The following is a 72,089-nucleotide window of genomic DNA, read 5'->3' as shown; positions in this document are numbered from 1 at the left end:
TGAGGACAACGTGTTAAACGTGTCAAAAACGTGGAATATGTGTCAAAACGTGTTAAACGTGCCAAAAACGTGAAAAACATGTGAAAACATGTTAAACATGTTACAAACGTGTTAAACGTGTTAAACGTGTTAATAATGTGAAAAACGTGAAAAACATGTTAAACATGTCAAAACGTGTTAAACGTGTCAAAAACGTGAAAAAACGTGTCAAAACGTGTCAAACGTATCAAAAACGTGTTAAACGTGTTAAAAACGTGTTAAACATGCCAAAAACATGAAAAACGTGTTCAACGTGTCAAAAATGTGTTAAATGTGCCAAAAACATGTTAAACGTGTCAAAAACGTGTTAAACGTGTGAAAAACGTATTAAAAATGTCAAAAACGTGAAAAACGTGTTAAACGAATAAAAATGTGTTAAATGAGTCAAATACATGTTAAATAAAAAAATAAAAAAAAATAATTTGGGTTACCCAACCCATACTCAACCCAACCCATACCCAACCCATATTAGTAAATAATATGGGTTGAATTATGGGTTGGGTAAATTTAATTTGGGTTGAATATGGGTTGGGTAATACGGGTTGGGTTTACCCGTTTGCTCACCCCTACAGGTAGCAACTCCTAGCGACGCTGGAACGCTTCCCCCGACGACCTCTTCATCATTTCAGCCGACGTCTTCAACGATCAGGTGAGTTTTTGTTTTTACGTCGTTTTAAACGATCAGGAACGCCTTCCTCTTGTAAGCATGAGTGAGTATGAAATGGTTTTAGGGTTTAGATTTAGGGTTTTAAGGGAAGAATTGTTTTATGTGAATGTTGAATGGTTTGAAATGGTGTGAATATGTATATTACGTCTGCGCAATTGCATTTTGCGTCTACATCAGCGCAAATTGCATTTTGTGTTTGCGCAATTGCATCGCCGCAAATTGCAATTGCGCCGACGCAAAATGCAATTGGTATATATACTTGGGTGTCTATCGGATACGAAGACGAGACTGAGACTAATCCAATTGCCACTCTTAGTTGTTGAATGAAATATGTTCAAGAGTTATTATTCTCCGAATCAACGATGTTAAAAGCAGCAGGATATAATTGTTCATTCGCATCCAATGTTATCGCAACCAATAGTTGACCTCCATCCTTGTGCTTAAGAAAATTGGCATCGACGCACAATCCAAAACGACAACAGCTTCTGAAACCCTAATTGAGATGTCTATGGACATGAACATATACTTGAAGTGGCCTTGCTCATCCGTCTGCATGTCAGTTATGGTACCTAGGTTATTTTTCTGCAACATTAACATGTATGATGACAATTTACCACAGAAATCCTCAGTTCCTCGCACGGCCATTAAGGCATTTTCCCTAGACCTCCAAGCCTTATTATACGTTAGATTTAACCCATAGCTTGCATGTCTTCCATTATTTTCTTAGGCATGTGGTAATGATGAAGGTCTATGTACTTACGTTTGATGCACTCTCAAATTACCCATGAAGGTGTTTGCCTCACATCCTCTTGATTCGTGCATTTGTGTTCTTTTACTAATTTTCGAATCTCAAACATCTGCGAGAATTTTCCTTTTGTAACACGCAATCTCACTTGCAGTTCTCACTCAAACATTTCACAAACCAAAGATCTTTTGTTGACTTCTCCACTTTGAGGACAAAATGATTAGTCATCGCATGTTTATGCAACCTCAATTGAAGTTCTTTTTTGTTATCAAAAATCGTACCCACTTCCAATCTATTTTCAAGGGTTAATTAAACAGGTGTTTCAACCTCGAGTGGCTCATATGAACCAAGCTACTCAGTATGAATGGATGTTTTCTTGGTATGAGAAGTGATTGGTTCCCGGGGTGCAAGAGAAAGACCTACTCTGGTACTATCAACCAATTCACTAGCCCTAACTTGGACGTAAATATGGGCCTTGTTCTCCTACTTCTGCATGGTTTAAAAATATGTCATTTTGACTTGGGAAGACATCTTGTTGTTCAAATATGTCATTTTCCTAGTCAAATATCGAGAATACGTCATGATTACATCTTGGAACCACCTTTCCTGATATTTTGTTGCCTTGAGTTTAAGGTAGTGACTTCTTTACTAAAGAGACACACATTGGACTGTGATGATGGGAGAGTGAAGTCGAAATTTCTTTTAAATAGAACGCCACATCCCTATCTTGCTTGATAATAACAGGAGGAGCATTTAACATACCCATATTATAATTCACTTTGAGCACTAAATCGTATCTTAATTTGCCCACCAATAGCATCATAGATGATGTCAACTAATTCGTCATATGTAACATTTTGGGGTATATTCATACCTTAACATGAACTTGAGACAAAAGAACTAACACCATGATCAACTTTCTAGTCTCCATCATAGAGGACAAAAACACTCACAAATATATTGTGATCTGAAATTGATAAAAATTCACAAAAGTGAGTGGAAAGTGTTTGCAAACTATACATTGCGTTGAAGTTTGCGCCAGCGCAAGCCGACTCAAAGTGAAGCAAAGTGAGCAAAGTGCAATTTACACTAATTCAAAATGAGCAAAGTGTAGTTTGCGTCAGCGCAAGATGCACTTTGTGTTGGCGCAAGATGCACTTTGCGATCCCAATTAATTAATAACAAGTGTTTTCAGCTAAAACAAAGCAATATCTAACTTATCCATTGATTCAGCGTTTGTTGGAGACATAATGAGAGATGAAGATTGAGACATTTTTAATTGGAAAGCAGCTAATATGATAAGGTAGTGAATTGATCAAAATATTTTCCACCACATTGTAAAAGAGAACGACGCACATACACTTTGGAAAAGTTAAAGTCGATGTTCAAGAAGGGGTCTGCTAGAAACAATGCAATGATAATTCGACGACTCGTAAACTTAAAGTACAAAGACAGTGGGAGTATGATAGAACACACTAGAAAATTCATTGGCTTGGTGAATTAGATGACATCGATGGAGGTGACTCTCGATGATGAGCTACATGCTCTACTACTTTTTAGCTCGTTATCGGACAATCGGAAAAATTATTGGTGATTTCATTAAGCAATTCAGCAACAAATGATAGTATAACCATTGATTGTTGAGTTGGGGAGCCTACACTTATAATAAATTTTAAATAAGTTAATTAGAGTTTATTGGGTTTGAGTCTAGGTTTAGGCTTAGGTCTGACAAGAGTTATATAGGTTTTATTACCTGAAAATTTATCCTATAAATATGTTATTGTTAAAAGTTTATATTGGAAGACGTAATTCTAAAGAGATATATAGTGTGAGGTAAAAAAAACTTTGTATGTATTCTTCTTCTTCTTCTTAATAGTGAAATCAAGTGGCGGCAAAAAATGAACATAACTATTTTTAGTGAACCCCTATAAATATGTCTTTTTGTATTCTTATTTCTTGTATTTTTTTATATATCATTTTAAGCAAGTCAAATTTGTGGGATCCAAATCCTAACAACTAGTATTATAGTTGATAGGCTAGATTAGAGCATTTGAAACGATAATAGGCGAGAATAGTTTAGGACATGGCATTGGACGATTCTATGGAACAAACTATGCATTCTAAAGGATGAAGATTGAAGATTATCTTTACGGAAAGATGTTTCATGTTCCATTAAGTGAGAAACCAGAGAAGATAGATGAAGCTGAATGAAAACTCCTTGATAGACAGGTTTTGGGAGTTGCCCGATTGACGATTGTCAAGACTGTTGATCATAACGTAGCAACGGGGAAGACCACCATGAGTCTAATGAAAGCTCTCTCTAATATATATGAGAAATCATCTGCTAACAACAACAACAAAGTACATTTAATGAAAAAACTCTTCAATTTAATAATGATTAATGATACTTATGTCACTACTCATTTGAACGAAGTTAATATAATTTTGAATAAATTGCTATCTATTGAGATTGAGTTTGAGAATAAAGTTAGTGTCATGATTTGTTAGCATCTCTAACAAATAGTTGAGAACCTATGAGGACAACAAATAATAGCTCTCTGTTGGAAATTCTGAATTAAAATTTATTGAAATTAGAGATCGTATTATTACTGAAAAAGTTTGTAAAATTGATTTTGATAAAACGTTCAAAAGTTTTGTCCTAAATATTGAAAATAGGGGCATATTTAATAATAGAAATTTCAATCGAGGTAAGATCATGTATATGTTAATAAACAAGAGGAGTCCGTCCAAATGTAGGCAAACATTTAATTGTTAGAATTGTGGTAAGTAGGGTCATTTAAAGAGGACTATAAAATACCGAAGAAGAACAGTGATGATAAAAATGATGTAGCCAACTCAGTTATAAAAACTGTCATTAATGATTGTGTGTTCATAGACCAGTAGATTCATGGGTTTTAGACTCATGATCATTTTCCATACTACTGCTCACAAAGAATTAATGGAGAATTACGTGGCTGGAAACTATGGGAAAGTTTATCTTGCAGATAACGAGTCACTTAATATTGTGGGCATAGAGGATATTAAATTTAAGATAACAAACGGTTCTGTTTGGAAGATTAATAAGGTGAGACACATTCCAGAATTAATGTGCAATCTAATTTTTGTTACACAATTTGATGACGAAAATCATAGTTTTAGTTATAGAAATGGTGCGTGAAGGTAACTAAAAAAGCAATAGTTGTTGCTCGAGATCACAAAATTAGACGTTATACATGACTTCATCATGTAGATACACAATTGTTGTTGTAATTGATGACTCAAAAAGACAACACTAGTAAAGAAATAGCCAATAGAGACAAAAACTAGAAACTAAATCGTATTACCATTGTTATTGGTAAAAATAGTTAAATATATAACCATTATTTATCAACAATACTTTTTTGTGGTCACTGTATTATATTTTTTAAAGAAAATATTAATTAATATTTGAAATACTACTTTAAAATTAAATAAAAATCTTTACTGATAGCCGTGAAAAAGGAACAGATTCATTTAATAGCTAGCTAACAGAGTTTCCAAGAGAGATAATCCAACAAGCCTAGCTCTCCCTGTCTCTTTTGATCTCCCGTCAACTACTGGAGACCTCTACGAAGACGAAGAGAGAAGACTCTGTTAAACTAAAGAGAGGGAGATTGTATTGAATTGTTATTCATGGTTACATAGATTATGTCTATTATATAGACATTATAATTGACATATAAGAAAACTAAATAATATAATATTGATATTATCACAATTTATAATGTTGTGATAATATATTACAAATATAATATATTATAATTTAACATCCTCACTCAAACTCACAATGCAACAACAATAAGAATTGAGAGTTTGATAATCAGAAAATGAAAGCGCGAACAATAAGAAGTTACGTAGCATTCTTAATCTTCATATCTTCCTTCTCTTCTCTTCTACCCAATCCATTGACCATCCACCAAAAAAATAGCTCTCCATCAATTCAGACCAACCAAAATTAACAACCAAACCAAAACCAAAAAACCAAATTGAAATCACCAACCCACAATAATCAAACCAAACCAAACCAAACCAAACCAATACAAACCAAACTTTACAAACTTATGGAAAACTCAAACCAAATTCAACTCCCTATTATCAACAACAACCAAAACCAAAACTAATAAAACCAAATTTAACAAACATAGGGAAATACTAAACCAAATTGAACTCCTTATAATAAAAAAAACAACCTAACTCATTTCCACCAAACTATCAAAATTCCCAATCCAACTAGACGAAAACAAATTCACTCAAATAAAATTCAAAACCCCAGATAAGATGCTTAAGACCACCGACAAAAAATAATATTAATAATAAATGATTAAAGCCCTCCATCAATGGCAAATGTAACCATTGATAGAGAAACGTAAGACTATCACTTGATTGACTCAAGAACGATAACAAGCTCTGATACCATGTTAAACTAAAGAGAGAAATATTGTATTGAATTATTATTCATGGTTACATAGATTATGTCTATTATATAGACATTATAATTGACATATAAGAAAACTAAATAATATAATATTAATATTATCACAATTTATAATTTTGTGATAATATATTATAAATATAATATATTATACTCTAACAGACTCATCGTTAGAATGGCAATTATCTATTCCTGTTTGGTTAGGTTTTGATGAGAAGTTTGCGTCGGAGGTCTACTACTATGTCTATTTCTTCTATCTTCTTGTCATACCAAGGTAAAGATTCATTATATACTTTTTATTTGTTTATATTGTCCATTTTTCACATTCTTCAAACTTCTTCCTCTTGTTAGATCTTTATGGAGGTTTTTTTTTTATATTTTCAGTTCAGGATGTACTTAGCCTTTGTCAAAATTTATTAACATTGTAAGATAATAAAATATTGGCTGAAAATGCATTTTTTTTAGATGTATATCTTGGTGAAAGGAGTTTGATCGTAACCATTATATAGATGAGTAAATGTTAACAATGAACATTCGTTCTTCTTTGGTGTAGATCTTTAAGTTCTAATTATTTCTAAATCAAATCTAATATTGAATTAATACATCTGTATTTCATTTGATTTGTCTCTTGCTCATATCGATAATGAATGGTTGATACTTTTCAATTAACATAAGTAGAAGAGTAACTATTCTTTTGAAGCACGCCACTTGTTCGACACAGTGCCCCTGAAAAAAAATACATTTGAACTATTTTAATAATTACTGTGTTCTCATTTTTCCTTTACTTTGATGCTTCAATTGCTTATTATTTGTATAACAATGTCTTGTCATTATCTTTGTCTTCCCTATATTGATCAACTGATCTTGATAAAAAAAAATTCTCAATCAAATAAAAGAGCCAAGTTGTTTCTTTATTTCATTTATGTAGCCTATTATCAAAGACTATGACTTACTACTAACTTGAAAGACATTTTTTTTAATTACAGGTGAATGTAAATCTTTTGAAGATCTACTCATACTTAGGTTACACATTAATTTTATGCCATTACATCACTTTCATCACAAGATTCTCATTTACATTTTATATGAAAATTGATAGAAAATTTTCTATATCGTTGATATTCAATGAAACCATTTTCACAGTAAAAAATGTTACTGACATGTTTATATGTTTATGCTTCAAATTTAGTTTGGAGTAGAATTTTAGACAAGATAACCGATGTGTCTTCTATGTTGTCAATGAGGCAGGTCTTTGGAAATATGTAATGTCCACAAAGCATCAATGTCTCTCTTTTTTGTTACATTCTTCCAATCAATTTCTTCTCAATGACATCGATCTTCTAGGTACAAATCATATACTGCCAACCAAACACAATTTTTACATCACATTGTCTCCACATTTTAATTTGTTTATATCTGTGAACATCTATATATTTAATCTGACATAATAAATTTGTCTTTTTTCCTTATAATTTTGTTTAGTTGAAAATTTGTTGAATTTGTGCTAGAATCACTTGGTAAGAAATAGTATAACATATATTGATATAATTGGTGGATTACTAACAATTATTCTTGAATTATTATAGGGTGTAGTTAAAACAATTACGTGCTTGCCTTTACCCTAAAGATGACGAAACTGATAAAGATGCATTCAAGATAAAACTAATCATCATATACAGAAAATAACTTAGTTCACAATAATTATTAATATATAAAAAATGTTAGGATTAGATATTGCTAGAGTGAAGCATTGACCATATATATTAAGATTCTACAAGCTATGTTTGCGCTGAAATTTTGAGTTATAGCATTCTTTTTGTATTTTTCAGGTACAAGTTTATAAAGTTTTGATGACTTTTTGGTCCTCATTGTCCGACACAATATATTGGGTAAGTTCTCGATAGTGTACATATTTACTTGTATAAAAAAGAATACAACCACTAGATAAATTTGTCTCACTTCAACGAATTTTGAAACTCATAAATAAAATGTAAGTATCACTTCGACGAATTTTGAAATTGATAAACCGATAATTTCTCCTCAATCATATGGTAAGAACCAGTTACTTAGTGTATACATTTTTTATATAGAAATTTTGTGGTATCCTCACTGCACTAAATTGATTGGGTGATAATAGTGGATAATTAATTAAAATTTTGTCTCTATTAAATATAGTATCATATTTCAATATACTTTTTTTGAGCTAATATATTTAGATGTTTGAATTTCATAGTTTAAAATTGTGCAAATAATTGTCTGTGTTGCTGGAAGTAGGCCAACTATCTTTACCATAGTTAAAAAAATGTGTTTTATGTTTATTTGACTTCTTTTTGACTTGTTTAGTTTTTATTTTATTTTGAGCAACTTTATAGAATTTTAAAGAAATTTGGATGCTATGAGAAGATAGTTTACAAGTTTGAATAATTTATAAAAGTTTCAAAACTGGGTATATATGATTTAGCTCCATTATCTTGTGAATAAATGATTAAAAAATAATATCATATTTGAAAACATAACTTTTTGACACACATATTTTAGAATTTATTGAAAGTTTCTCATATAAATGCAAAAAGTATTTATACATAAGCCTAATTTCATTGCATTTGGTTAAACGTTAGGCATATTGATATTAACTGAAACTGCACCATTTTAAATCACCTTTTTCTATCATATATATATATATTATGATATTAATCTTGATAAAATTAAATTTTGAAATAGAACTTAGTCACATACCAATTTAGAAATTTATTGACAAAAGATCTAGAAAAAATTACATAAAATGAACATTTTTGAACTAAATACAAATACAACTCCAACAACTAATGGGGGCTTGTTGGATGAAGAATACAAAGAAAGTGGTAAGATCATTACTTCATACATTCATATAGGTAAAAAAAATTGACTACATTTTGATAAGAAAAATTAAGTAAGTTAATTTTCAAACCGGCCATACATTACAAGTTTTGAATATTTATTCTAAATAATCAAAAAGGGAGAAATTGATAAGAAAAATTAAGTAAGTTCATTTTCAAACCGGCCATACATTACAAGTTTTGAATATTTATTCTAAATAATCATAAAGGGAGAAATTGATAAGAAAAATTAAGAAAATTAATTTTCAAACCGGCCATACATTACAAGTTTTGAATATTTATTCTAAATAATCAAAAAGGGAGAAATTGATAGAAAAATTAAGTAAAGTTAATTTTTGGAGCCGGCCAGAGGAACTAAACAACTATTAACTTCTATGTGCAGGAACTGATCGAATTGCACAAACCGGCTGCAGCCTCCTAAACCGACTGTTGAACACTTCAAAGAAATCCAGTTCCAAGCGATCAAGTCAAGATCAGAGGAACCGGTTTTAACTCTTCCAAGAGACCGGCTAGCAAAGACAAGTTTTACATTCCAGCCGGACTATACTGTGTAAGAAACAAACCGGAAACTACAAATTGCAGAGATGACGTATTATGACGAAATAGACGTGTCTCGAAGGGATAAAAGAAGATAAGATCCGATCAGAAGCATGCGAGGAAAGCAATGATGATTTACTGATCCGACGTTGACAACCGGAAAGTGAATGCCTGACACGTGTCCGAATTTGCAAACCGGCAACGTCATCTTTACCTGAGGAGTGTCTGCATGCTTGCCAAGTGTTGAGGAAGGTGAAACGTGCAAGCAACCTCCCTGCACCGGCGTGATGATGGATCAACCAATCCCACGGTGAGAGAAGAATGCGACCGTTGGGATCGTCCTCACTATAAAAGGAATACGAAGCGACCTCATTAATGGCGAACATAACAAACGAGCAAGCGACACAAGTTATAAAAATCTTAGAGAGATAAAGAAATCTTACGAACGATCCAAAACCGGTGTGTCATAAACCGGAAGCTTTGTGTGTGTGTTTGTGTTGTACTTGTGTATTACATCAAGAGTGAATTGGTGTAACCGGCGAGTAGCGAGTTGAGCTCGACCGGCATTGTAATTGTTGTAACGTTGAAAGTTAGTGGAGATCCTTCTCATAACCTGAGAAGAAGGGGTGACGTATGAGAGTTTGCTCCGAACATCCATAAAAAATCCTGTCTCGTGTTGTTTCTTCATTTACTGTTTACTCACTTAACCTAACCAAAATCAATCTTACTCCTTATATCAAAAACCGGTCCACTCATATCTTTAAAACCTACTCCTTCTAAACATCATCTAAGTCGCATACGTTGCTTCAGACTGAAATAGACATTTCCGCCCTTGAATCTGGTTCAAGAGTCTGTGACAGTTTGCGAAGTGCTGAGAACGGTTATAGTCTCTAACCCTTCCTAAAAGGAAAGCGTCCCCGATCCTAAAAAGTGGTATCAGACTGAAACACTTTGGACTATCACCAAAGTGTTGTGCTGTGTAAGCGGCCACCCTTCCTAAAACCGGAAACACCCCGGTCCTCCAAGGGCGTCCCCGATCCTAAAAAGTGGTATCAGAGCGAGGTTCTTAGCACTCAAGCAACCGAAGAAGATGGAAAGCATGACCCACAACGACAAGCCGCCAATGCTAAACAGTGAAGCGTTTAGCAGTTGGAAGAAATAGATGTATCTACATCTGATCACGTTAAATGATGAGATGAGCCGAGTCCTGAAAGAGGGGCCAATCAAGATCAACAAGGAGTTAGACGAATGGACAAATGAAGATCGAAGACGGAGTAACCTAGACAACCATTGTATGAGGCACATCTATAAGGCTATAGATGATAACACCTTGAACAAGATCTCAGACTGCGATAATGCAAAGGAAGCCTGGGAAACGATCATTCAGATCCATGAAGGAAACGAAAGAACAAAGGAGAACAAAATCTTGGTGGCTACACAGAAATATAAAAACATCATGATGAAACCGGAGGAAAATATGAAGGAATTCAGTAACCGGTTCACTAGTGTGGTCAACGAGCTTCAAACACTCGGAAAGAAGTACGACAACCGATAAGTAATCATTAAAGCCTTAAGATCACTACCGAGCACATGGGATGTCAAGACCATGGTGATGAGGGAATCAAGCACCCTCGGGCAGATGAAGTTGCATGACGTGTTTGAGGATCTAAAAGCCTACGAGTTCGAGATTAAGTCTCGGATCGAAGATGAAGCATCCACATCAACCGCAACTAGAGCTTTGGTTACATCGGTGGAACCGGCGGTACAAGTATTAACTGTTCCGGCTCCACTCAAAAACGCTGATCAGATCAGTGAAGATGTGATGGCGATGCTAGCTCAGAAATTTGGGAGATTCATGAAGAAGAATCAGCCTCCATCTAACAACGATTTTAGTTATAATTATGTAGATAAATCTAATAAAAGATGTTATAACTGTGACGGTTTTGGACATTTCAGGTCAGAGTGCAGAAAACCGAGGAGAGACGATAGAAAACCGGAAGGAAACTATCAAGGCAACTATCAAGGCAACAACTACCAAGGCAACCGGTACTAGGGTAACAACTACCAAGGAAACAACTATCGGAGAAATGATAACCAACGGAACGACTACCGAAGAAACAATGACCAGCATGCTGACGAAGGGAAGGAGATTCAGAAAGCACTCATCGCATCCGACGGTGGAAGCGAATGGGCGTACTCCGACAACGAAGATAATGAAGAAAGGGTAACCTGTTTCATGGCAAACGACGAAGAGGTATTTGATTTCTCTTCTGATGAGTTCTCTAAGGAAGATTTGATTTTTGCACTCAACGAAATGATCGCTGAGTTCAGAAACATATCTGCATACATACCGACTCCGGTAGAACCTAAAACCGTAGAGTCAAGTAGTATCGCTGTTAAGTCATGCGAAACCGCAATGTATGAACCGGATGAACTATCCTTAGACAATGAGGAGACAGTTCAACCGGTAACTGAAACCGATGAACGAACATTGTATGTTACGGCTGCGTGGGAGAGATCTCGTCAAGCCGTAAAACAGATGTGTAATTATAAAAGACATCCTAAATGTAGATTTGGTATCGGTTACGAACCAAACAAACAAAACGAATCAAAACAACCTAATGGGATGAAACTCAAGAAAGACAATCTTCCATTCATAAGATTTGTCAAAAGTTCTACAACAGAAAATAAGGAAGAAAATGATCTAAAACCGGAAGAAGAACTAAAATATGTAAGTCCTACTGAATCAGAAAACTGGCTTCATCCTGAGAGAAGGAAAGCCAACCGGAAAGGAAATAAAACAAACAAATCTCGGTCTCAAAGAAACGCATCACCACAACATAAGGCATTCTTGAGCAATGGTCAAGAAGTTAAGCCAAACGTTATAAGAACAGATACAGGGAAAGTGATCTGACTTATTCAAGTCTGGATCCCAAAGGGACTAATCAACCATGGACCCAACTGAATGTGGGTACCAAAAAGGTGTAAATAATTTTCTTTTGCAGGTTAGAAGAAGCAACCAGCTAAAGAACTAGGAATGGTATCTGGACAGCAGATGTTTAAGACACATGACCGGCAACGATGAGCTACTAACCGACATCAAGTATGAAATCGGAGCAGTCATTACATTCGGTGACAACTCGAAAGGTAAAACCGTGGGAAAGGGTACGATTGTCCATGGTAACCTATCCATAAATAATGTACTACTGGTAGAAGAACTGCGTTTTAATCTATTAAGTATAAGTCAAATGTGTGATGTGGGTTACAAAATTGAATTTCATAAAAATGCATGCTTAGTTAAGAATTAGGAAAATGATATCCTTTTAACCGGTAATCGAATGGGAAATATTTACAAAGTTAATTGGAAAACTGATTTTGAAAAACTTGTGTGCATGATAGCCGGAAATGATCCAAACTGGCTTTGGCATAAACGGCTAAACCATTTGAATTTCAAAACAATAAGCTTTATATGTTCCAAAGAACTAGTTCATGGTTTTCCAAATGTTAAGTTTTCAAAAGACAAAGTATGTGCTGCATGTCAAATGGGCAAACAAATAAAGTCATCTTTCAAAAGTAAAGGAAACTATCAATCTGAACGGTGTTTAGAACTTTTGCATATGGATCTGTTCGGTCCGGTTAAAGTAACCAGTTTAGGAGGCATGCATTATACTATGGTAGTTATTGATGACTATTCTAAATTTACTTGGGTGACATTTCTAGCTTCTAAAAATCAAGCAACTCCAAACCTGATCAAATTGATTTTGAGAATACAGAATGAAAAATCTATTCGAGTAAACAAAATCAGAAGTGATAGAGAAACTGAGTTTATAAATAGCAATTTAACCACTTTTCTTGATGATTCCGGTATTAGACACGAGTTGTCTAGTGCCAGAACTCCTCAACAAAACGGCATGGCTGAGAGAAGAAACCGAACTCTCAAGGAAGCCGAAAGGTCAATGATAGCTGATTCGGGTATTGCTCAAAAGTTTTGGGATGAAGCTATCAACACCGCATGCTACACACAAAACCGATCTTTAAACGTTTTTCCAAAACCCCTTTTGAAATATACTATGATCGAATTCCAAACATACGGTATTTTCGAATTTTTTATAGCAAGTGCTTTGTTCACAACAACGGCAAGAATTACTTGACCGCTTTTGATGCTAAATCCGATGAGGGAATAATGTTGGGATATTCAGCTGTAAGTAAAGCCTACAGGATATACAATACTAGGACTTTAACAGTTGAAGAAACAGCCCACATTGTTTTTGATGAATCGGTTGAACGAAACACTGCATTACCCTTCGACCTTCACAACAGAATGGAAAATTTCAATATCTATTCTGATGATGAAGACGAGGTTCCGGTTTTTAGACGATTTGTCAATGACCAAGCGGTTGATGCTGAACCTCAGCCTGCTCAAGCTGTCTTACCGCAGAAAGTTGACTCTTTAGTTTCGACTGAAGAAATCGGTCAGTCTGACTCTGTTCAACCTACCGATCAGTCTAACCTTGATCAGCCAACCGAAAGCTTGATAGACACGTCTCGGATAAACCTCAGAAGGAATAAAAATCATCCTCTTAACTAGTAATAGGTAACATATCCTCACCCGTCCGAACTAGGCAACAAAATTTGGAACACTATGAAAACTCAGCTTTCATATCACAAATTGAGCCGAAAAAGGTGGATGAAGCATTGTCAGATCCCGATTGGATACTAGCAATGCAAGAGGAATTAAACGAGTTTGAGAGAAATAAAGTCTGGTACCTAGTCACGATGGGTATTTAGAAAAATAAACCGGTTATAGGAACACGATGGGTATTCAGAAATAAACTCAATGAAGACGGTTTAGTTACGAGGAACAAAGCCCGGTTAGTGGCTCAAGGCTATAAATAGGAAGAAGGCGTTGATTTTGAAGAATCATTTGCCCCTGTAGCTAGACTTGAGGCCATTAGAATATTTTTAGCATATGCAGCTTTCAAAAATTTCAAAGTTTTTCAAATGGATGTTAAAAGTGCTTTTCTAAACGGTAAAGTAAATAAAGAGGTTTATGTTAATCAACCTCCAGGTTTCAAAAATCCAGAACACGAAAACCATGTTTACCGGCTAAACAAAGGCCTTTACGGTTTGAAATAGGCTCCAAGAGCCTGGTACGATACATTAACACAATTCTTATTTGATCACAAATTCACAATAGGTTCAGTTGACAAAACTCTTTTCAAATTTGAGAGAAAGGAACACATAAGGTTAAGCAGATTTTGAAGAATCAGGCATTGTAATTGTTGATGATATTATCTTCGGATCAACCGATCCAAAATTATGTGATAAATTCTCAAAAATGATGACTGACGAATTTTAAATGAGTATGATGGGAGAACTGAGTTTCTTCCTAGGACTTCAGGTTAAGCAAATTGAAGCCGAAACCTTTATAAGCCAACCGAAGTACACAACCGAATTATTGAAGAAGTTTGGAATGGATACATGCGCGGAGGCGGCTACACTAATGAGTCCTTTTGTAAAGTTAGACAAAGATGAGGATGGTCAAGTCGTTGACATCACAGCATATCGAGGAATGATTGGATCATTGCTTTATCTAACAGCCAGCCGACCTGACATTTTGTTTGCGGTTGGAGTATGCGGAAGATTCCAAGTCAATCCAAAGCAATCACATTATACTGCGGCCAAAAGAATATTAAAATATCTGAAGGGAACTCAAGAAGTGGGACTTTGGTATCCAAAAGACTCAAGCTTCAACCTCATAAGCTACTCAGACGCTGATTATGCAGGATGCAAGATCGATAGGAAGAGTACAAGTGGAACCTGCCAGTTCCTAGGTGACCGGTTAGTTACCTGGAGCAGCAAGAAACAAACCTCAGTTGCAACATCAACCGCAGAGGCAGAGTATATAGCAGTCGGAAGCTGCTGTGCACAACTCCTCTAGATCCAACAACAACTAAGGGATTTCGGTGTAGAAGCCAAGGAATCTCCAATATTCTGTGACAACACCAGCGCGATAGCGATCACATACAATCCGGTATTGCACTCAAGAACGAAGCACATTGATATAAGACATCACTTCATCTGGGAGCATGTTTAGGAGAAACACATCCGGTTGGAATACGTCTCGACCGAGCAACAAGTAGCTGACATCTTCACAAAACCGCTACAGGAAGCTAAGTTTTCTCATTTCAGAAATATTCTAGGAATTACTGATGTTAAGCAACTTATATCATGATCATGCATGCATATTGCTTACATACGTAACACTTCAAAAAAAACCGGGATATGTGTTCATGGAGAAGCTCTCGCTTCTCAAACCATATTCAAATAGGCCATTGAAAATTCAAGAATGCTAACCGGGAGGAAGTCTTCGGTTACGCCTGATCACTTCATGATGTCAAATCACGTGTATACTTACTATACGGTTGAAATGACCTAGTAGAAGTGGATATATGTAATCCAAAGTTGAACAAATGTTGATGTGACTCAACATTTCTTCACAATCGGAACAAAAATTCCAACTAAAACCGGTCATGGAAAACCGCTCAGTACAAATGCACTTTGGTTTCGATGGAATGAACTTTTCCGGTTAATTTGAGATAGCTAACCGCGTTTTCATGCATATCTTGAGAAATGAAGCCTGTAATAAATAAAAATAGTCTACCGCAATCGAGATGACGACATGTGTCCATCATCAAGAAAGGGAGACTCACATCTTGTCAATAGATTTTTGTCATCATGAATATCTTGGTAATAATTAGTTTTTGCATTGGAAATAAACATTATACACTTCAACAAGTTAAAGCCTATTAACTAATTGATGACATCACTAAGCATGCTTAACCTATTGATCTAGCTGAACCCCTGGCTATTTAAACCACCCTCAAATCCTCACAACTCTTCACAAATTCACTATTCACAAAAACTGTCTTGAGCTTACACTCTATTTCAAGAACATGAACTCCAACTCTCTAGCAAAGAAAATTCTATTGGCTGATTTCAACTCAATCTACCAATACAAAGATCATGAGGTCAGAGAAACGTTCTTAGCCGTTGAAAGAAGCGGGCTAAGAGGGTTTCTTGAAAACAGATTCATCCTCGACTACCTAGTAGTCGTAGAATTCTTCCAGACCGCAAAAGAGGTGCATCGAGACATAATTGTTGCACAAGTTTACGGTCAGTCATTTTTATTCAGCGAGACGGATTTCGCTGAATACTGCGGTTTGCCCACTAAAGGGGTATCCGATTTAACCTACTCTCCGGTGACCATGAAAGAAATGTGTCATCGGTTCTCCAACTCCGACATCCCGGTTAGACCCTAGGGTGCTAAAAGCCAACTCTCTCACAAGTACCAGCTTCTTTGTTAGATTCTGGGAAAGTCCGTTCTGGGTAGAGAGAAAGGCTATTACTACACCCAAATGCTTTTCGAGATGATGATCGCCGTTACGGTTGGGACACCGGTAAATTGGTCCTGGATTATCTTCAGCAACCTGAAGAAGATGCTCCTTTTAAACAAAACCGGCTATGCTTCTCAGCTAAGCAGTTTTTGTGCTAGCTTGGATATCCACTCCGGACCCTTCGTCACTCTCCATCCAAAGAATGTGCTCACTAAGGAGAGAGTCCAAGAGCTGATTGACCGATGGGAAGCAGCTAAGGCAAAGAGGAATCAAGCGGCTGGGTCATCCAATGTTTAAATCATCTCACATCCTTTTACCCTTTCCCAAACCGGTAATTTTGTTGTACTACTGGTTTGGTACCTTGAATTAATGAAGATCATTTCTTTCCATTTTAGTCAAAAATCAAAAATCATAAAACAAATGACCAACATTTAATGCGCCGTATCAAACCAAATCAAATCACTCTTGGAAACAGAAATATTCGTTTTCAAGAAGCATGCCTGATCCGATTTGACTAGACATGCCTTTATCCTCTTGAAAATTTACAAAACATTTATGACCAGACATAAACGGTCTGATTTTTCAAAAATATCCTCATTTAATGCACCCAACCGCTCAAGCTATAAAAAAGGACTCAATCCTGCATCTTCAAACACGCCTCCTTCACTCTTCTCTCTAAAGCTTGAAAGCTCAAAAGAACTCCTTTCGATTCTCATTGTCATTCTTCTTCAAAAATGTCTGCTGAACTAAGAAACACAATCGTCGTCAACTTCGAAGAAGTAAAAGATGGCCGGTTTTACGATACCATCTTCCAACCGATCATAGAATCGGGGCTCCGAAAATTTCTTGAAGGCTCAAACACCATCCTTGTAGAGGAAGTGTGCGAGTTCTTCAACAATGGGCACATTCTCGATGATGGTAGTATAAGGACCATCGTTGACGGAAGATTTGTTTGGATTACTAAAGAACATTTTGCTGCTTTCTTCAACTTTCCAACCGAAGGGTTCTCTGACTTCCCAATGCCATTCTTTCCGGCTAAGGAAGACTTCGGCTTTATCTTCTCCTCTTCCATCGAACCGGTCGAAGACCACGGGAAGAAGGAAAAAACTCGTCCCTCACTACCAAGTCTTTCATGATTTGGTTCAGCGGTCTATCATGAGCCGAATGCCAAACCAAAACTACAACTGGGAGGCATTCGACATCATGATAGCCATCATCCGCAAATCGGCAATCAACTGGTCCTCCTATCTATTCAACAACTTGAAGCAGCTTATAACCGCTTCAAGAGGAAGGGTCGGTTTCGCTCCACAAATCTTTCGATTTTTGGAAGCTCAACGCCGCAACCTTGGGCCCGGTGTTCCTGTCGGACCGGCCAACACCATGACTCTATCCATGTTAAATAGATGGATATCAAGGATTGAGGAACGGACACCCGACAACACTGTGGACAAGTGGCTTGACAGAATGGTGGAAGGGGATTGGGTCGATCTAGACTAAGTTGTTTGTTTCTCTTTTCGGTTTTTGGTCATTTTGTTGTACGACCGAAAACCGCCCTACTTCCTCTTTCAGACTCATTTATAAAATTCTCTAATTTTTAAAATCTCCGGTTATTCAATATCCTTCTTTGCGATTTTGAAATCAATAAACATAAGACTTCATGTTAAACGAAACTTCCGGTTAACAAAGCTTCCGGTAAATCAGAATCTCAAGCAAAAATGAAAAGTTTGAAAAACTTACCGCCCACGGTTTTACCGCACAAAATTTACCGCCCATTGTTTTCTTCGCATTTACCGCCGAAAGTTACTGCAGTAACTTTTGGAAGGAAAATTGGCGCCAAAATATTATCAAGTGACGGTCCGTCTTCCAACCGTTCGAAACTGCTTCCTATATAAGTTCAGATCAGTTCATTTTCTACATACGCTTTCTCTCTCTAAAAATTCTCAAATCTTCAAAGGCTCTCTAACTTCCGTTCATCGCTGTTCTTCATCTTTTTCTTTCACAAATTCATCATGGCTCTAGGTAAAGCACATTTTCAATGGATGTTACAGGTCGATTTCAACGACATCGACGAACACGTCGGGGAGGAAAACAAGGCTGTGCTTCAATCTCTAAGAGATTCGGGATTGGAGGCGTTCTTGTCTGGTCCGTTCGTCGTGCACCCGACGACAGTGATGGAGTTTCTGGCGACGGCGACTTTGACGAAGAGGAAAGTCTCCGCCACCGTCAACGACAAAGAGATTCACATCACGGAGGAGCTTTTCTCTGAAGCACTCGGTTTGCCGAACACCGATTTGGACTTTAAGACTGACCTGACCGCTGCAGAATCTAATGCGGTCCGGTTAGTGATATCGGCTGACAATCAGGATCTGGTGGTTCACTCAAGCTGGAAGAAAAAACTAAAACCGGAGTTCAAGTGGTTGCTGAACATCATCTCTCGTTCGATTCAGGGTAGAGGAGGTAACTTCGATAACCTGACCAAACTTAAGCTGAAAATGATGATGACTATTGTCCACGGTGTCAAGATAGATTGGGGAGCCGTTATTTTCGAACAGTTCTGTGAGATGGTGATACAGAAGGATGGCCGGGTTCAGGCCTTCGCAATGCAAATCGTCAAAATTCTTAAGTTCCTTAATGTGGAACTTGGTGAAGGTGAACCGCTCCCACCCAATAACATTCTCAACTCCGAGCAAATGAGTGAGAAGACTGACAAAGCGGTTAAGCCGAAGTCTTCAGAACGAAGTCTTCAAAGGGGACCAGTTCTTCCGCTCCAGCTGAAGAAGGTTCAAAACAAGAAAAACCGAAGAGGAAGGCGGTTCAAGCCGAAGCCTCCCAGAAGAAGAAGGGAAGGAAGAAGTCTTCCGCAAAGAAGAGCTCTAACAAGGCGGCTGACTCCGAGAAAACCATTTCCTCGGAAAATTCGCCGAAGAGAACCGGAGACGTCTTTCAGCCCATTCCCATCAACACCGTTCGTCCCATCAATGTTGACTCTCCATCACCAAGGCAAACCGAACCCTCGGGGAGCCACGAAACCGAGTCAACATCAAAGGAGGAAGCAAAGGTTAGTATTCACTCTGAACACTCCAAGTCCCCCAACAAAAACATCGACGAGGTAATGGCCGATGTAGGTTTAAATACCTCAGAAGTCATTGTGGACGTAGTCCAAAACATTGCTAAGGAAACCGAAGACGATGTGTCAAGTCGTCTTAAGCCAGCTGATCAGGTTGAGATATCCGGTCAAAGTGAAAGTCACTCGGTCGAAGAAACGACCAAAGTTGTGAACATCACCCCTCCGGCTCAGGAGGGCAATTCTGAAGAAAAAGAACCATCCGGTTCAGCGGGGAACAAGTCCGTTCCAATCGATACAACGATCCAATCGGCTCAAGATGGGCCAGTAGACTCAACAATCATACCTGAAGGGCCAGTTCAGGTTAACAAGGGTAAAGAAGTTTTATTCTAAGATTCGACGGTAAAGGGAAAAGGTGTTCTGCAAACCGGCTCCCAACCTGAGATTATAACCGAGGCCGAGTCGCCTTTTCCGCAGAAGAAGAGGAGGAGATGTTTGAGGGGCTCATTAGGGATATGGACAAAGATGCCAGTGAGTTGATATCACCATACCACTTATGAGTAAAGCTCCGTTGTGAGACAAAGTTGTCAGATATGATCCCGGCGATGAGCGGTAACAAACACTGGGAGAAACTCTTAGAATTAGAAGAATTGGCTCTCAAGCTGGCAAATACCAATGTTATCCAAGCCGCATTCAGCAAAACCGCGGTGATTCACGAATACGCCCGGTTACAAGTAGTAGAAGACGCATTAAGGGAAGCAGAAGGAGCAGCTTTAACTCCTATTGAATCGAGAATGTTTGAACGGTTTCACCCAGTGCGGGAAAAGCTCATTCAAAATGTTGATCGGCTTGACGCAAAATGGAGAACCGATTGTAGACATCACTTAACTCATGCCGATCTATATCAAAGCAAGCCTTTCTTTGGTGCCGGGGAGACATCCATGACAGCAGAAAACCGGGGAAGTGATCCTCCTCAAACTGATAAGGCTCCGGAACTTGAGCAGGTAAAGCAGGTGGTGATCAATACAATTGAGTCTTGCCTTGGGAACTACAGCATTGCAACCGATGAGAAGATTGCAACAATTGAAACCAACCTAACGAACATTATCCGGGGATCCGTTCAAACCGAAATGGCCAACACCGCTCAAACAACGATCAGGTCTATGATAGATGAAGCCGTGCAAACTTTTGTCAAATCACTAATCACAGAATCCGTTCAAAACGCAACCGCTCCCTTAGTCGATATGTTGCAGGCTATGGCTGTTCAGATTGGGGAGTTGTCCAAACTTCAAGTGAGCAAAACTCAAAAGCAAATCAATTCTGATGCCGAAACCGCAAAGAAACTACAAGACGAAGAAAGGGAAATGGAACGGTTAAGGAAGGAACTTGAAGAAAAAGATCATGCGCTTGCCAAGAAATGCGAAGAAGAAGAACAGGAAGCTCTTCAAGAACCCATACCGGCTCAACCCTCGCACGCTATGAAGACGAGAACTAAGAACAAGAGGAAAGCGGTTACAGAGGTGATGAAGCGGGCAGAACAAAACAGTCAAAGAGTGATCGAACCAGTCGGGCTGAACGTGCAACCTCTTGACGAAGAAGAAGAAGAGGACATCAAAGAACTCAACCGGCGTAAAAAGAAGGCAATCGAAAGTTCAACCGCAACCCTAAGCTCAAACATCTCGACCACCAAAACCAGTTTGTACCGGTTTCGGTTTCGGCAAACGAACTCCCAGCATCTCTAGTGTATTTGCCGAATGGCAAATTGACGCTGAACGAAGAGACAGGGAATGGAAGGCAAGGGAAGAAGAGGAAAGAAGGCGGAAGGAAAAAGAAATTGAAAAGGGGGGGCCATCCAAACCTTAGTTTCTTTTATCTTCCTCATGAACAATTTATGTTTGATTTGGTTTCAGAACTCAGTCATTTTTATCATATTTTGAAGTTATTAATTTCCTAAATTTCCTTTGAAAAATCAAAACATGTTTTGAAATTTTTTTAAACAGAAAAACATCAAATAGGGAGAAATTGTTAAACAAAATTTTCAAACCGGTCATACATTACAAGTTTTGAATATTTATTCTAAATAATCAAAAAGGGAGAAATTGATAAGAAAAATTAAGTAAGTTAATTTTCAAACCGGCCATACATTACAAGTTTTGAATATTTATTCTAAATAATCAAAAAGGGAGAAATTGATAAGAAAAATTAAGTAAGTTAATTTTCAAACCGGCCATACAATACAAGTTTAGAATATTTATTCTAAATAATCAAAAAGGGAGAAATTGATAAGAAAAATTAAGAAAGTTAATTTTCAAACCGGCCATACATTACAAGTTTTGAATATTTATTCTAAATAATCAAAAAGGGAGAAATTGATAGAAAAATTAAGTAAAGTTAATTTTTGGAGCCGGATAAAGGAACTAAACAACTATTAACTTCTATGTGCAGGAACTGATCGAATTGCACAAACCGGCTGGAGCCTCCTAAACCGACTGTTGAACACTTCAAAGAAATCCAGTTCCAAGCGATCAAGTCAAGATCAGAGGAACCGGTTTTAACTCTTCCAAGAGACCGGCTAGCAAAGACAAGTTTTACATTCCAACCGGACTATACTGTGTAAGAAACAAACCGGAAACTACAAATTGCATAGATGACGTATTATGACGAAATAGACGTGTCTCGAAGGAATAAAAGAAGATAAGATTCGATCAGAAGCATGCGAGGAAAGCAATGATGATTTACTGATCAGACGTTGACAACCGGAAGGTGCATGCCTGACACGTGTCCGAATCTGCAAACCGGCAACGTCATCTTTACCTGAGGAGTGTCTGCATGCTTGCCAAGTGTTGAGGAAGGTGAAACGTGCAAGCAACCTCCCTACACCGTCGTGATGATGGATCAACCAATCCCACGGTGAGAGAAGAATGCGACCGTTGGGATCGTCCTCACTATAAAAGGAATACGAAGCGACCTCATTAATGGCGAACATAACAAACGAGCAAGCGACACAAGTTACGAAAATCTTAGAGAGATAAAGAAATCTTACGAACGATCCAAAACCGGTGTGTCATAAACCGGAAGCTTTGTGTGTGTGTTTGTGTTGTACTTGTGTATTACATTAAGAGTGAATTGGTGTAACCGGCGAGTAGCGAGTTGGGCTTGACCGACAATGTAATTGTTGTAACGTTGAAAGTTAGTGGAGATCCTTCTCATAACCTGAGAAGAAGGGGTGACGTAGGAGAGTTTGCTCCGAACATCCATAAAAAATTATGTCTCGTGTTGTTTCCTTCATTTACTGCTTACTCACTTAACCTAACTAAAATCAATCTTACTCCTTATATCAAAAACCGGTCCACTTATATCTCTAAAACCTACTCCTTCTAAACATCATCTAAGTCGCATACGTTGCTTCAGACTGAAATAGACATTTCCGCCCTTGAATCCGGTTCAAGAGTTTGTGACAGTTTGCGAAGTACTGAGAACGGTTATAGTCTCTAACCGAACTATCACCAAAGTGTTGTGTTGTGTAAGCGGCCACCCTTCCTAAAACCGGAAACACCCCGGTCCTCCAAGGGCGTCCCCGATCCTAACACATTTTATCATTTCTTAATACTTGATGGAAAATGAAAAGTAAATTTGACGGATTATTGATTGATTTATTTATGAGTTTCTAGCTATTAGGGTGTTTGAAGCCATTTATTTTTGGTACAAAAGGTATAATTCTTGTTTTTGTCCTTTTGAGGTATATGTTGATAAAGTTTTCTATTGGGATATTTTGTAAAACTTTTATGATTGAACACTTTTTAATTTTTGTTGTTTTTCATCTAGCGCATTTAAACTATATTTATATTATGATTTAAAACATTGCAACTTCTCTATATGAGTTTATCAAGAATTATTAATTCCTGTTTACGAGGATTAATAGTTTTTATTTACGCACCAATTATCTCCCAATGAATAATAAGTTTTTTGATCGATTAATTCTTGTGTATGAAAGATTTTCATGTGTTTATTTTGGACAAGTGAGATATTTGGTGATCTTAATTATTAATGTGTTTTCATGTCTTTTTCCTTTTAATATCGTTTCTTTTAGATTCATTAGGATTGATGACAATTTTTTTATCTTGGTAAGGTTAACTAATTTTCTTATTAAATTGATGTGTTACGGATTTTTTTTACTTATACGATTCTCTAAACTCGGTAAGGGTTTTAAACAATTTTTATTTGTATGGTTTTAAAATTATTTTGTGGATCTTGATATTTGAATTAACTAAATTGGAAAGTCAAAATCAATATCCACAATATTTGATACCAATGGTTGTATTTATTCTTTTTAGCTTCATTTATTTTTCAGGTTAAGTCTCTTCATTAAAGAACTCTTTATAAATAGTATATGTTCATATATGGAAAGATGTGGAAAATATAATTCGTTGCTAAACAGAATTTTGGCATAAAATTTTGTGTGATTAATTAAGAATTTTGTGTAATTATTCAATTATATGTTTGTTTGATTAAATATTTCATAATTTTTATGTTATTATTACATTAAATAGAGTTCTTGGCATTTAGTAAAAATGAAATTTAGTGAAAATAAAAAAAATAACGAATTAAATAAAATTGAAGAATGAAGAAACAAAATCAATGGGTTGAAAATATTTTTTTTAAATAGGCTTTTAGCGACAGTATTTTTATCCTACCGCCATATTTTTAGCAACGGTAATAGATCACGCGGAAAACTATTGGCGACGGAAGCAACAACGACGGGTAAAAATATTGTGGTTGTAGATCTTTTGCAACAGGAAACTAACCATTAGCCACGGTATTTACCATGGTTGTTGCTCTCTTTTTTACTAGTGCAATGAGTTATGGCATTGTACGTGAGGGTATATGAGCGAAAAAAGATGACTTACTTTTTGAAAAATGGTCAGATTTCAGAACTAAAGTCTGTTGAATATCAGTTATGCGAAAACTACATTCTTGAAACACTAAAATGTGTGAGTTTTTTAAAGATTGGGAATGAACTCAAGAAAGAAATGTTATAGTTGGTACACACTGATGTATGGGGACCTGTTCCTATTTCTTCTATTGGTGGATCACACTACTACGTGATGTTTATAAATGATTCAACAAGAAATGTATGAGTATACTTTATGAAGAACAAGTTTGATGTTGTTTTCAAGAAATAGAAGGTTTTGGTTGAAAATGAAACAAATTAGAAGGCTAAGTGTTTTAGATCTAACAATAGAGGCGAATATATCAATTCAGATTTCAGAGAGTATTGTGATTTGAATGTGATTAGTATGGTGAAGATTGTTCCCCGAACGCATCAAGAGAATGGAATAGTTGAGCGAATGAATCGACCATTGACGAGTGTGCTAGAAGCATGAAACTACACGTTGGGCTACCTAAAACCTTCTAGGCAGAAATTATCAACAATATTTCATACTTGATAAATAGAGGACCCTTTGTTCCTCTTAAATTTAGAATTCTAGAAGAAGTTTGGATCAATAAAAAGGTAATTCTTTCTTATTTGAAAGTGTTTGTTTGTTCATCATATGTACATATTAATGAATGTGATATAAAAAAGTTTGATCCAATGTCTAATATTTGTTTTCATTGGTTATGGTGATATCAGGTTTGGTTATTGTTTCTGGGATAATCAAAATTAGAAGATCATTCGTAACAAAAACATTATCTTCAATAAATAGGTTCTTTACAAAGATTGTGTTGGGAAAACATCAAATGGTGATTCCAAAATTGAAGAGTTTGTTATGGTCGATTTGAGAGATTTTTCAGCTGAATATAGATCAATGTAATGTTGAAGATGAAATCGTTGTGAACGTGGCCCTATAGGCAAATTGTGCACGATAATAAAGTGTCACCAAGTTTGAAAATTTTGTCTTACGAATGTTTAGCATTTTGTATTCTACTCGATTTTTAAAATTATGAGGAGAATTAACTTTTACTTGATCAAAAATTTAAGTTTTAAAAACGAGTTTTTTTAGATTACTCCATAACTTACTATCCCGTATCAAATTTAGAAGTCATCATAGGCCTATTTAAATTTTTTTGACGTTTGAGAGATTGAGATATTGATGGAAAGTCATCATAGGCCTATTTAAATTTTTTCGATTTTAGTTCAATTAAACCTCACGACTTGAGAGTCGACACCTAATTTTTACAAAATAAGGAAAATTTTAGACGTATGAACGTCAATTTAAGAGATTCTTTTATGAGTTCGGTATTTGGTTACGTGTAAGAAAGAGTTTTTAAACAAGATATGTCTCATATCGCCCAAAGGTCTCTACTAATTAATCTTGGTCTTTTTTCAAAATACTTACACCTTACATTTTTATATTATGCTAGCTTATGAACAAATAAATCGCAAACTTACAATATTTCAAAATCAATAAAAATATCCAAAAGCATAAAATAAATTAAAGTTCATGCATAGAAATAACAAGGGAAAGAAGAACAAATTGTGTGCAACCAATAAAGATTGGTCGCTTGAAGAACTATTAGTCGTGGTTGAAAGAGGGGCTAGAGGTTCTCGGTCAAATTATAGGACGTTGCTCGGTCGTGGCTGGAATCTAGCGCATTTTCTCAGTCGCTTAAAGAAGAGCAGCAATCCTCGATCGAGTCTTGTATTGGGTGTAGAAACCTTCGGTCGCAGATTACTTCTTGGTCAAGCCTAGCTATGATTGAAGCCATCGCCTTTTCTCAACGGGTGGACGCAATAATGTATTTTCTTGGTCGGGTATAGTGTCATTCTTCATCACAATAGTAGCAGCAAGGCCTATAGTTTCTCAATTGTAATTATGGTCGGGTGTAGCGTCATCATTAGTAGTGGGGTTCGGTTCCCCGGTCGAAGCGAATGTTCTCCCTCGGTCGGACAATAGACAACAACTAGCAACGTCCTTCGGTCGGGTGCAACATGTTTCCTTGTTCTTGGTCAGATGCAGTGCCGTCCCTCAGTCAATAGCAAGTTGAGAATGGTTAATGGATGAGGAATCGACAACAAAGAGGTCCTCAACGGTCACAAGCGTCGACTTCAACAAGATCCTTCAATCATGCGCAGAAGTGGGCTTCATCCCCTCAGTCGGGTGCAACGTCATGTAGAAAATTAGATACAACGATCAACATTCTGGAGTTGGATGTATTGGTAACATGAACCAGCAACCAAGCAGACCTATCGAGTGAAGAATAAAAAGCCGATAGAGAATCTCTCGATCGGATGTTCCGGGAAATGAGTCAGTAGGGATGACTCTCGGTCGTGTAAAATCAGCGACTACAAGTTTGTGTTTGGACTTGTGCCTAACCAAGAGTTATTTAGGTGTTTGATTACAAGAATGTTTACCCTATAAATATGTTATTGTTAAAGGTTTTACATTAGAAGACATAATTCTAGAGAGATAAATAGTGTGAGGCAAAAAAAATTATATTTCTTCTTATTTATAGTGAAATCAATTGGCGACTGGAAGTGGACGTAACTTTTTTAAGTGAACCACTATAAGTTTGTGTCTTCTTGTGTTCTTATTATTGCGTTTTTTATAGATCATTTCAAGGAGGTCAGATTTGAGGATTCAAATCCTAACATTGACATGGTTAAAGATAGTGTTTTCAATGTAGATGTTAGAAGAAGAAAGACAGGTGAACCAACTTAAGAAGCCCTAGTATGTGAAAATTCAAAGTCGTGTGGATGGAGTAAGAACAGATCTCCACACTAAAGAAATGAAAAAAAAAGACTCGGACAAAGGAGGTCGAAGTCCCGTGGTGGTCTTTAGTGCTATCACTGTAACAAAGTGGGGCACATTAAAAGAGAATGCCATATGAAAACGAGAGCAAAATGAAGGGTATAAGGGTAAAAAAGAAACCAATATGGTTGTAGAGAGCAACAATATCGTTGTGTGCGAGGATGATTGCGTTAATCTAATAAGTTAAGATAATGACTAGGTGATTGATTTTGGTGCTTCTTTTCACGTTGATTTTCATGGTGTTTTTTCTCTACGTATTCTAGAGAATATTTTATTAATCTCCGAATGAGTAACAACGATAAATTGAAGATAGTGGGTATCGACTACATTTACTTAGAAACTACCGTCAGATTCAAATTGATACTTAGAAAAAATTTGACGATGAGGGGTTCGGGAATTATTTTTTTGAAGGTAAATGTAAGCTCATCAAATGTTTGCTTATAATTGCTAGAGGAACGAAGACGGACAAGTTGTATGTAATGCAAACCAAATTGTACAAGAGAGAGATTAACTTAATCCGGACATATGTGGATATTGATTTATTACATAAGATACTCGGCCACGTTAGTGAGAAAGAACTTCAAGCTTTCTCTAGAAAATAATTAATTCTCAGTTTACAAGGTACATCTCTGAAAACCTGTAATGTTAATTATCTGTAAAAATACATTAAGTTGAATTTCATACACTCTCACTACATTAAAAATCAAATATTCTTGATTTATTTTATACTGGTGTTTGTTTTATACAAGAAAAATCTCTTGGTGGAACATATTATTTTGTAACATTTATTGATGATCACTCCAGAAAGGTTTAGTTTATACTTTAAAAACTAAAGATTATGTGTTATAGCTCTTTAAAAATTTCAATGCCAAATTTGAGAGAGAAAATGTAGAAAATTGTGATGTGTGAAGTCAGATAACGACGGGGAATACATGGAGCCGCCGTTTGAACGATACTATAAAGATCCTAACATCAAATTGAATGGACACCTCACCATAATAGTGTGGATGAAAGAATGAACTAAACGAATTAAGAAAGAGTGTGGTGCATGTTGTCTCATTCAAAGTTGTCGAAATCCTTTTAAAGGAAGACAATGAGATTCGTAATTAACTTGATAAACATTTTTTCTGTAGCAACAACATTAAACAATGACGTTCCAAATATAGGTTGAATAGGAAAATATGTCTCTTATAAGTATTTGAGAGTCTTTGGTTGTAGAGTGTTTGTTCATATTTCTACAGATGAAAGATCGAAACTTGACTAGAAGACAAAATTGTGTGTCTTAATGGGGTACGATCACAAAAAGTTATGATACAGGTTATGGGATCCAAATTATAGATGCTGTGTTTATTAAAGATCAAGTTATATGTGATAGTGATTAGGTTAAAGAAGCTAGTTCCTCTACTGAAATTCATGTTAGTTTAGATGCAACTCTACTTGCTATGAGTTTGGATAATGGGGGATACACTCATGAAGGCGATGATGATGGTGTTAATGACGACGAGCCAACTCAACACATTGAGGAAGAAACTACACTGACGTTACCTTTGAGAAGATCTAATAGGGAGCACCAACCCTCTTTTAGATATTCTTCCAATGAGTGTATATTGCTCACAGATGGAGGAGAACCATAAATTTACCAAGAAGTAGTCAAAGTTAATTATAAGAACGAGTGGTTGAAAACAATGCAAGAAGAAATGCAATACTTACATAATAACCACATGTGCGACTTGGTAAAGCTACCTCAATGAAGAAAACACTCAAGAATAAGTGGGTGTGTAGGTTGAAGACCAAAAATCATAGTTCACTACTTATGTACAAGGCTCGGTTAGTCGTGAAGTATTTTGGTCATAAAAAAGGGATCAACTTTTAAGAAATATTTTCTCTAGTGGTAAGGCATTGCTCAATCCAAGTTACACTAGGGTTGGTTGCACGCCTAAACCTAGAGGTGGAACAATTTGACGTGAAAACTATTTTTCTTAATGGTGAATTAGAAAAGAGATTTATATGAAGCAACTTGAAGGATTCAAAGTCAGAGGTAAATAACAACTTGTGTATAGGTTAAAAAAAGAGCTTGTATAAACTCAAGCAAACTTCGAGACAGTGGTACAAGAAATTCGGCTCGTTCATGATGAGTCATCGATTTAGTAAGACTACATCTATTCACTACGTGTTTATTAAAAAGTATTGAGATGACGACTTCATCGTTCTATTTTGTATGTCGACATGTTGATCATTGGTCGTGATGTTGCCAAGATTTACAAACTAAAAGAAGAGTTGAGCAAGTTCTCTACAATACAAGATTTAATGTCATCAAAGAAGATACTTAGAATGAAGATTTTGCGTGATAGTAAAAATGTGAAGTTATGGATAGCTCAAAAGCTACATCGAGAAATTTCTTGAACGACTCAACATGAGTAAAGAGAAAACAATCAACTCTCTACTTGCGGGTCACTTCAATCTTTCTACAAAGTAATATCCGACAAATAAGAAAGAAGATACGAATATGAGAAAACGTTTCATACACATTTGTAGTTAGAGCTTGATGTATGTTATGATATACATCAAACTGGACATCGATCACTCATGTAGTTGGCATTAGTAGCACATTTCTTTCATATCCAGAAAAAAAACACTAAGAAATAGTTAAATGGATATTGAGGTATCTGAAAAGTACTTCAAATGTGTGTTTATGCTTTGGCAATGACGAAAATATTTTAATCGAGTACATAGACTCATATATGGTTGGTGATGTTCATTCTAGAAAGTCTGTTTCAAGATTTCTGATGACCTTCATAGGAGGAGCTATCTCTTGGCAGTCCAAGTTGCAGAAGTGTGTTTCTCTTTCTACCACGGAGGTAGAGTGTATCGCAATCACTAAGGGTTCTAGAGAAGAATTGTGGATGAAAATGCTTTAGAAGAATTGGGTTTGCAGCAAGAAAAGTACACTGTGTACAATGATAGCTAGAGCGTTATTCATCTCTCTAAAAACTCCACATTTCATTCGAGATTCAAGCATATTGAAGTAAGGTACCACTTAATTCGATATTTATTTGAGACGAAAAAATTGAACTTAGAGATAGTTAATACCAGTGAGAATGAATTTGATATGATGACCAAACCTTTGTCGAATGAGAAGCTTGAAGCTTATCAGCGAAGAGCGGATTTGTTAGAGCTTACCCAATGATCTAGAGGGGAGCTTGTTGAGTACAATTAATGTGATGGGTATTGGGGGTGTTCGACCCATTGGACTTGGATTAAATAATATATTATTATATATTGTATTATATTATATTATATATAATATATAATAAATAGCAAGGGCTTCAAGATAGAAGAAAAGAGATAACATAAAAAAAAGTAAGGGTTATATATTTAAAGTTTGGCAAGTGTCGAGAAGATCAGGCATTCAAACGTATCAGTTTTGGCTCGAATCACATGTGGTGAATCCTCGTGGCGTTCTCTACAATTTGAATAATTTAGATCTTTATTTGGACTTATCTCAAATACTCGTTTGAGTATTCCATTTGGGTGAAATATTTTTTTATTATTGTTCTTGATTTTGTAATCCAATATTAACGGTAAAAACTTTGCATCAGTGAATCTTTAGGGTGCTAAAGAAGACTTTAGTATAACTCACTACAATAAAGTAAATGTGTTTTAAGAGGTCTACGGTCCCGTTATTTTTTATCTTTATTGGATTTTCTATGTTAAAATTAATGTGTCATTGTGTGCTTAATTTTATTGTTTGTTATTTAGTTTAGTTTCCTTATTATCTCATTGTATTATACAAAGAGGGAAATAATAATTATTTTGCAATTGTTATTAAGAAGTTTTCTCAACAACGATGATAATGAATTGGTCGGCTAGATACTTACACCAAAAGGGTTAGACATGACCTACACCCTTTTGGTGAAAATCTCCTTAATGAGAATGAAAAAGAAACAAATTTTATTGGAAACATTCCTCTAATGAATTCCCTGAGAACTTTTATAGTAAATAGAATATACAGATTTGTGATCAATCAAATATTGTAAAGCCCCGATAGTAAATGAGAATGAATGTAATTTGATTTGTAGACAAAGTTAGTTGGTTAGTCGAAATAAGCCCTAACCTAGATCTAAAAAATGCACTCTAGCTGGAATCTTAGGCGATCGATATTTTAAATTAATTATTATGAGGATTGAGATTATAACTATATATATAACACAAGTTCATATTTGGATTTAGTTTTTTTTTATTTTGTATGGGTTTGAAAGAGTCTAACTGTTTCTTGAGATTTGTTGGAAATTTTTATTTCATTGATTAGTTTAATAGAGTCGAGGAATGAAATAAAAATAATTAGTAGTGAATATGTCAAATTGGAAAATAAAAAATTATATTAGCAATTTAGAATTTATGGAAAACAAAATTGTAACTCAATATGAGAAGATTAAATATACAAAAAGTAGTAGAAATAGACATCCAATTTTTTAGTGCGATAACTATATGACTATCGAATATATTCCTCTCTTTCAACCTCAATAATTATTTTATATAAATGATTTTAGGGTACAACACAAACAAAAAATACGAAAGAGACGAATGCAACTTCATCGTTGTCTTAATATGTAACACCGTAGTTTGGAAATAAAACAAAACAACTACGTCATATTTGAAAATGGAACAGAAAAAGTCATTTAAAAATGAATGTAATAATTTTTAATACACTACTACTTAAAAAAAATTAATGTCAGGTATATAAAAATTATGTGTATATTTTTCAACTCAAATTAACGGTATTATAACATTTTAAATGATTTTAAATTATTTAAAAATTAAATTTAAACAAAATTAAAATAAAAAATAATTTCAAACAATTTCACATTTTCAAATAGTTCTCATATTCTATTGCATTAATCTATTACTTTTAGGAAGATATAGAAATATATAATAAAAGATTAATTACAAACAATTCGATATTTGATATAAATTTTGAAAGATAACACTCAATAAAAATTATAAAGATTACTCATGTGATCTTATTTGGGGAAATTTGACGAAATGACCCCAAAGATAGGGTTATTTGACCTGGTGGCAAAAGATAATTTTTATTGCTTTCGTGGTCTCTTTTTTTTTTTGATAAAATTTCCCTTGTAGCGAAACGCTAGTGTTTCGCTAAGTGGATTAGGGTTTAGTATAAATACTCTAATTTTTTCATTTCCTTCATTTCCTTTCTTTCTCTTCTCTTGTTCTCTCTTTGACGGCGGCGGCTACGACGACGGAGGCAGCGGGGCGGCGGTCCACTTCATACAGATACAGATTTATGTTCTTATTTACATGATCTTTATTTCAAACCCTAACCTAAATCGATTTTTGTTTTTATTTACACGATCTTCATTTCAAACCCTTCGATTTAACCTGTTCTTATTTGGTTCATATTTATTATTTGGTTTATATTGGTTCATATTTGTGGTTCATATTGGTTCATATATGTCGATGATGATATTTGTAGATAATCTCGGATCATATGGGTTCTGCTTCAGGGAAGTTTCGCTAAGGACTTACCGTTTAGCTAAGTTCTTACCGTTTCGCTAAGGACTTACCGTTTCGCTAAGAACTTACCGTTTCGTTAAGGACTTACCGTTTCGCTAAGTGCTTACCGTTTCTCTAAGTGCTTTGATAGGTTTGGGTTGATCGGATGGTTAGCACCTTTCAGTGTTCCGGCGATCAACGACAACAGTTTGATCGGACTCTTCTTTTCCAGCATTGGGACTGAGCTTGCTCACTTCCCAACTGGCCTCTCACTTCTCCATTTTGGTAATTCATTTTTTTATTAAAATATATTTATGTTTCTTTCTAATATTAATATACATAAACAAATAAACAAACAGGTTATGGCTAGTTCCTTGGCACTTATGTTGTTCTTGGCATTGACTTTTGGACAAATTAGATTCAAGGGTAGGACTGAAGATTACTTCAGTAAATAAATAAATTAATTCTAATTAAGAAAATAATAATATGTAAAAAGTGAACTACTTTCTTTGGTTACTTGGCACTTGGGGTTGTTCTTGGCATTGACTTTTGGACAAATTGGACTGAAGATTACTTCAGTAAATAAATAAATTAATTCTAATTAAGAAAATGATAATATGTAAAAAGTGAACTACTTTCTTTGGGTATTTGTTAATGAATGTTTAAGCTGCTTTTGTTTCATTTTTATATCATTTCATTTATGCATTAAATTAAAACATAATCATTTCTCTACAAATGAGCATTTGATTTATGCAAAAGTAAAAAAAAAAACATAAAAACGGCGTCTGTGGGAATCGAACCCACGCACTCTACCAGCTGAGCTAAGACGGCTCATGTTTATGTATTTAGTTTTAACATAATTGAATATCAAATAGTGTATCACAATTCACCAAACGGAAAATCCTTAGCGAAACGGTAAGTCCTTAGCGAAACGGTAAGTCCTTAGCGAAACGGTAAGTTCTTAGCAAAACGGTAAGTTCTTAGCGAAACGGGAAGTAAACCCTAAACAACAGTGATTCGAAGATGAATAAACCAAACATCAATAAACTTGAAGTATCATAGGATAAACGTACCAAGTGAAACACTGCTCGTGCTCGTCGTGGAGCTCATTGTCGTGGATTTCGCCGTCGCCGCCGATCGATCGCCGCCACAGTTTAGAGAGAAGGAGGAGAAGAGCGGGAAGAGAGAGAAGGAGAAGAAAATAAATGAAAAAAATGGCCGGGGTTATATTAAATAGTAAGGGTAATCTGGACATTTCCACTTCGCGAAACGTTTAACGTTTCGCGAAAAGGACAATTTCGTAAAAAATAACTACGAACGCAATTAAAATTAATGTCGACCACCAGGTCAAATAATCCCATCTTTTGAGTCATTTCGTGAAAATTCCCTTATTTGTCTTCAATCATTTAAATTTGTTGGACATCATTTTTTTTCTAGAACATATTCTATTTACTTACATTTTAATTAAAAATAAAAAATTCAAAAAAAAAATCTGATAAAACAAATTTATGAATCAACGTGCTTAGGAGAGAGAAAATTTTTAAAATGGTCTGAAACGCTCATTTCGGGTTCTGAAACGCACTTGGGTAGGAGAGAAAAAATTAAAAATGTTCCAAAACGAATATTTGAGGTAAAAAAAAATTTGTCCAGAAATGAGCGTTTTTGGAACATGGAAACAACCTGGCAGGTCGAATTCGTAAATTTATTTTTGTTAATTTTTTTTTGGGTTAAATCATTCCTATTAATTTAAAGAAAAAAATTAAATTTCTAAATAGCTTTTCTTAATATTAAAATTGTGATTAGACTCGATCTCTCTCTCTAATCATCTATTTGGGTCTCACTGTTCTTCTGACTGGTAAAACCTAAGCTAATTCAATCCAGACGACGAGAAGCACAATAAGCGGGGGAAGAATTCAAGCTTTAACACCGTATCACCGCAAATATAGTTCTTAGGATTGGATCACACTTATGTGGCAGTCTTTTCTTGAGCTCTGACAAGCTTTCTGATGCCTATTTTACATCAGATCTTTGTTTTGTTTCTGTTATTATGGCCGGCGATTACTCTAAGTAATGTACTTCTCCAAAAGGAAGAAAGAGAACAGTTTTCAGAGGAACTCCTGTTGAAGCCTTTGCCCGATCGAAAGATTTTGGCACACTTCCACTTCGATAGTAGGGTTCCTCCCACTCGCACCTATGGCCACCACCATCATCTCTTCCCTAAAGCCATTTATCAGCTGGTGAGTTGTATTCATAAATATCTACATTTTATTGAATAAATTTAGATGTTTTGGATGAGATTGGCAAGTTGATTTGTACTTAGATTTGTAAATTAGTCTTTGCTTGATGGGATCTTACTAAGAATGGGGTGTTGTGTGAATCTCGTTTTATGCTTACGTGCAGGTTAAGAAGTTTCGAATTCGAGAAATGGAGTTATCTTTTACTCAAGGCAGGTGGAATTATGAACGATGGGGTGGATATGAGCCTATAGCAAGCAACAATGCCAAGCCTCCTGGAGTTGAATTGTGGGCTGTTTTTGATGTCCCTCAACATGAAGTTGATTCTTCATGGAAAAATTTGACCCACGCTCTTTCGGGTCTCTTTTGTGCTTCAATAAACTTTCTAGAGTCTTCAACTACTTATTCAGCTCCTTCTTGGGGATTTCATACACTTGCGACTAAGTTAAGGTATGGCACCTTGCCTCGTGAGGCTGTATGTACTGAGAACTTGACACCATGGTTGAAGTTATTACCTTGCCGAGACAAAGCAGGTTTGTCAACATTAATGGACAGGCCATCACTTTATAGAGGATATTACCATTCTCAACGTCTCCATTTAACTTCTTCTGAATTTGATTCAATTGGTTTGACCTCTGGCATTGTACTTGAACAGACACTTACAGTTGTTATTCAACCAAGCATACAAGAAAATATCATGACCTATTCTGGCGAATTAGCTTTGCAACCAAGTTGGTCTTTGAGTTCGCTTTTTGGAAGGGAAGTTAATGGAAGATGTGTTGTTGCTGATTCTAGCAATGTGTTTTTCCAACTAGACGGGGATTTAGTTTCTGAACTACACAAGTTACAGAAGGAAACTGATATATGGAATCCACCTGGGTTCGAATTTTCTGTTTCTCCCGACAGGGTAATTAAAAGCTTGACAAAGGGGAACCCATCTATTCTGTATGAATTCTCTATGGAGAATTACAGTGATTCCAGACCGTTTGATCTGGGGATTACATGGAATATGCCATTTGTTTGGTCATGTCCTCAGGCACCATTACATGCTAGTAGGTTCTTGATGGGAAGTGGGAATGAAAGAGGCAGCATAGCTATCTTGTTAAAACCTACTAAGCAGAAAGAGATCATCCATAATAGTGATGTGACAATTGGAGACACTTGTAGTTTAGGGGTTCATGTTTTTCAGTTTGTTCCTTGGTATGTCAAGGTGTATTATCATACACTGCAAGCCTTTGTTGATGAACAACCTGTTTCTCTTAAGGATATAGTGAAGAAGATGCATGTTTCACCTTCACAAGATAAGGTGTCACCCGGAATAATGGAACTGACAATTGACCTGCCTTGTAATCTGACGTCAGCTGCATTATCTGTTGACTTTGATAAGGTATGCTTCAACACTCGGGCTCATCTAAGCTATGTTTTGTATGAACAACTAAATTGGTTCCATTTGGAAACAATTATTGTTTCTGTTTATGCATACGTTTTCAGATACATAAATGTTTAAAACCTAATTTAGTTAGAGACTAAATTTAACGTTTGGATCCATGAAGTGAAAATGGAATTTCACAGGCGAGGTTTCTAACATAATGGACTAGTGAACATTGTTCTTGACATCTGCAAATAAATTACATACAATTATTTGGTTGTCAGTTTCTTGTTCAGTTGTGTGTTTTTCTTGGCAATGATTGTTCAAGCTAGTAAAATGGTTAAGTTTGCCACTAGTTACGCTAACAACTATCCTAACTAAAAAAATAGGTGAAGTTAGTGAAATCTAAGTTCTTGATCCTTTTGCTTCACTATGCAGCTTATGTTGGTAAGTAGTGGTGATTCTATTAATCTTGTATTATTTTCCCTATTGTTTGTTTCATTAGGGATTTTTGCACATTGATGAATATCCTCCAGATGCCAATCAGGGATTTGACATCCCATCAGCTGTTGTAAGATTTCCCAATCACCAAGCTAGTATAAATTTCATTGAAGATATGACTTCAAACAAATCGCCTCTACTCTCTAAGTTGCAGGTATTGCATATTGTGAATGTTTTAATCCCAATTTTCTAGTTTTTTTTTTTGTGTCTTAATACACTGCTTGAACATCAATTCAGGAGAAAAACCCTGTCTTGGCCTATACGGAAGTTCTACTCGTGCCATTGACAACACCTGATTTCAGCATGCCCTACAATGTCATCACCATTACATGTACAGTCTTTGCTTTATATTTTGGGTCGCTGCTCAATGTATTACGGAGGCGTGTTAGCGAGGAAGAAAGATATCTGAAAAGTAAAGGTAATCTGAAAAGCTACCTGAATTCGTTCCATCATGTCTTGTTAGGCTACAGCTTGTTTGATGTGGGATTTCTTTTCTTCTTTTGAAATAATCTGATTTTAGAAAAAATCGTTTATTTGGGTCAAATGATTGGGTTATTTGAAATAACCAAGTGGTTTATTTTCAAATAATTTTGTCTGATGTAAGTTATTGAAAATCATGGGAAAATCTTCTCCATATTGGGACATATATCATAATCTAGTATCACCTATTATAATTGCTACTTTTGATCATTTAAAACTAAAAATAAAGAACTTTCCATAGAACTGTTATTGCATATTGAGCACCAACTTCTCAGCTTAGGCCTTGTTTGATGTGGGTTATTTTCAAATAATCCACTATCCAATCAAACTTGACATCATTTAAATCAACAAAAATTTATTATTCAAATAAATCTCTATGAAGAAAATGACATCATAGTCTGGATCATAATTGTGACAAAATTGCAGATTTGAAATAGGCTCAATATTGTGTATGCTAAAAAAATATTTAGTCTTTGTTGATTCAGATTGACTTATCAACTTCCCACTAATGTTGTTTTGAGTTCTCTTATTCTACTTGCAGCTGCCCAAAGACATGGTCAAACTCGATTTTCTTTATCCAATTTGTTTTCCAAACTTAGAGGAAGATCTTCAGAACCGCCGCAACTATCGTCGTCGTCATCATCATCATTGATAAATCGCAAGGTGGTAATTAAGCTGATCTTAGTGGCAGGAATTGCGGTTGCTTGGCAGTATTATTCTGGATAAAGTGTGGAACAGAACACATGTACAATATGTTCTAGACACGATTTGAGAGTAGGAATTCTCCATAGAAATATTTTCATAGAAAGAATTTTGCTGGTGGAAGAACAAATTTTTGTTTTTGTTTTTGACATCTTCTAACATTGTAATTTCTTTTGCTAACTAAAATGTTATGATCAAATGGCATTTTATTGTAGAAGAGACACTATGGATGATTGAAATGCTTTTGATGGCACAATCTACAGGAGGTGATTGCATTAATGGGTATGCTCTTAGTCTCTTACCTTTTTTTTTATTGTCTTCACAATATGTTGGTTCAATCTTCCCAACTTTCTCATTCACTTTTCCATTATATCCACTTTTCCATTTCCTTCCTAAAATACCACATTTATCTCTCAAAATTCACTAACTACACTTAATTATACACTTCTATATATCAACCGATTAATTAAATAATTTTATAAATCTTAAATATATATATATATAATTAAAATTAAAATTAAACATACTAAATAAAATAATTTAAATAAATATTATAAAATAAAATTAAATATATTATATCAAAGTTAATATAAAATATATTAAATAAATATGTAGATTTTATCTTTATAATTTAATTTTATTCTATACCACTTTTGTCTTAGGTCAATTTCACCGTGCATAGCTCATAATATTTATTTAAATTATTTATAAAAAGTTAGATTTATAAGTCATTAAAAGTTAATTGGAAAAAAATTAAATTATTAAGATAAAATATGTATTTTATTTGAACTTTTATTTTAATGTATATTATAACTTTTATATAATATGTTTTATTTTAATTTATAATATTTATTTAATTTAGCATGTTTAATTTTAATTATAAGAAAAATATTAAATTTATCTGTGAAGTTGTGATTATTTCTTAAGTTTATTTATGACCTTATTCATGATATAAAAATCTGTTGTATTTATTAATGATCTTGTAATCATTTCATATATATATATATATATAAAAGAATTTAATTTTTGTCACGTCAGCATCACATTTTGGTAGTCTATTGACATATATATATATATATATATATATATATATATATATATATATATATATATATATATATATATATATATATATATATATATTTATTTATTTATTTATAATAGAAGTGGTCTCTCTTGTTTATTTACAATTTTAATATATAAAAAAAGAAAAAAAAAAATTCATTTGGACATACTACTCATTTAGATTTTATTAGTAAATGAATTATTTTTTATTTTTTAATTTATATATTTATTAATTAAATATTAAAATACTTTTTCTTTCTATTTTTTTTTAGTAATTAATTAATTTTTTATATTTTCTTTTATCTTTTTCATTAATTTTTTATTACTTTTATATGAGTATTTATTTTTAATTATTTTAATTTTATCTTTATATATATATAATATATTTATAAAAGTATTCATTATTAATTATTTTAAATTATTTATTTTCTTCTTTTTATATTAACATTAATTATTAATTATTTTAAAATTGTTTAGTCCTAATGGTAGAATATAATAGTGTGCACAAAAATAAATTAATTAATAATCAAGAATTGAATAATAATAATAATTCATTCATCAAATAACAAAAGAGTAGTAATCAAATATTAGACAAAATAATATTTCTTATTACTGAATCAATATTAAAAATATTTTTTTATTAATTTTATTTTTATTTATATTAAAATAAATAAGAAAGAAACCTTATTAGATTAAATTAAATAAAGAAAAAGAGAAAATTATTAAGAAAGAAATAATTAATTAAAAGATCATATACTGCATAATTTTAATGATGAGGTTTGAATAAAACTAAGTTGGATAATTTACCCTTGTGCAGTTACATATATAAAAGAAGTGTGTATATTCGGACGTCGTCTAACTCATTTAGACGGGGTGCAAGGAATGCGCGGTTAGACGTCGTCTAACTCCTTTAGACGTGGTGCAAGGAATGCGCGGTTAGACGTGGTCTAAGGAATGCGCGGTTAGACGTCGTCTAACCTTCTTAGACGTCCGAAGGAGCGTCTAATTCTCTACCCAGCTTGTCTGTAGTTCTCGTTTTCAACAGTCTGACAACTCAGCTCAAACAACGAATGAACAACTATCACATACGCTATTATTATTCAAATTGCTCCCGTTGTACCTTTCCAGTACAACACGATCTCTGAGAATATTCGGCGCACTATCAGTCTAGTATAGTCACGATCCCAACGCTTATATCTCTGTTGTACTACCTGTACTATTGGCGGTCGTTCAACGAAAAGAGGACACATGTCCACAAAGAAGATTCCACCGTTGGTGCTTTTCAAGTATAAATAGATATCCAAGGACAATAGACGAATCTCTTAGTGACCTAGACAATCTTGAATACATTTGCGCGTACTATCTGAATCTCTTTCAAGCTAAGCTCAAGAGAAAAGTACTCATGTTGTGAATATTCTGTAATTCATCTACTGTTTTTTCTATGTGAAATTTCAGTATTATAAGTTGAATAGAAGTTGTTCTATTCTACAGAGAGTTAGCTAGAAATTCAGAAGCAAACGGTTATTAAGTCATGTGTTTTTTGACTGGGTTTGTGCAGTCGTTGTATTAAATCAAAGTCTAATAGTGAATATCCTTTCTATTGAGGAAGAAGAGGTGACGTAGGAATTTTATCTCCAAACATCCATAAAACTCCCTGTGTTATTTACTTTCCATCCATTGCATTCATTTGTTTGACACTTCAAATCTAACAAATTTTTCCGCACTTAAACTTGTTCAAGAGTTCGTGAAGATTTGTGAAGAATAGAAATAGGGTTTAACTTCTAACAGTGTTAAAATCGAATTGAAATTCATAAATTGTTAACTGTAGTCAGACCCCGTCTCTATTGTTAACACTGATCCTAACACCCTTAACAATAAAACAAAATTCATAAATAAGTTGCTAAAATTTCTTAAAAAATGAGAATTAAGAGGATGAATACGTATGTTTATAAATGATCTTTTATTAGTATATAAGTTTTTTTTCTATAAAAAATAATAGTTGTCAAGATTTGAACACAAAACCTCACATTTGTTTATTTTAAGATGGACCTCTAACCACCACTAAGCTATTCATAATATTAATTTAGTTTATTATTATTATTTTTTTTATTTTTTTATTTTTTTTTTGAGAAGGCTAGGTTCCGCTACTCCTATGGAATGCGACTAATCCCCGCGGGTTAAGTACATAGCCCGCAAACATACTTAACCAATTAACCAGGCGCAGAACTTGCCGCCTGACGGGCTCGAACCCAGGACCTCATGGAGGCCTGGGAGATATCCACCTCTTGTTGTCACTAGGCTAGAAGAGAGGATTATTATTTAAAATATACAATAACAATGTATATATTTTTATAATATATATTTTCAAATGATTCATTATTTTATTTAAATTTATTAAAAATTATTTTAAAAATAATATTTATAATATCATCTAACAAAATTATATTGAAGTTTTGAAATTGTAGATCCGAATCAAGGATGATAAAAATAATCCTTAATCGCGTAATTCCAAACGGGTTTTCGGTTGGATTTTGATTGGGAAACCGACGACGGCGAGAAATTTGGGGTGGGATTGAGATTGATAGGAGGAAAGAGGGTCGTTATCGAAGGCGATGAAGAGTTTGAAATTGGGTAGCCAGGTTATAAAGAAAGAGGTAATGTCGCGTAAGTGAATGAGGTTTAAGACCATCTTCAACCCACAAACTCATTCTCAAACCCAAAATACAGTAAACGTCACATCAAACGGTAATTCATCTTCAACTCAAAAACTCATTTTCAAACTCAAAAGAATATTCTTTTCTTATACTAACTTTTTAACCTTATTAATATTATCTATATATTTATCGACTTTACATATTTAACCACAATCTTTTCTCATTCATGTAATAATATTAAAATAAAATTAATTATATATCAATAATTCATAAACAACAAAATGATTCAATAATACATTTAAATAAACAAACATATTATATTAAAATAAATATTATTAATAAAAAACACTTGGTACACATACACATAGCATAAACAATGTATCAATTCTCGGAATTAGTGTACTCTTCCCACATATGTTCGATTAATGCATTACGAAGTTCAATGTGTGCATCTTTATTTTTTATTTTTCCGTACCGAGATATAAAATCTTGAAATCGATTATTTTCATTTATCACCATCTCGACCTCTAGTGAATGCGTTTCTATTTCAATTTCGATATGTGCATTAAGGTCACGTTCATCCTCAACAATCATATTATGCAAAATTATGCACGTAGTCATTATATCATGCAACACTTATTTTCTCCAATATTGTATCGGTCCTATTATAATATAAAAACGTGATTGAAGACTCTGAATGCACGTTCAACGCCTTTTCTATATGCTTCTTGTTTCATTGCAAAGTATTTTTTCTTCCGACCATGTGGCTCATGAATTGTTTGCACAAGAGTAGACCATTTTGGATATATGTCATCAGCTAAATAATAGTTCGTGTTATATTCTTTTCCTTGAATTACAAAATGAGCTGGAGGAGAAATACCTTGAGTTAGATTCGAGAACAGATGAGATGACTCTAACACGTTTATATCATTGTTGGTGCCCTGCAAACCAAAATATGCATGCCATATACAAATATCATAATCTACGACAGCTTCGAGAATGATAGTAGGCTTTCCACTACGACCTGCGTATTGCCCCGCCCACGCGGTTGGACAATTTTTCCACCTCCAATGCATACAATCTAAATTGCCAAACATTCCAGGAAATCCACACTACTGACCAATATTGAGAAGTCTAGAAATATTATTTGGTGTTGGCCTTCTAAGATAGCATTCACTAAATATCTCAACCACCATGCGACCGAATTTTTTCATACTTTCAATTGCAGTAGATTCTCCAATTTTAATATACTCGTCTGTGGCATCTGATGGAGCACCATATACCAACATATGGAAAATTGCCGTTATTTTTTGTATTGGAGATAATCCAAGTCTGCCCGCATTGTCCAATTTTTGTTGAAAATAGCGATCACGATCTTTAACTGTGTTAACAATTCGAAGGAACAATGAACGAGACATTCGATATCTCCGACGAAACATGGTCTCATTATACATTGGATTATCTGAAAAATAATCATTGTATAATCTACGATCGACATTTTCACGATCACGATTGATGACAATATGTCTAGGAACTAAACCACGATGTTGTACTTGTTGGCTTTGTTGTTCAAGAAGTTGTTGGATGATCATGTTGTTATTTTTGTGAAGACGACATTTTTTTTTTGTCTTTGATGAATCATCATATTATCATCATCATCTGAAGAAGAAGATGATGGTGATGAATCACTAACGTTGAAATTCATTATGGAGACTTGTGGAAAATATATGTGATAAGTTATGAATGATTTAACAATATCAGGAGGATATGCTATGTATTTATAGTAGTGTAATTGCAATAGGATGGTAATATAGTCATTTCAATTAATTTTATGGGAAGAAATAGGACAAGTTTTTCATTGTATGGTCATTTCAATTAATTTATGTGGAGAAATAGTACAAGCTTTTCATTGTATGGTCATTTCAATTAATTTATGTGGAGAAATAGGACAAACTTTTCATTGTATGGTCATTTCAATTAATTTATGTGGAGAAATAGGACAATTTTTTCATTGCATGGTCATTTCAATTAATTTTATGTGGAGAAATAGAACAAGCTTTTCATTGTATGGTTATTTCAATTAATTTTATGTGGAGAAATATGACAAGTTTTTCATTGTATGGTCATTTCAATTCATTTGAGTGAATGGTCATTTCCAATTCAATGTAATAAGAATGGTAAGTGTTAGGACTTTACCTATATATTGACATGGAGGGTAACATATAATTCACTACATATTACCATTTGAATTCAATTGAATACATATTTACCTTCATCCATTGTTAAGAATGTTTGTCCGATCAACATCCTATAACATAGATGAGGATATCCTCTTATGTCGGGTTTATATCGAAATTTCTAAGGACCCAATTGTTGGAATTAATCAAACAAGTGACTGATTATGGTCTCGTATTGAAGAAGCTTTCAATGGAGATAGGCTGGAGCATTGGGAAATTCGTACTAAAATATCTATGCAAGCCCGACTAGATACTATCCAAAAAGAAGCAAGGAGACTTAATGCTTGAGAATATGCATCAAAGCGGTGCTTCAAATAAAGATATTGTGAGTATTAACATGTTATTTGATATACTATTACTTATGAATTTTGTATTTAATTATTTGAACTTCACAGATGTTCAAAGCTAAAGTGTTGTTCACGAAAGATTCTAAGTTCAAAGTAGGTTGGAAGTTCGATCATGTGTGGAACATTGTTAAAGATTTTGAAAAATTTGAAGATTGTTCCACAAGTAGTAGGACAAATCAATTTGTCAACTATGCCTCTTTCGAGTTAGAAAATCCAACTCCGGATTCTGTTGGACAAGCATCCCCGGTATCTCCTCATTTTCTCTTAACTTGGAAGGTTCAAACACTAGTTCTCCATCTAAAAGACCTATCGGAGTGAAAAAAGCAAAACTAAAAAGGAAAAATGATGTTAATACATCATTGGCCATAAATGAAATGCAAGAAACAAACAAAAAAAATACTGAAGAAATAAAAAGGGCAAATGACCATATGTAAACACAATTAGATATGCAAAAGAAACGTTATGAGTTAAAAAAAAGTAAGGAAGACAACAAGACTTTAAGGCAATATTTGAGTAAAATAAAAGATTCAAATGTGCGCGCATTTATTCGGGCTCAACAAGCCCAAATTATGAATGAAATAACTCAAAATGAAAGTCAACTAGATCATTCCACCCCGACTACATTTTCGGACTATTTCAATAATGTTGGAGGAAGTGGTGCTAATTTACCCGATTATTAATTATTATCTATCGTTCATTTATATTATTTGTGAGCAAATTTAATTATTGTATTATTTAGGTGGTACTTTTAATCATTATACTATTTATTATGTAACGATAATTGTTATTTTTTAATGTATTTTTATGTTTATTTGTATCATTTATAATTAGAAATTTATAATTTATAAAATTTAAGTTATCAAATATAATGTAAAAATATAAAATAAATTAGATAAAATTTTAAGTATAATAAATTTAATAATTTAATTATATATTTAAAAAATATTATAATTTTCTATCTTAAAAATAAAATAAAAATATAAGTTGAAGGATTAATTTATATGTAATGAAATTAAAAGTTATTAGAAAAAAAAAAGTTGAATAGTCATAACGCATGACGCATATATGCATATGCGTTTTTTAGAGGAAAAGAGTGAATTCCTATTATGTAGTTGTGTTTATGTATCCAAGCGGTTGGAGATGCTTTGATGAAGGAGTAGAAATTATATATATATAATTTTGTTAGATGATATTATAAATATATTTTTTTAATTAATTTTAATAAATTTAAATAAGAAAATGAATCATTTGAATATTTATATTATAAATTTATATATATGATTATTATATATTTTAAATTACAATAAATTTTATAAATATTGTGGATAGCTTAGTGGTTAAAAATTCAACAATACAAATATATAAATGAAATTTTGTGTTTAAATTTGTACAACTATAACTTTTTATATATTAAAATTGTAAGTTAATGAAAGAGAAGTAAAGAATAAGGTTTGATCACCTGACTTCCCAAATTTTTACAACACCATTTGTATAGATATTTATATATTAAAGTATATATATAATTTTAGAAACTTATCCGGGCTAGAGCCCATCTCCCCCACTACATAGCTCCTCTTGAACGCAATATTCAAAAACATAACAACGCAATATACAAAATATGACAACGTAGTATTAAAAACTAACATGATAACGTAGTATTAAAAACATGGTATTTGGAGTTTATACATTTGCAGAATTCATAACATTTAGAGGAATCATATTTGTTAACTTTCAACTTCGGACATTGTCTTCTTCTTCAAACTTTTCAATTTCTTCGCTTCGTTTTTCTTTGCATTCGCTTCGTTTTTCTTTGCATTCGCTTCGTTTTTCTTAGCATCAAAGATAACCATTTATTTATTTGATTCCTAAAATCATAGAAGATTGCAAGCTAGACTACACCACTTAATGTCGCACTGAAGTAAAGTAAAGAATGATAGTTTACCATTTTGAAGCGACGTTCGATTTGTGATTTGCACTTAAGTAAAAAACGACTGCGCTCGAGCTTACCGATCAATGGATTCTTCGAAGAGGCACGCGAGATTGGTTTAGGGTTTGAAAGAAGTCTGGGGCGTAATGGGAAGACGGAAGGAATGGGAATACAAATAGGCGGACTTTTAATTTTTTTTTCAAATTTTTTTTTGTAAATAATACACCGTGGTATATGCTACATGGCTGCCACTTAAGGAGTCCTGCCCAATTGCTCCCTTTAAAATTTCTCTAATAAAAAAATCTATGCCGCGAAACACACATACAAAGAAGTTAACTTTCTTAACTTTCTTTTATTTATTAATTTTATAAATATGACACATTTTGACAAGTTCATAAATTTAAATATAATATTTGAAACATCATGCCATGCCATGCCAAATTGGTAGACAGCTCTAATATTATTTTCAAAAATTAATTTGTTATCAACATTAAGCAGTGAAATACTAATTTTAAATTAGATGATATTAAATAGTTTTACTTAAAAAGAAATAGAATTTGATGGAAATATTTAGATATATTTTAAAGATAAATCTAGTATGAATTTAGGTTAAGAAAACATTAACAAATTTAAAATATATTAAGTTTTGACGTAAAAAGTTGGTTTTTTTTAATTATGCTAAAAAAAATTATTATTAAAAATTAAAACTATCAAAACGTTTAACAACTCCATCAACAACTTAATTACAGGGGAAAGCGAAAGAGAGTTTAGTGAGTTTAGAGAGTTTAGTGAGTTCCAAATGTCATATTTACTATGTACCATCTTCACATAAATTAATTATTTTATAGAATAAGTCAAATGTAATGAAGGGAGAAGGAAAAGTCCACTTATTTTGTGGAGGTGGTACAAAGTGGAACATAAATTTTGGAACAACAGAGGGTTAGGCAGAGTGGGTGTCGTGCATGGCTATTTCTTCAAGGAGGTTGGCCGCCATAATCTCTAGCATCGCAGCCAGCATTTATTTCTTTATTATCATTTTACAGGTTCCCCTTTTCAGGTAATTAATTAATCTTCATCAAATCATTGTGTTGTTTCTGTGAAGTTGAATCATCAATGTGCTCTTGATCGGTGATCTGATAGGATTCATATTCGTATTCATTTTCAATCAGTAACCAAAACAGGAATAATATATAGATATGTTAACCATTCATTGCTAATTAAGATATTTGAGTCTTCAAAGGAACACAAATACATAAGCAATAGCTTTTTCATCCAAGACTTATGTTTCATTGCAAAGTCAATTAGTTCTTAGATCCATCCTCATTTCATATTTAAGAAATGTATGTAAATTTAGTATTTTCCCATCTTGGCAATTTGAATTGACTTCTTTTTAGTAATATTTTGAAGTTCCATCTAAGAGAATTATGCTTCATTGTTTGTATAGGAGCCAATTGTTGAATGCATGTGTTGGGCTCTTTCTTTCATATTCCCATAGTCAAACATCTTGTTGTTAATGGATGAGGAGTTTATCAATTTCTTTCTCTGTAAGGATACCTTGCAAGGAGGCAGGAACATGCAGAACACCACTTGAGTTAACTTGTTATCAGCTTATGGCAAGTGAAATCTTCTTCTTGCCTACATTTGCTATCAAGGTCCTTTTATACCCTGGAGCTGTAGCAGAGGCTTTCATCTACAACAACCCGATTCCTAAATTCAATCATCTTCTGATCAAAAGCTGCCAAAACTTTGATTTTCACCAAATTGAGGTACTAGTATCTGTTTGCAATAAATTAATGTTACCCTTTTCTAGCTAGCTAATTGTAATCTAGGAATTCTAGAAAGGTGCTGCTGCCTTAACTAAGAAATCTGATTGTTGGACAATTTGATTGATTCTGTGTATGGCTAGCTAGCTAGCTAGTTGTTAGTTGTTAACTCCTCCAAAAAGACAAAATATATAAGTATATTCTCAAGAAGTTGGGGGAAAAAATGTAAAGAAAAAACAGACGCAGGTTATTGCAGGTAGCTACTTATGCGTGGCGGGTGCATTGATAAGTATTTTAAAGCCAGGGAGACTGAGCTTATTTGGTACCATCATCATCTTATGGGGCCTCAAAATGGACCATTTTCTAGGAGATCAAGAACATGAGTTCATCATGAAGATCTATCCAACATTCTGGTTTGCTCTTCTTCTTAGTTTCCTCTCCATTAAGAGCGATGCCAGGGCTTTAATTCGATGTTTCAGGTTCTAGGACCTTTCTTTTCCAAGCTATTTCATCATTATTATTATTTTTTTACCAGTTCATGTACACTAGCTAGTACTATTCTTCTTTAATTTCCTAGTTAGTATAATTAATAATATAAAGATGCAGAGTTTTTTAAGAATTTTCCCAGAGATTCTCATGATCTAGCTCTTCAATTCATCATGTACAGTGACTAGTATTATCTTCAATATATGTAAATCATATATAGCTGCAATTCTGTAGGAGAAACTTCAAGGAGATGTAATTATATCTCTAATGACATCTCTAATATATTTATGTTATTATTTACCCACATCCATATTAAATAATGCAACTTCTGTTTTAGTCTTTTATATGGTATCATATATAGCTTTTGACTTCAGATTTTGCAGCTTCTTTTGTTGCAGGTTGTTTATATACAGTTTAATTACTTGAGTATATATGAACTAGTTTTGTGCTGTGTCGTCGTAAATCATCAACATTTTCAAGCTAATATTTGTTTTTAAATCCATAATAAACACGCAACATTTTATATTTACTTTTACAATCTCATTATCAATCAAACAAATTTCAACACTATCAAGTTACAATTGTTTTTCCATTGAAAAATAAACACACTATATTTTTGCAATGTTTTTTTTCAACTTGCCATCCTTAATTCCAACACCTTAGCAATGATCTTACTACACAAAATTGTATAAACCAAATAGGTTTACACTGCGACAATAGTTCAAGGTGATGGACTTAAATTTGATGCCAAACTCGTCCTAACATCGTTCATCAGCAGATGGAGAATCTTTTAAGTCTCACCCATAATTTCAACCTACTTTACAATTATGGGGCAACCTATCTCATATCGCTATCAATGTGGAGCAAAATCAAAATTCAGAGAAGTAACCATAATCACAAAAAAGATGATAAACTCTATGAAATTATACGAAAAATGAAGTGTTATTATCATCAAGCCCCGACAGCTTGTTTGGCCTGTAGCTTTTGGTTCTCCTCTAAGAGATTATCATATTCAAGAAGTAGATCTGCAAACTGTTTCTGAAGAGCAGCAACATGGGTTTCTGCATTTTCAACGCGTTTGTCTTTCTCCTCGTGATCCAACTTCTGTTTGTTTGCCATCTCCTTCAAACTTGAAACCTCTTTCTGCAGCAATTTCATTTCGTCTTTGGCTTTTCTTTCCTTTTCCTTAAGTTGTAGGTTTTCTTGCTCCAGCTTATGCACGTCAACCTTTGTTGTTCCAACTCTATCTTTCAGGGTGGCTAGTTTACGAAGATAATGGTGCATTCGATCAATTAGGAAACCAAGAAACAGACAGAATCCTGCCAACATATTATTCAGAGTGCCAAGGAAAGAAATCAATATTATGCATTGAAATATATTTCAATATAGCCCAAAAATCAGGAACACAGATGAAAGTAAAATTAAGGGGAGAAATCTTGAATACAATATCATATCGACAAAGGGAAGTGACTATATAAGTATATATGTTCATCCATTAATCGGTCCCTTTACAGATTTTACAACTGTCCTCATTTAACAAATGTACTAAATAACCAGTCCAAAAAATCATTACTTCATTTGCAAAATCTATAATTTTTTTAATGTTAGAAGCTAGCATGACCTCCCACAACCATACCCTCCACTTCAACTTAAGGCGTACAAATTTACTTATTTCAAAGAACCCCTCCAAACTAACCATTGGATTTTTTTTTTCTTTTCTTTTGTCAAATTGAACTCATATATCATTAAAATCAATGTCCTTATTGACTACACACAATATCCTCATTTGCGTTACATGTCTAATTTCGATTAATAGATCCATCTTTTGCTTTTACCACAATAAGATGACCTGCTTTTCTTAGACCTTCTAGCAAATTAACTTATAAAGCTCCTACAATAATAAGGTGGATTAAATAAACAAAGTTAATAAAATGTACGAAAAGATAAATTGAAGTATGAAAAAGTAATTAATGAATAAAATGCATGAACATTCATGTTCAAGAGAAAGATGTTAAAGTTGTATTCAAGAACTTTTGATATGGGATTTGCTAATAGCACAAAATGTCAGGCATATGAATCTCACCCCCCTTTCATCCAACAAAAGAAAATGGCATCTCTAGAACCTCTTTAACATTTAAAAGGAAAATAAATAAAATGTACGCCCATCCATTCGAGGTTCAAAGCTATTTAGAAACACTTTTTAAATATGTTTTTATATCTGGATCCAGAATGATAAATAAAATTTTGAATTTTCCATTGACTAAGTTTAGTTCCCAAACCTTTCTTTATTTGGACCCAGAAGCTAAATAAAAAGTGTTTCCAAATTGGGTATCAGTATTATTAGAAGCGTCTGGCTACACACGTTCTACACAAAAAACTACATATTCCAAATAGAGAACACGTCTTAATGGAGGTTTTCTCACAAAATTTTGGTCACCAGCCAACCAAGCCAAATCAGGATAAATGCAAATGAATCATACAAAAAGAAGACAATAATAATATACTTTGTACTCTATCAAAGAATAAGATTGTTTTCAAAGCACAAAGATATGCCAGCCACCTCATGTAAATAAGAACCGTGCCAAGTTGCCAATGATCAATTTTATATGTATCCTTATCCAAACAAGAAAAAACCAAAAACTAAACAGACTACCAGAATAAAGTACCAACTAACTGCCATTCTGCACTTTCATCATATTACCGGTCGTTAACCGAAGTACTACAATCTCAAAAAACTAAAGGTGAGGAAATAGAATGACATAAGCCCTTAGATGAGAAACATATATAAATTTCATAAGAGAGACGACACTGAACTTCATTCATATACTCATTGACATCCTCTTGATGAACTAGTTAGCTCTATTTATAACATAGAGTAACTATCTATTCAAAATGCATAACAACTTAGCCTAGAAAAGTATAAAACAGATATAAAAGATGAGGAACTTAAAGGCGATTAATCTGTATTGTCTATGTCATCGTATCTGGCTAACCATTGAGCCCTGCTCTACGTGTGACTGATTAGAACTCAATTGGGCCTATATCCCTTCACCCTAAACATAAGATCTTTAAGATATGTCATCTTGATATTATTATTGGACTCATTTCAAAAAGTTATAAGTTTCTAGGAGATTAACATGACAAGGTATCAAAGTTCCAGTTCGGGAACATTTGAGGTTTAAATACCCATCTGTTAGGAAATAAGTAAATAATAGGGATAGATTCAGTACAACGTCAATACATAGAGTAGATGGAAATATTGTACATAAGAACTAAGAAGTGAGCGAGGCATATAAATAGATGTATGGACATCTGTAATGGCAGCTTGTTGAATGAATGAAACTAAGACAGAATTCATAAATAATCAACCTAATAAAAGAAAATCTCAATTGAGATTCATATTAAATGAATGAATGAAACTAAGACAGAATTCATAAATAATCAACCTAATTGATAAAAGAAAATCTCAATTGAGATTCATATTAAATGGGTTAAAGGTGAAATCACAATGCAAAATGAACTCGGTGTAGGAAGAAATACCAAATAGATACATGAACTTTATCAAAAGTAACATATAGGCTCTTGTGCTATATTAGCACCTGAATTGTCCTTAAACTATTGTGCTTTGGAGCAAATTACTCTAGTAGCCTTTTCCATTAATAAACATATATAATTTTTTGACTTCTTGATTTTATGAGTTTTCCGGTCACAAGTCTATAGCTCTTTAATGGGATCTAAAAATTGATTAACAGAAAAGACTGCTGGAATAATTTGCTCCAAAATATAAGACTTTTGAAATTAATACAGTAACTGTATGCCACTAAACTTTATAGATAATTTTGAAAATGCCCTCTAAAGTGTACCAAATTTTGAAAATATACTTTCCTTCTTGCAAAATCCAAACATATTGCCCAAGATCTAACAATAATTTGTGTAAGAGCTGTCATAATACACCCACATTTAGTGATATGTAAGCCTTTTTTTTGCGGAAATTGCTGACATAGCCCATTGAGGTAGAATTTTATTGATGTGGCAACCGTGTCGAATAATAGATGAGCAGCAATGCATATTCTGTCCACATCTTGTCTTTTAAAATTAAATCAATGATGATTTGCTTGATTTTGCAAATTGGAGGATATATATCAAAATAGGTCCAAATATATAAGAAAATTGCTAGAAAGTTCAAGGGAAAATTGAAGTATTCTCTCTTAAGGCCTATTGCTTCTTTGAAATAAGAGATCATGTTTTTTGAAAGGAAATGCAGGCCTTCTTCAAGATGAAAGAAGCAACTAATTCAAATTTAGATATACAATTGATAGTAAGTTTTTCTTCTTTTATGAATTAGTCAATTTCCTATACTTGTGAAGTTTTATCATAGGACTTGATTATTTTAATATGCAATTGATAAAGATTCAACTTTAAGATGCAATGCCATTGATCATATTAGTTAAGAGAATGCCTCATAATGAAGATGATCCATTTTCCATTCCCAAAATGTCTTTCATTTTTATTAGGCAAAAGATATTCTACAATTTATGAAAAAAGAAAGCAAGTAATAAAATATCCTTAACTTGGACGAATTTGATATAGGTATGGAATTAAGATTTTATTTTCTTAAATATTAAAGTTTATACTAATAGAAACACAAACAATGTTTATAGAAAGTTCTGAACACGTAACCTAAACGTTGTTTTACTGAACAAAGTTAAGGTTTGCGGGTTAAGATTTTATAGTTCAAAACAATCCTTTATAGAGTTATGATGAATTCTACCACACAGTAATAATACAGATCAATGAGATCAAAATGGAAACTTAGAAATCATAGGGATCAATGATCATACCCATCAGAGATGCCTCTAGCAAGTTGGTCCTCCAGAGAACCTGATCCATGGGAGTCATAGTCCCAACCTTAACACCCTTGTTCTGAATCTTGACAATACTAAAGAAGTTGGACAATAGAATCACAGACATAGTACCAGCAACTGTTTTAATGGTTGCTGGACCCTTACCCATCTTGATTTGATCCAATCCCTTCATCACTAACTCCCTTAATGGTCCAATTCTCACCATTAGCAAAAATGCCATCACACCCTCAGCAAAGAGAACCAAAAATAGCAACTGAATCATTTTCACAAAACAAATTCCACCAAAGTAGTACAATCCTTGACCTTAATCTTAGAGAGAATTGGATGTCTACCTCATACCAGGTGATTCTGGTTAAGGAAAGATGGGAAATCAACAAAAAGAGGAAATGGGGTTCTATCCATAACTGTAGAAGAAGGAAATCATTAGTACAGACGGAGAACTCTTACTTACTCCTCTATAGCAACTAGAAAATCTCGGCCGAGGGTTTAGATTCAATTCCCCGGAAGCAAATTGTATTAAAGCTTTGAACTTTGACTTCCTTTCCTCCTGATAAGTGCGAAGAACGGCACTAGCATCCAAACCCTGGTGGCAGATCTGTGGATTTAGCTCCAAAGCATAAAGGAAATGAAAAGAAAGAGGGAAAAAGAGACAACTTTGTGTCTAAAAAGACTGTCTTTGTTCAGGTACAACAACAGTTGAGTTGGGGTTTTAGAGGTTTCAATGTTTTTGCAACTGGTTTCGCATTCATACTATAGTTCTCTTTTTTTTAGAGATTATACGGGATTACGATTTTCAATTAATATTACAATATAATTTTTTTTTTATTGTTTAACGGTACAATTATTAACAATTTTTTTTTAAACTTCTTTAATAATATAACAAATTATTTAAATATTTTTTGGTCCAGTCAAGGACGTACATATTCAATCATGTATCATGTATGTATCCAACCTTATATTTCACACATTAAATTAAATGTATCTATTTCACCTATTTTAAATTAATTAAATAAAATAAGTACAAAAATAACAATATTATAATAATTTTAAACAAAATTTTTATTTAATAAAAATTTACAAATTATTTTGATATATCGATAAAATATTTTTGTTAATTATAATATTAATTAATATATTTTGAGGGTGAATTTGAATTTGTTTAGTTATTTGAATAAATATTATATTGAGTTGATATTACTTTTGGATCGATTTGATTATTATTTTTAGTGTTCTATTTTTTTTTTTTTAAATTATGAATTTAAAACTAGGTTTATTTACTGTACTTCCTCTTTATAAACAAAACAAAAGAGTTAAAAATTTATTACCTAAAATAAATTCACATTGAGTGATCATCTTATTTTTACTTAATATATTTATCATAGCATTTTATACTGGGACGAATCTATGTAGGGTTCTAATGGGTCTATCCCGAAAATTTTTTTCTTTTTTTTTAACGGTAGAAATATGAAATTATCCTTAATTTCTTGAAAAAATTTAATATAATTTATTGTTTTTTTATCTAATTATTAAAAAAATAGTAAAATTTACTTTTATATACTTATTTTTTTCAAAATATTCTTGTAATTATTTTAAGCCCACCCTAAATTTTTTTAAACCTACCGGCAGTTAGAAATTCTGAATCCGTCCCTAATTTTATAATATTAATTATAACCAAAACAAATGTAAAATAACAATAATGTAAAGCTAATCTGAACAAATAAAAAATATAACAACATGAAATAATGTTTGAATCCCAATAAAAAAAACATTAATGATTGTATATTATAATAGTGAGAAAAAATCGGATTATGTTTGAGATATTGATTTTGACAAAAATTATGATTAAATTTTATCTTGATATAATATATTTATATTTATTACTTTTTGACTATTTTATTTAAGAAATTTACTTTTTAATAATTTTCATATAAACATTTAAATTTCACCTCAAAATTATATAAAAAGAAAAGATGGGATTTTAGATTAAACATTTATATTTCCATACTATATAATTTTGAATAATATATTATTTAGATAATAATAAATAAAACAACTTTAGATTATTAAATCTAAGTCCAAAAGAACTAGCATTTCTTATTTGATCTACAAACCATTCTTCTTTATTTTTGACTCAAAAAAATATTTATATAGATTTAATATTTATACACCTAAAACATTAAAACAATTTTTAAAAAATTAAATTATTAAAGAACTTGTCAATAAAAATGAAAATAATGAAGATTACAATTCTTTAAACTAAATTAGATTTATTTTTTAAAAGATGACTAAAATTATAATTATTGACCAACTTTGTTTCTTATTTTTTCTTCAACTATTTGGCATTTCCAAACTAGCACTTGTTTCGGATTTTTTTTCTTTTAATTAAAGAAAGACTATTATAACACACCACAAACAAACATGACCCGTTTAAACACAAAAATGCTTTCATATGTAAATAAGTTCGTGAAATGCTTTGTTTATATTAAATTGTCAAATTAGATAGTCTTGTAAGAGAATTTTTTTTTTTTAAATACAATTATTGTGTCATTAAAAATGTTGGGCAAAGTCTTAACTAATTGCCAAATATCTTTAGTTTGATCCTTACTAAAAACGATTTAATTTTGAAAAAGTCGTAACTATAAGTTATTTAAGCATCCGAAGGTAGTAAAAAAACAAATTAGATAATTGTTACCATCTCTCAAATCACCTTGATCATCATTTTGTTTGGTTAAAATTGCGTTATTATTGGCTTAAAAATGTGTGTAGATGTGTACAAGCCCAACATTGACAAAGCAATCTCCTTGAACTAAAAAACCAACTACTTAAGTTAATATGATTAATGTTTTGGGATGTATAATTTCAATAACAAAACAAACTAAGTGTAGACCTAACATGACAAAATACCATAATATTTATATGACATCATCCTTGATGATCTCCAAGAATTCCTTGACTGAATCGAGACCGTGAGTGAAGAAATCGCTTGACATGGATTAAGACCACGTTTACTATGTTTTTCATAGGCTATATGTTATCCGCAGTTCATTAATGAAAAAAATTGTATGTTGTAAACTTGTAATATTTAGTTTTTCAGTCTCAACACCACACAAAACCACCTTGATTTTGTTGATGATGAAACATTCCTCATTAGTGATCTCCAAGCATATCCATTGACACTTGTAATGACTTTGAAAATGATAAACTGCATGGACGGTTATGTTAGGAGAATATTCAAAATTATGGTGCAAATTCACTTAACCAACTTATAAGTTGAATTTATTTATTTTTGTTAAATTTTAAATTTTTTTTTGAATGATCACTCTATTGGAAAAACGTATATTCTATTCCCTATATGATTGAAAACTTAGGAGCAAATAAAACACAAGTAAAAGCGGAAATAAATAACACAATGCACACACGAAGTTTTTACGTGGAAAACCTCCTCAAATCAAGGAGTAAAAACCACGAGACTTTACGTCCAGTTCAAGCTTCACTAAAATCAGAGTTGGAAATACAAACAAGGTATAACAACCTTTTAATAGCGCAGAAAGATAAAAAGGCATACCCAAAAAGATACAACTTTTTGGTCCCAAACAAGTCAAATAAAAACTTAAATTAGGAAGAACCTTTAAGCTCCAGAAAAACTCTGTTTGAATCTCCGATCGTGAGTTTGATGAACCTGCGCGGCTGTAGGCGAAAATCTGCTACAAGATTTTTCTCTTTCTTCCTTTCTTTTAATTTTTGACTTCTGCTTCTTAATGATGGCCGCTCTTTAAAATACTAGAACAATTATGTCATAACATAACCCTTTAAATACTATAATACCCTTAATGAATTAAAATTGAACTTGAACCCTATTGGGCCTTTTTTATAGTTGGGAGTCCAAAAAAAACCTAACAAACTCCCCCCTCACAACTATAGGAAAGATGTTGTCAACCCGGCGGTTGGACAACAAAACTTGAACTTGCTTAGTGGTAGTGCCTTAGTCATCATATCGACACTATTATCGTCTGATTGCACCTTTTTCTAAAATCAACAACTTTTCATCTAACGCATCCCGTATCCAATGATACCTCACATCAATATGTTTAGATCTAGAATGAAATGTTGAATTTTTCGCTAGATAAATAGCGCTTTGACTATCACAGAGAAACACATACCTTTCTTGCACAATATCAAGTTCAAATAATAACTTCTTAACCCAAATCAGCTCCTTACAAGCTTCCGTTGCTGTAATAAGCTCAGCCTCCGCGGTTGACAACGCAACACACTTCTGTAGTCTCGATTGCCAAAAAATAGCTCCCCCTCCAAAATTAATCAAATAGCCTGAAGTGGATTTTCTTGAATCAACTTCACCTGTCATATCTGAGTCGGTATAACCAACTAAATTCGGATTCTCATTTTCAAGGCAAAGTTTCATACTTGATGTGCCTCTGAGATATCTAAATATCCACTTCACCGCTTCCCAATGTTCTTTTCCCGGATTTAAAAGAAACCCGCTGACAGTACCAACAACATAAGCTAAATCTGGTCTCGTGCTAACCATAGCATACATAAGACTACAACAACAGAACTATATGGAACATTCTTCATATATTCCTTCTCATCATCATTTGAAGGACTATATTCAGAGCTTGTTAGATAAAATTAGACCGGTCAACAGAACTTAACATAAATAAACCTCCCATGCAGGAACAAAGATCCGGACCGGTCAAACCAATGAACCGGTTAAGAAAACTCAACCGGTCAAGTTATCAAACCGACTAGAAACATGACCGCACAAAGAAAGACAGGATCGATCAAAACCGAAGGCTGGAAACACCAGACAGTCGGTCATTAACCGACCAGAAGCCAAGGCAAATAACCGGAAGTCATCTGGTAAAGACAAATAACCGACTAGCACAAGAAGATACTTCGGGTATCTGCTGAGAATGATACCAAAGGAACAGACTGAACATTTCCATATTCATACAAGTCTGAGGACAGTCTGCAGGCTGTAGAAAATTGTCCTACAGGATCTTTCCACTTCAGGATAAATCAGAGGCAATCTTCCAAGTACAGACAACTGTCTAACCGACAATTACCACATTGAGTAAAAGACAAACCTAGCCGGTTTGTCCTACACACTGGAAGAACAGACTGTCAAGTCTGAAAGGTTGACTGTCAGATCTAAACAGTTGACCGCCAGGTCTGAAACACTAAACCTCTGCTCAACCAATCAGATTCAAGGAAGTGAAATATGACCGTTGGCATATTTCACCTATAAAAGGAGCAGTTGAAGAGGAGTAAATGCGGAACACAGTGAACAATTAAGTTACAAGTGATAAGATTGTGTTCTCTCTCTAGAAAGCTTAAGTGCTAAGTTGAAGTGTGTATTTACAATTTCGGTGTAAATTGTACAGGTGTTATCGAGTAGGAAATAAGTCTCGATCGGATTGTATTTGTATTCCTTAGTGAATATCCTTCTCGCGGTTTCGAGAGGAAGGGGTGACGTAGGAGTTTTATCTCCGAACATCCATAAAAACTTGTCTTGTTATTTATTTTCTGCCTGATTCACTTGATAACCGAGCTGTACTAACCGACCTACACCTTTTTACCGACTCTACACCGAATCACCAAGTTACAAAAACCGACCCATCAATTTCCAAACCTGTCCTATTCAAAAAACCGGTTCTACCTATCTTGTGAGTGTGCTGCTTCAACCTGAAACAAACCACTTCCGCGCTTGAACCTGGGTCAAGGGTTTGTGACAGTTTGTGTAGTATTGAAACCCCGGTGTTAATCTCTAACCGGATTAATCACCACCCTTTGAGTGAGACGCGCTAACCGGCCCAACCCCGATCCTCCAGCCGCGACCTAGATCCTAACAATTGGTATCAGAGCAGTTAGTTTCAATACTCAAGCAAGCATGTCGTTTGATAGGCCACCAATGCTAGAAGGTGATGACTTTGCCAACTGGAAGGCACGAATGCACCTACACTTAATCACCATGGATGATGAGATGCAGTTCATTCTGGCCGAAGGACCGATAATCATTGACAAGGACATGAAGGAATGGACAGCTGAAGACAGGAGAAGAAATAACCTGGATAACCATGCCAGAAACCGGATCTCCAACAGTGTGGACATAAACACGTACTGCAAGATAAGAGACTACAAAACCGCAAAGGAAACATGGGACACGGTTATTCAGATTTATACAGGAAATGAAAGAACCAAGGAAAACAAGGTAATTGTAGCTACTCAGAAGTTTGAAAGCATCAAGATGAAACCGGGAGAAACAATGAGAGAGTACAATGACCGGTTCACTGGTGTGTTAGATGAACTAGCAACTCTCGGCAAGAGGTATGATAACAAGGAGGTCATCATGAAAGCATTAAGATCTCTTCCAAGTACGTGGGACATAAAGACAATGGTGATGAGGGAATCAAACTGCCTAAGCAAGATGAAACTACATGATGTATTCGAAGATCTTAAGGCATATGAGTTTGAAATGAGATCTAGGACCGAAGAAGAGGTTTCGGCCTCAACCTCAACTAGAGCACTAATCACATCCACAGAACCGGTTGTACCTGCACCGATCAGAACCGCTGAACAGTTACCGAGGATGCCATGGCAATGTTTGCACAGAAATTTGGGAGGTTCATGAAAAGAAGCCAATCGACAAACTACAACTATGGTGATAAATCAAATGTAAAATGCTATAACTGTAACTGTTTGGGACATTTCAAGTGGGAATGCAGAAAACCGAGGAGGGATGACCGGAAACCAGATAACCAAAATAACCGAAATAACTACCAACAAACCGGTGAAGGAAGTGAAGTTCAGAAAGCACTAATAGCCGATGATGGAGGAAGCTTATGGGCTCACAGTGATAGTGATGATGAACTCACATGCCTCATGGCAAATGAGGAACAAGTATTTGACTCTCCTTGTGAAGAATTTACTAAAGATGAGTTATATAATGCATTAAATGATATGGTAGCTGAGTATAAGAACCTACTAGCCATGTTACCTAAGCAACTCAACTTTAGAGCCGACCCTATAGTACCCATTCTGACAGAACCAGAAATATCCGTTCTAACCGAACCAGAGATCATAGAACCTGATGAAATCCCTACCTTAGAAACCGAGTTAGCACCTAAACCACCACTCAAGACCGAACAGTCTAGTGAACCAGTTCGAGAATTAACCGAAGAAGAAAATGCCCGACTCCAGTATAAAATGGCCGCATATAAGAGATCTAGTGACATGGTAAAGAAGATGTGTAGCTATAAGAGACACATTTTTTGCATGTTTGGTTTGGGTTACAAAAATGATAGATCCAAAAACCAAAAACCTGTAGACAAAGTAAGGTTTACAAAGGGTGACCTTCCTCTTATAAGTTTTATTAGAAGTTCCTTAACCGCTGAAGAGGAATTGACCGCATACTATACGGTAGAAAAACTAACCTATGTAGGTCCAACCGACTCTGAGAAATGGCTTGATCCTGAGAAAAGGAAAGCCGACCTGCTCAAAAATAGGAGAGCCAATACTCAACCGCATAGGTCAAACCACAAATCACCCTCATTTAAAGCCTTCGTAGAAAAACCGAAGTATCCAAAACCGAGTGCCAAAAAGACGGTCTAGACCTTAGCAAAGAAAGTTGTCCGGTTCGTCAAAGTCTGGATGCCCAAGGGACTAATCGCATGTGGGTACCAAATAGTTGTAAATATGTATATTTTGCAGGATTTAAAGAAACGGCTAGGAAACTCTAAATGGTACTTGGATAGTGGTTGCTCCAGGCATATGACCGGGAACAACAACCTTCTAACCGACATCAGAATAGAAATCGGTGCACTAATCACTTTCGGTGACAACTCAAAAGGTAGAACTGTGGGCAAGGGTAAGATTGTCCATGGTAACCTGACAATTGATAATGTACTCTTAGTTGAAAACCTACGTTTTAACCTACTAAGTATTAGTCAAATGTGTGATGCTGGATACATGGTAGAATTTCTTAAACATGCATGCCTAGTTAAGAATTCTCAAGGTACCATACTACTAACCGGAAATAGGCTAGGAAATATCTACAAGGTAGACTGGAAAACTAAGATATAATATCCTGTATGTATGATAGCTAAGACTGATCAAACCTGGTTGTGGCATAAAAGACTAAACCATCTGAACATGAAAACTTTAAACTTTATTCGCGGTAAAAAGTTAGTCGACGGAATTCCTGACATAGTATTTAATAAGGATAAGGTTTGTTCAGCATGTCAAATGGGTAAACAAACTAGGTCAACATTTAAAAGTAAAGGAAATATTCAATCTAAGATGCTTAGATCTCCTTCACATGGATTTATTTGGACCAATTCAAGTCATTAGCCTAGGAGGTATGCTTTACACCATGGTAGTTATTGATGATTACTCTAGGTATACATGGGTAATATTTCTACCATCTAAACGTGAAACCGCATCAAACTTAATCACACTACTTAAACGTTTGCAAAATGAAAAATCAACTCGCATTAATAGCATTAGAAGTGATAGAGATACCGAATTTACCAATAGCACCTTAACCGCATTCCTTGATGAATCCAGTATTAGACACGAGTTGTCTAGTGCTAGGACTCCTCAACAAAATGGCCTGGCCGAGAGAAGAAACCGGACTCTCAAGGAAGCCGCACGGTCCATGATAGCTGATTCGGGCATTGCTCAAAAATTTTGGGCTGAAGCTATCAATACTGCATGTTATACACAAAACCGGTCCTTAATTAACAAATTTTATAACAAAACACCGTATGAGGTATATTTTAACAGGGTTCCCAACCTTAAGTACCTTAAGATTTTCGGTTATAAATGCTATATTCATATAAATGGTAAAACATATCTTTCTGCTTTTGATACAAAAACCGATACTGGGATCATGTTAGGTTACTCAGCAGTGAGTAAGGCATATAGAGTATATAACAATAGAACCTCAACCGTGGAGGAATCACTTCATATTGTTTTCGATGAATAGGTTGAAAGCAACACTGCATCATGCTTTGATCTGCACAACAGATTGGAAAATAACAATATCCATTCTGATAGTGAAGATGAGATTCCGGTTTTCAGGCGGTTTGTCTATGACCAAATAGGTAATATTGAAACCCAGTCGGATCAAGCTGTCCCACGACAGGAAGCTGACACTTCGGTTCAAACCGAGGAAATCGGTCGGCCTGACAATCCTGCTCAGCCTACCGATATGTCTAGCCTTGGTCAAATAAACGGTAACTTGGTAGACATCCCTGAACCGAATTTCAAAAGGAACACTAAACATCCTCCTGAGCAGATTATAGGTGACCCTTCAGAACCTGTTCGAACTAGGCGTCAAATTCTGGAGGAATACTTTAATTCCGCCTTTATATCCCAGATTGAGCCAAAAAGAGTGGATGAAGCATTGTCAGATCCGGATTGGATCTTGGGAGTGCAAGAAGAATTAAACCAGTTCGAGAGTAATTAAGTCTGGTACCTAGTCCCTAGACCGAAAGATCAACCGGTCATAGGAACAAGATGGGTATTTAGAAATAAACTCAATGAAGACGGTTTAGTCACGAGGAACAAAGCCAGATTAGTGGCACAAGGTTACAAACAGGAAGAATGCATTGATTTTGAAGAATCATTCGCCCCTGTAGCCAGGATTGAAGCTATTAGGATTTTTCTAGTCTTTGCTGCATTCAAAAATTTTAAGGTTTTCCAAATGGATGTTAAAAGTGCATTTTTGAATGGTGACATGCGTGAAAAAATATATGTTGAACAACCACCCGGTTTCAAAAATGCCGAACTACCGAACCATGTATACCGGTTAAACAAAGCTTTATACGGTCTAAAGCAAGCACCTAGAGCCTGATATGACACACTAACCACATTTTTGTTAAAACACGATTTCACCATCGGTTCGGTGGATAAAACGTTATTTAAATTTGAGAAGAAGGAACATATCCTGCTTGTTCAAATCTATGTAGATGATATCATTTTCGGTTCAACCGATCCTAAGTTATGTGATAAATTCTCAACCTTGATGACTAACAAGTTTGAAATGAGTATGATGGGAGAATTAAGTTTCTTCCTAGGTCTTCAGGTTAAACAACTCGAAGAAGGAACTTTCATTAGCCAACCCAAGTACACTAAGGAGCTTCTAAAGAAATTTGGGATGGATACATGCTCCTCAGCGGCTACTCCAATGAGCTCATCGGTCAAATTGGACAAAGATGATGAGGGTCAAGCTGTAGACCTGACCGCGTACCGGGGCATCATCGGTTCTCTTCTATACCTGACAACAAGTAGACCGGATATTCTATTTGCAGTCGGTGTGTGTGGAAGATTCCAAGCCAATCCAAAACAATCCCACTACACAACCGCAAAACGAATATTGAAATACCTAAATGGAACACCTGACGTCGTCCTGTGGTATCCAAAGGATTCATCCTTTAACCTAACGATCTATTCAGATGTAGACTATGCAGGTTGCAAGATTGATAGAAAAAGCACCAGCGGAACATGCCAATTCCTAGGTGACCGGATTGTCTCATGGCATAGCAAGAAACAAACATCAGTTGCCACATCAACCGCAGAAGCTAAATACCTGGCGGCCGGAAGCTGCTGTTCACAACTTCTTTGGATCCAACAACAACTGAAGGATTTCGGTGTCACAACCGAAGAGTCTCCGATCTTTTGTGATAACACAAGTGCCATAGTAATCACCTACAATCCGGTTCTACACTATAGAACCAAGCACATTGACATAAGGCACCACTTCATTCGGGAACATGTCATGCTGAAGCATATCCGGCTGGAATACGTACCAACAGATCAACAAGTAGCCGATATCTTCACCAAACCTCTACAGGAAGCTAAGTTCTCTCAATTCAGACTTACACTCGGTTTAACCGACATTAGTCAGATCATCCCTAAGGATGTTTAAAAGGGAAATCAGTTCGGACAGACAAAACCGGTAGTTCCTCCTAAATTGTAGGATTTCAAATTTCCCAAGGTATCTATGGAAGAACCATCTGGTCTATCAGTCAGAGTAAACCGACCGGTTACTTAGTGCATGCACCAAATAACCGCATCGGGACAACAACTGATAACTGACCAGTTCAGAAATAGTTTATCTTAGATTATTTGATCTTCGAACAAAAGTGGAATAATTATCTGTGTTTAAACTTATCTGTCCTGAAACATTACCTTTTCAAAGTAAAATGGTCGCACCTAAAAAGACGTGAAGATTTGATATCTTTCATTGTTCAGGTCTATGACCAACACCCTAGGCTGTAGACATGCTTATTTCATGCAAAATTTTTTATCCTATGGATAATAGACATTATCACCTGTGATACCTGGATAATAAGATCCTCTTTCCACTAGTATATAAGTTGAACAAACCTTAAACAAAACAATCACAAGTTGTATAACTCTTCCTCTCACTAAGACAAAATGTCTCAGTTTCCAAACATCCTTCAAGTGGATTTCAACACTGCTCAAAGCACTAAGCATTATGAGGTCTTCAAGATGATCAAGTCTCTTGAAGATACTCGTCTCCAAATCTTTATAGATGACAAACATGTCATCTATTCTGAGTCTGTCCTGGAGTTCTTTTACAACGCCAGGGTTTTTCGTGGAACTCCTCACTTTGACACTCACATCCAGTCAAAGGTAAGAGGAATCGTATTTGACTTTACCGAAAATGACTTTGCCAGATGCTTTAACCTACCAAAGCAGGGGCTAACCGATCTCAACATACCGGTCGAACTAAAAGCCGAGATCTCCTTAGCCTTTGCCCGGTCAAACCATCCAGTGGATGACCACGGTGCTAAGTCACTATTGAAAGCTGAATACCAGCTTCTCAATGATGTAATCGGTCGAGGCATCTTGGGAAGGGATGTGACCAACACATATTGCACCGCTGCCTTCAACATGATGGCTGCTATAACCACTGGCACACCAATCAATTGGTCGAGGGTACTGTTCGACGTCCTAATCTGGATGATTGGCGTTCAAACAGTCGGCCTCGTTCCTCAAATAAGCTGTCTGCTTCTAGAGCTTGGAGTTCCAACATGCCCGGGGGATGGGCTGAACCAAGCCCAAGTACTTACCAAGGAAGTTACTGACTCTTTCTATGAGCGGTTTGAGAAGGCTTGGAAGAGGAGGAACCGTCACATCCACTCCAACGGTCATACCAACTCAAGCGGAAATTAGGTCACTCCTCCTACACTCGGTCATTTTGCTGCACGTACCGGCTGTATCTCTGTTCAACTCTCTTATGATCACTTCGGTTTCATCTATTTTCTCTTCGGTTTAATCTAGGTTATCTTCAGTTTCAATCGGTTACTTTTTAGTGTGTTGTTGCATTAGTCATTAATGAAAAGTAACATTTAATTAATGAGGCAACCCCCAACTACATGAGTAATTACTACCCAACTAACTTGGTTACTTTTCAACTAAATCCTACCTCGAGCTCCGTAATCAGTCAAAAGCAACCTCTTCCCAACACACTTTTGAAACATAAATATTCTCTTCTCCAATAAGACAAAACTGACATTCAATGTTGATGTTTTCCCTCCAAAACCGGATCTATATAAAGAGACCTTTCCTAATCAAATTAACACATCTCAAATCGTAAATCTCTTGAACTCCTTCTCTCTCTACTAGCAAAGTTTGAATCATGCCTAGCCGAACTCTACCAAACTTCCTAAGCATTGATTTTGACTTTTGCTTGGAAATCAGTGATCAAGAAACAAAAGAGATGTTATTTGAATCCCTCATTAACACCGGTCTTCGAACCTTTCTCGAAGAATCCAGCCCTATACTCCTTGAGGATGTCAAGACCTTCTTTAGAAGTGCTTGCGTCAAAGGAAACTATATTGTTTCCACGGTGAGAGACCATACCTTCTGGCTGGATGAAGCCGAATTTGCTAAGATGTTCAATCTGCCCACTGAAGGGTTTTCGGACTTCCCACCCAGGGAAGAAAGTGCCGCGGTGTCTTATTCTTGGCTGTTCTCAGGAACCGGGAGGCCGGTGGAGAACAACGGGCCAAAGACCTGTCTTCGGTTACACATCCAGCTCATACTTGAAATCATCAATCGCTCGTTAATCTGCCAATCCCCTAACCAGCGGTACTCCAAAAAGGTGTATAACATGATGACCTACATCATGAGTTATGCCCCCATAAACTGGTCATCGGTCATATTCAACAACCTGAAAACTATGGTGTTGACCAAAAGAGGCCTCGGTTATGCTCCTCATATCAATCGACTCATACTCAAGTATCGTCCAGAATTTGGACCGGGTGCACCGGCATCCCTCTCAAACATTCTTGATGTGGATGAGGTAGAGGATAAGTTCTCTAGGATGGTTATTGCCTAGGCCATATTCCTTTTTATCTCTTTTGTATTCCTTCCTTTCTGTATTTCCAAACCGATCTATATGTCGGTTTCTGTCTTGTACTTTCATTCAATGAAACTCTATTTCAGCCTAAATAACCAGGTCCAAGTAACAATCAGAATAACTAACCGGTTAATATTATTAAGTAACTTCGTTTTCATTGAAATATCCTGTCAATATCAAAGAAACCGCGTCTTCGCAGTTATGCACGGTCTCAAGAAGAACCGCTTAATCAAAAGTTATAAATATTTAGAACACTCATAACCGGTTAAATCGATAGACAAACCTGTGTTCGTAGAACTTTCCGGTCAAGGACAAAACACCGCATCATTGCGGTTCACAAACCACTTCATAATACGGTTTCAAAAAGGGGATTGCGTCATCAAAACCGAAATCGAAATTTTTGAGGGAAATTTCGCGCCCAGAAATTCCCGCTCATAAATCCCGCCCTTGACTTCCCGCCTCTGATTTGGCGCCCTTCGACTCCCGCCCATTGACTCCCGCCTCTTTGATTACCGCCCTTAGCTTCCCGCCCACTAATTGCCGCCTTTTGGCTTGGAGGGAAAAATCCCGCCAAAAGTTGATGGGACGGTTGGGCTTCCAGACCGCGCCTATAAAAAGGGTCCTTGGCCATTTCATTTTACTCTTACGCGAAACAGCTTTATCTCTCTAAGCTATCAAACTTTCTCACAGCGGTTACTCTCTTGTTCTCTCAAACTCTCAATCATCAACAATGGGTCGTGCTTCGGCTTTATTCAAACATATCATTCAGGTGGATTTTGAGGAGATCCGACAAAACGGTTCGGTTCCGGCAAAGGAAGTTCTTACCCGGATTTCCGAAACCGGATTCGAGTACTTTCTAGGCGGTCCTTTTGTTCTCTACAGGGAAGCGGTTGAAGAATTCTTCAAAACCGCATCTCTCTCTGGCGACAAAATAACCGCAACTGTTGGCGGCAAGCAATTCGATATAACCGAAGAGTCAGTTGCGGAAATCCTACGTCTTCCTACAGATGGCCGCAACGCTTCGATGGAACTAGACCCAACAACATTCGAGGCGGCTTGCCAAATTCTCTCGGCAACCGGGGCTCCTGTAAAAATATCCGGTAAGAAGTCATCACTACGACCGGAATATATACCGCTCTGTGACATCTTCACTAAGTCGGTTCAAGCTAGAGGTGGAAATTTCGACAACCTCACCAAGGCCAAAATCGAGATGCTTATCGGCTTACTAGACGATATAAACGTCAACTAGGCGAAGGAGATTTTTAACAACATGAAAGACATGGTGAAACCGGATTCCGCCCGGTCGCCATCCCTCTTGGGAAGATCATGCTCCACCACAACATCAACACCGGTCCTGGTGTTCTTCTATCATCGAGCAAGATAATAAGATCCCGACAATTCCTGGAGAAGAAGCAGCCGACCCCCGGTTCTACAGGTGGCCGAAGGAAGAAATCTACCGCCAAGACACCGGCTCCGGTAAAAGACAAGTCCGGAAGCAAGGGTAAGGAACCGATAGTATTCACGGAACCGCGCTCAGAAATACAAGATGAGGAAGACTCGGCTTCCACGTCTGACCGAACCGGCTCGCAGAAAACCAATGACAATCCATCCGATAAAGAAGAAGAACCGATTGAAGAGGAACAATCGGCTACAAGTCTTGACAATGTCGGTGCGACCGCAAGCCTTGAAAACACCGATGCCGGTGTAGACGGCCGTGGGGAGGAAGAGGTTCCCGCTGATAACGACCGGAAGATAGCCGAGAACATTGTACGCAAAATCTTGGTAGGAATTCATCTGCAAGCTCAAAAGGCAGCACAAGCATACAATGAGTGGTTCCTGATCTGGTACAATAAATTCTTCAAACATGTGCTACCGGACCTAACCACCGGACAAAGATTTGAAAGAATTCTGGAGATAGAGGAAGACGTTATCCGGCTCACAAACGCCGAGGATCCCAACGAAGCCATGGACCGACACGCAATAGTGGAACCGCGTGCTCGGTTACAAAAGCTAACCGCACATATACGAAAGTTTACAAAAAGGTATGTTGCGGGAACACCGGAGGCTAAGTTACAACTCCTGGTGTTGGATATGCTCGAGGTCAAGAAAGGAGAATTCATTGACGAGATAGAGCAGATTGAAGCGGTGCGCAGACAGCGAGGTACAACGCACTCTCCGCGTCCTGAGACCGATGACGGTCAGAATCCTGACACCGATGACGGTCAGAATCGAGGTGAAACGCCTCCTATAGCGGATCCGGTCATAAACGAAACCGGCGAAAGGACAGAGACTCCTTTCACCGGGCCATTTGAAACGGATCAACCTAGGGATTCAGAACCGGTTGTCACAGAAGAAAGAGTAAAGACTCTTATTCAAGAGTTTGCCAACTCAAAGGTTCGACCGTGGAAGAGGAAAATCAAGAAAGTCGCGCGCCAAACAATTTTGTTAGCCGAAAAAACGAGGGATGATCTTGTGAAGGCAGATGCCCGGATCACAAAAATCGAAGCCGACTACCGGGACGATACTACTCTGCACAACGAACATCTTAAGCGAACCGAAGGCTTGGAAGAAAAGACCTCCAAGATGGTGGATGACATGGATCGGTTTCAAGAGAAAACCGAACAACAACTCACAAAGGTCGATGAGGACCTAGGGCGGTCTAGCGCCGAAGTCGGTTCGACACTTGACAGGGTCATAGATTTTGAAAAGAAGAATGCGAGTCTTGAGGAGCGCAACGACAAGCTTGAAGCCGACCTTAAGGCGGTTACCGAACAGGTGACTGAGCTGATAAATGCCAAGATTAATGCTGATAAAGCGGTTGAAGAGGCAAACGCTCGAGCGGCTAAGGATATTCAGGATGCGCTGGACGAAGAAACGCGGAAAGCAAAAGAGGCACCGCGATTGTCTGAAGAGAAAATAGCCATGCGCGAACAAAACATAGCGGCTAAAAATCCAGCACTTGCGAAGTCCATGGCAGCTCAAGCAGCCAAAGATGCAGAGCGGTTAAACGCACAAAAACAAAGGCTCGAAGGATATGCCAAGGCTCACAAGAAGACCAAGGCGGCTTCTTCCTCCTCGGTTCCGACAACACGGAAAAGGAAAACACCTTCAAGGAAGGTTCAGGTAACCGGGATGCTGGAAAGATCACCGAGACGAATATAGAAACTCCACCGCACCCGGCTTCCCAAACCGAGGATAAAATCGAGGAGAATCTCGAGCCGCGATCTACAAGACAGCGAGTTTCCTATGCGGTTCCAGTCAGCACGGTCGGTCAACCGCAAGCTGAAAGTTTATCTTTAAGACTGGCTCAACCGGATGAGGAACAACCAACCGATGATATGATGAAAGACTTCTTGCTATCCGAATCAGAATAGGGGATTTCTTTTCTTAATCTATGTTTATTTCGGTTTCTTACATATATAACACTTTCCCCTTTCCAGTTACTTTTATATATATAAAGTTATTTTTGAAACCGGCCTATACTTGCAATCTTACATAATTTTGATAATTTTAAATAAAATAATCAAAAAGAGAGAAATCGATAAGATAAAAGATTAGAATTTTCCAAAAATTTTCTCAAAATTTTGCCAAATTTTTTGAAATATTCTCCCAAGTCAGTTTCAAAAATCCGGTCAAATAAAGAACCGACCTACGTTTGCAATCTTACATGATTTTGATAATTTTAAATAAAATAATCAAAAAAGGAGAAATTGTTAGATAAAATTAGACCGGTCAACAGAATTAAACATAAATAAACCTCCCATGCAGGAACAAAGAATCGGACCGGTCAAACCAATGAACCGGTTAAGAAAACTCAACCGGTCAAGTTATCAAACCGACCAGAAACATGACCGCACAAAGAAAGACAGGATCGGTCAAAACCGAAGGCTGGAAACACCAGACAGTCGGTCATTAACCGACCAGAAGCCAAGGCAAATAACCGGAAGCCATCCGGTAAAGACAAATAACCGACCAGCACAAGAAGATACTTCGGGTATCTGCTGAGAATGATACCAAAAGAACAGACTAAACATTTCCATATTCATACAAGTCTGAGGACAGTCTGCAGGCTGCAGAAAATCGTCCTACAGGATCTTTCCACTTCAGGATAAATCAGAGGCAATCTTCCAAGTACAGACAACTGTCTAACCGATAGTTACCACATTGAGTAAAAGACAAACCTAGCCGGTTTGTCCTACACACTGGAAGAACAAACTGTCAAGTCTGAAAGGTTGACTGTCAGATCTAAACAGTTGACCGCCAGGTCTGAAACACTGAACCTCTGCTCATCCAATCAGATTCAAGGAAGTGAAATATGACCGTTGGCATATTTCACCTATAAAAGGAGCAGCTGAAGAGGAGTAAATGCGGAACACAGTGAACAATTAAGTTACAAGTGATAAGATTGTGTTCTCTCTCTAGAAAGCTTAAGTGCTAAGTTGAAGTGTGTATTTACAATTTCGGTGTAAATTGTACGGGTGTTATCGAGCAGTAAATAAGTCTCGATCGGATTGTATTTGTATTTCTTAGTGAATATTCTTCTTGCGGTTTCGAGAGGAAGGGGTGACGTAGGAGTTTTATCTCCGAATATCTATAAAAACTTGTCTTGTTATTTATTTTCTGCCTGATTCACTTGATAACCGAGCTGTACTAACCGACCTACACCTTTTTACCGACTCTACACCGAATCACCAAGTTACAAAAACCGACCCATCAATTTCCAAACCTATCCTATTCAAAAATCCGGTTCTGCCTATCTTGTGAGTGTGCTGCTTCAACCTGAAACAAACCACTTCCGCGCTTGAACCTGGTTCAAGGGTTTGTGATAGTTTGTGTAGTATTGAAACCCCGGTGTTAATCTCTAACCGGATTAATCACCACCCTTTGAGTGAGACGCGCTAACCGGTCCAACCCCAGTCCTCCAGCCGCGACCTAGATCCTAACAGAGCTCAATTTAAAATGAGCCGCTAAAGGTGTGCCGACACTT

At 35.3% G+C, this 72,089-nt stretch overlaps 3 protein-coding genes and 1 pseudogene across 3 annotated transcripts; 2 read left to right on the top strand and 2 right to left on the bottom strand.

The window, feature by feature from the left end:
• Nucleotides 1-34,883: 34,883 nt before the first annotated feature.
• On the top strand, nt 34,884-38,646 carry LOC124938300 (GPI transamidase component PIG-T). The gene is made up of 5 exons (XM_047478720.1): nt 34,884-35,298; nt 35,462-36,682; nt 37,170-37,319; nt 37,403-37,583; nt 38,187-38,646. The coding sequence occupies exons 1-5, from the start codon at nt 35,068-35,070 to the stop codon at nt 38,369-38,371; spliced, it is 1,968 nt and encodes a 655-aa protein (XP_047334676.1). The 5' UTR covers nt 34,884-35,067; the 3' UTR covers nt 38,372-38,646.
• Nucleotides 38,647-42,447: 3,801 nt separating this feature from the next.
• LOC124939220 lies at nt 42,448-43,658 on the bottom strand (annotated as a pseudogene).
• Nucleotides 43,659-47,538: 3,880 nt separating this feature from the next.
• LOC124939219 lies at nt 47,539-48,826 on the top strand. The gene is made up of 3 exons (XM_047479722.1): nt 47,539-47,634; nt 48,103-48,386; nt 48,537-48,826. Exons 1-3 carry the CDS (start codon nt 47,540-47,542, stop codon nt 48,824-48,826), a joined length of 669 nt encoding a protein of 222 aa, XP_047335678.1. The 5' UTR covers nt 47,539.
• Nucleotides 48,827-49,523: 697 nt separating this feature from the next.
• Nucleotides 49,524-54,370, bottom strand: LOC124940729. Its single transcript, XM_047481264.1, has 2 exons — nt 53,668-54,370; nt 49,524-50,145 (listed from the first exon to the last, which is right to left on the bottom strand). The coding sequence occupies exons 1-2, from the start codon at nt 53,951-53,953 to the stop codon at nt 49,778-49,780; spliced, it is 654 nt and encodes a 217-aa protein (XP_047337220.1). The 5' UTR covers nt 53,954-54,370; the 3' UTR covers nt 49,524-49,777.
• Between the last annotated feature and the right edge of the window lie 17,719 nt (nt 54,371-72,089).

The sequence above is a fragment of the Impatiens glandulifera genome, chromosome 5, assembly GCF_907164915.1.
Source record: "Impatiens glandulifera chromosome 5, dImpGla2.1, whole genome shotgun sequence".
In the NCBI taxonomy this organism is placed as follows: domain Eukaryota; kingdom Viridiplantae; phylum Streptophyta; class Magnoliopsida; order Ericales; family Balsaminaceae; genus Impatiens; species Impatiens glandulifera.
The sequence above is the reverse complement of the archived record's forward strand: the minus strand, read 5'-3'. Positions and strand labels throughout refer to the sequence as shown.

What these genes read in the sequence shown, in the direction of transcription:
- LOC124938300 (XM_047478720.1), top strand. Translation starts at nt 35,068, where the DNA reads ATGCCTATTTTACATCAGATCTTTGTTTTGTTTCTGTTATTATGGCCG. An exon ending in CTAAAGCCATTTATCAGCTG is followed by an intron (nt 35,299 to 35,461) that starts GTGAGTTGTATT and finishes GCTTACGTGCAG; the next exon opens with GTTAAGAAGTTTCGAATTCG. An exon ending in AAGATATCTGAAAAGTAAAG is followed by an intron (nt 37,584 to 38,186) that starts GTAATCTGAAAA and finishes TTCTACTTGCAG; the next exon opens with CTGCCCAAAGACATGGTCAA.
- LOC124939219 (XM_047479722.1), top strand. Translation starts at nt 47,540, where the DNA reads ATGGCTATTTCTTCAAGGAGGTTGGCCGCCATAATCTCTAGCATCGCA. An exon ending in TTACAGGTTCCCCTTTTCAG is followed by an intron (nt 47,635 to 48,102) that starts GTAATTAATTAA and finishes ATGGATGAGGAG; the next exon opens with TTTATCAATTTCTTTCTCTG. An exon ending in ATTAATGTTACCCTTTTCTA is followed by an intron (nt 48,387 to 48,536) that starts GCTAGCTAATTG and finishes AAAATATATAAG; the next exon opens with TATATTCTCAAGAAGTTGGG.
- LOC124940729 (XM_047481264.1), bottom strand. Translation starts at nt 53,953, where the DNA reads ATGATTCAGTTGCTATTTTTGGTTCTCTTTGCTGAGGGTGTGATGGCA. An exon ending in GCTAGAGGCATCTCTGATGG is followed by an intron (nt 50,146 to 53,667) that starts GTATGATCATTG and finishes ATATGTTGGCAG; the next exon opens with GATTCTGTCTGTTTCTTGGT.